The sequence below is a fragment of the Triticum urartu genome, chromosome 7A (genome assembly GCF_056163025.1).
Source record: "Triticum urartu cultivar PI428250 chromosome 7A, HENAU_Tu73, whole genome shotgun sequence".
In the NCBI taxonomy this organism is placed as follows: domain Eukaryota; kingdom Viridiplantae; phylum Streptophyta; class Magnoliopsida; order Poales; family Poaceae; genus Triticum; species Triticum urartu.
The window spans coordinates 325,974,778-326,046,866 of NC_141879.1; the positions used below are offsets into that span (position 1 = coordinate 325,974,778).

Below are 72,089 nucleotides of genomic sequence, written 5' to 3' on the forward strand. Positions count from 1 at the left end.
GATCCCGTTGTTGGTTATTGGCCGGTGAGAAGTCTCGGTCATGTCTGCATGGTTCCCGAACCCATAGGGTCTACACACTTAAGGTTCGGTGACGCTAGAGTTGTTATGGGAAACAGTATGTGGTTACCGAAGGTTGTTCAGAGTCCTGGATGAGATCTCGGACGTCAGGAGGAGTTCCAGAATGGTCCGCAGGTGAAGAATTATATATGGGAAGTCCAGTTTCAGTCGCCGGAATGGTTTCAGGGGTTATTGGTATTGTACCGGGACCGCCGAAAGGTGTCCGGCGGTCCACCGGGTGGGGCCACCTGCCCCAGTGGGCCAAGTGGGCTGAACAAGGGTGGGAACCAGCCCCCTAGTGGGCTAGTGCACCCCCCAAGGGCCCAAGGCGCCTAGGGTTGAAAACCCTAGGGGGTGGGGGGCCCTCCCACCAAACTTGGGGGGCAAGTTCCCCCCTTGGCCGCCGCCGCCCCCTCTAGGGGGGCCGCCCCCTCTCCCTTCAGCCTATAAATAGAGGGGGTGGGAGGGCAGCAGCACCCCTTCCCTACCGCAGCCCTCCCCCTCTCCAACACCTCCTCCTCCTCCGTAGTGCTTGGCGAAGCCCTGCCGGAGAACTGCAAGCTCCACCACCACGCCGTCGTGCTGCCAGAGCTCTCCCTCAACTTCTCCTCTCCCCTTGCTAGATCAAGAAGGAGGATACGTCCCCGGGATATACATGTGTTGAACACGGAGGCTCGTCCATTCGGCGCTTGATCGGATCTTCCGCGATTTGAATCGCCGCGAGTACGACTCCATCAACCGCGTTCTTGTAATGCTTCTGCTTAGCGATCTTCAAGGGTATGAAGACGCACTCCCTCTCTCTCGTTGCTAGTATCTCCTAGATTGATCTTGGTGACACGTAGGAATTTTTTTGAATTATTACTACGTTCCCCAATAGGTGGACCCCTAGACCCCTTTCAGCACTCCCGGTACAATACCGATAATGCCGGAAACTTTTTCGGCGACCAAAACATGACTTCCTATATATGAATCTTTACCTCCGGACCATTACGGAGCTCCTCGTGATGTCCAGGATCTCATCCGGAACTCCGAACAATATTCGGTTACAAATGCACATATCCCAATACTACTCTAGTGTCATCGAACGTTAAGCATGTGGACCCTACGGGTTCGAGAATCATGTAGACATGACCAAGCCACCTCTCTGGTCAATAACCAATAGTGGGACCTGGATGCCCATATTGGTTCATACATATTCCATGAAGATCTTTATCGGTTGAACCACGACGTCAGGGATCCAGTCAATCCCGTATGCCATTCCCTTTGTCTGGCGATATGTTACTTGTCCGAGATTTGATCATCGGTATCTCCATACCTAGTTCAATCTCATCACCGGCAAGTCTCTTTACTCATTCTGTAATACAAGATCCCGTAAATAACTCATTAGGCACATTGCTTGCAAGCTCTCTACGATGTTGTATTATCCAGAGGGCCCAGAGATATCTCTCCGTCACACGGAGTGACAAATCCCAGTCTCGATCTGTGCCAACCCAACAAACACCTTCAAAGATACCAGTAGAGCACCTTTATGATCACCTAGTTACAAAGTGACGTTTGGATACACACTAAGTATTCCTCCGGTGTCAAGGAGTTGCATGATCTCATGGTCTAAGGAACATATACTTGACATGATGAAAGTTGTAGTAAATAACTAAACAATCTGATGCTAAGTTTACGGTTGGGTCTTGTCCATCACATCATTCTCCTAATGATGTGATCCCGTTATCAAATGAAAACTCATGTCTATGGTTAGGAACCCTTAACCATCTTTGATTAACGAGCTATTCTAGTAGAGGCATACTAGGGACACGGTGTAGTCTATGTATTCACACATGTATTTAAGTTTCCGGTCAATACAATTCTAGCATGAACAATAAACATTTATCATGAACGGGAAATATGATAATAATCATTTTATTATTGCCTCTAGGGCATATTTCCAACAAATAAAACAACAGAGGGAAGCTTGGCTGGAAGGGACTTCGGGCACATCAAATTTGGCCATAGAATCAAGTTTATGGAAGAAACTTTGGAAAACACAGGTTCTGGCTAAAGTTAGAATGTTCCTTTGGAGGCTTTCTAAACACTCTCTACCAACACAAGATACCAGATCGCAGAGACATATGGCTGGTTCTTCGGTCTGTCGTTTGTGCGGGGTGACCGATTCATGGAGACATTCTTTGATCAGGTGCACCACGTCAAGATGCACTTGGGCCCTGGTTGATGAGGGCATGGCTCAGAATTTGGTCTCTACAACTGAATCAAGTGCCAAAGAATGGTTGTTCACTATGATGGATTCTATGGCGCATGACAAATTTGTTCTGTTCTCGGTCACTTTATGGGTAATTTGGTCAGCTCGTCACAAGGCCATCCATGAGGGTATCTTCCAGTATCCCCAGGCAACTTTCTCTTTCATTAACAGGTTCATAGGGGAGCTGAAGGTCATCAAGGCTCCATCTCTAGTCGGGCAACCGCGAGCACCACGGGCTAATATTCAATCGTGTAGCGCCCCGAGACCGATGTGCCAGGTGTCGTCCAGTTATTCGCTTTTGTTGTGTTGTCATTGCTTGCGTGTCATGCATTGCATATCATGTCATCATGTGCATTTCATTTGCATACGTGTTCGTCTCATGCATCCGAGCATTTTCCCCGTTGTCCGTTTTGCATTCCGGCGCTCCGTTCTCCTCCGGTGGTCATCTCTACCTTCTTCTCATGTGTGGGGATTAAACATTTCCGGATTGGACCGAGACTTTCCAAGCGGCCTTGGTTTACTACCGGTAGACCGCCTGTCAAGTTTTGTGCCATTTGGACTTCGTTTGATACTCCAAGGGTTAACCAAGGGACCGAGAAGGCCTCGTGTGTGTTGCAGCCCAACACCCTTCCATTTTGGCCCAAAACCCACCTAAACCCTCTCCATCATCTAGATCATTCGATCACGATCGTGTGGCCGAAAACCGCACCTCATTTGGACTCTCCTAGCTCCCTCTACCTATATATATGTGATCCCATCCGAAATTCACGCAGATGAAACCCTAAAAACTCCTCCCCGCACCGACGGACACTTCCTCCCGCGCCGGCCGGACATGTCCACCCCGCCGCCACATCACTCCGGCCAATCGGGAGCTGCCACGTCACCTCCATCGCCTTCCTCCTCCACTCGCGCACCGCCATGTGGCGCTGCCTCCCTCCTCCACCACGCGGCCCGGGGAAGCCCACCGCAGGCACGCCCGGCCCGTTCCCCGCCGCCGCGCGCCCGAGTCACCCGTTCCCTTCGCGCCGCCGCCTTCGCCGGGGCTCTTCGCCCGCCGCAGCTCCGGGACACCTCACGCCGCCGCCCGCCGCCCGTTTGACCGCGCCCCGCCGCCGTTCTGCTCCGGGCTCCGCCGCCTGCCCGCATTTGCGCCGCCGTGCGTCGCCTCAAACCTCGCCGCGGACGGGATCCGCCGGATCTGAGCCGCCGTGGTCCATTCCCGCCGGAGACCACCGCTGGAGCGCCACTCCCACCTCGCCGGAGATGCGTCGCCGCCCCCCTGCCTTCCCTCGATCCTCTCTGGATCGAGGAGGACGACGACAGGCGCCACCTCGCGTGGGCCCCGTGAGATGGGCCTCCTCGAGCCGGCCCGATCCGCTTATCTTCCCTCTCCGGGCCGAAGCCCACGGGGTGAGCTAACCCTATCCTCCGCCCTGTGCGCATTTTACTATTTGACGCTCACCGAATTGCCACTAAGTCCCCGTAATTCCCAGATCCATATGCACATGTTCGTCGCCTCGTAACTTTGCATCTGTAGATCCGTTTTGGGCATATAGCATATCAAAATGTTCGTCTCAGAGAGCACATCATTTCATTCCATTGCATCATTTTCATTCGAGTTCATCTCGATGCCCAAAATGCTGTTAGAAGAGTGCTACTTGAGATAATTGTCAGATCTGCTGCTCCATTTAGATATTTGTCATTTTTGCCATGATTATTGTGTGCATGATATGCCCATGAGCTTTTCATGAGTTTTGTTATATGCTTTGCCATCTTTCCAGAGGTGGAGCCCATGTATTTTTGTGATGTGTGTGGTGTTTGTTTCATTCGTCTCCAAATTGCCTTTGTTTTTCCCGCCCACCCACCCTTTTTCTTCAACGATTCTGATTTCTTATTCAAGTATCCTTTTATTGATGGGAAGTCTCTCCATCCTTTTTCCATTAATATTCTTATCCGGTGATTCTCATGAAGATTTTAACGGAGTTTCTAGTGCACCATTATTCATTCTTTTTCTTCTCCGGTAGATTCAAATCAAGCTTTGTGGATCATATCCTTTTCCTCGTTTCAAATACCTTTTCTTGCCGGTGCTCCTCATATTCATCCACTTCTCACTATTCAATTGTTCCGGAGTGCTCAAGATATCTTGAAGATTCACGTTACCACTCTGCTTTCGTTCAAACTCTTTTGAGGATGTTATATCATTTAAGCCTTTTAATTCAACCGGTGCAACCTCTCTTTCAAATCATTCAACGGTGTTTTATTTTGAGTGGACCCTAACCCACAGGTCTTTCCCAGGATCTTACCTGACTCTTCTAATTTTACCGGAGCTATTCTAAAATATATTTCAAAGTTTGATGTAAGAATGAATTTTCATCAGTCTTATGTTTTTCTCCAAGATCTGTCAAATTCTTTTCATCGTTGGCTCAATCTCTTCGCGTTTGATTCTTCCGGAGTGCCTCTACAATTATTGGTGGTGTTTCTCGTCGTCATTCTCAGTTTCGGAGACCGAAGAAGATTTTCTTTTAAATCTTGCCCCATTCTCTGCCATCCTCTCATAATTGTTTGATTGTGAGAATTCTCTTCACCTATCCAGAGCTATTCAAGAGTCTTCTCAGTGTGTTATACAGAGCCCATCATCTCACATTTATTCATTCCCAGCTTTCAGTTATCGTTCTCCTAATCTTACCAGTGCATCGATCAATTATCCTCTAATCAGTTCTTGATCTCTTCGTTCTCATGTAACTAAATTCCCTCAAGCTTCTTCGTTCATTTGCTAATTCTTCCCGGTGTTTCTTTATCTTCTATTCGTTCTTTTTTTAATTCTTGCGGTGGTTCGTTCAAGAGCTCTCGTCATTCGTTATCATATCAATATTCGTTGTTTCAATCCTTCCGGTGGACCGTCGAAGACCTTTCCAAGTTTGCGCAATATCTATCTTAATCCTTTCTACGGGAATAAGTACTATGTCAAATCCGTTGCTTGTCAGCAATTAAATTGTTGAAGGATACGCATAACATAATTCTTATTCTTGTTCCATCCAAGTGATTAATTCCTTATTCCGGAGGTTCATCAAATTCTCGGTTTCATTTGCTTTATTTTCTTTCCCAGAGTTCCAAGCTCTCGCAATTATATCACCATGGAGATTCATCTAAATCATCGCAGGACTTCACCTTGTGTTTTCTACTTCTCTTTCCTTTCGTGTGATCATCCTTTTGTTACCGGAGTTCTTCATGGAGGTTCTACATAATGGTTCATCAAAGATTTAATTCCTTCTCGAAGTGTTCATCAAGATCCTTTTCTGAGGAGCTCAAGCATTCTTCATCTTTGCTATCCGGAGTGCAATTCTTTTTACCATATTATTGGAGGTGGTATTATGCCATTCTTGATAATTTGGGTTCATGTTTCATGATTCACATGTTGTTAAGTATGAGATATTTTAAATCCATCAATCTCTTCTTTGGAGTTATCTTGGGCTATATTTCACATAAAGTTTTCCTTTAAGGATTGTCGCTCTTATGGTATTTATCATTGATCCAAGTTCTTCATTCATCCTCCCGGTGATATAAGTTTCTCGCCTCCTAGTTCATATCAATCCAATCTGTTGTTTTCGTTAGTGGCAGAATTGCCACCTCATAATTTGAGATGTATTCCATAAGACCATAGCAAGCGTATTCTTTTCGTTGTTGGTTTTCCAACAACTCCGTTCTAGCGTTTGTTGTAAGCGTGCTACCTCGAGATCTTGTTTTCCTTCGTTCATCCAATTCCATTCTTACTTTTGTTCCGGAGGCATTGTGATGTTGTTTTTCTTCAACCATCATCTCATTTCATCTAAGATCTTGTTCTTTTCATGCTTATCCATTTAAACGGAGTGTTGTGCCCTCTGCTCAAGTTCTTTTCATCTTATCAAGCTTCATATCACTTCTCAACCAGAGTGGTTTCAATTTCCTTCTTGTCCTTTGCGCTCGTCATTCTTAGCTTTGCAATCTCAAGGTTTCTGTAATGTTCCTTGTTCCTCTTTTCTTAACGGAGTGCTTTCTACTTTGTTCATCTCTATTGTATTCTTTTGTCAAAATGGCTTAACCTTTTCAAGGTTCTGTGGTTTCACTCGTTTGTCAAAGAAGCAACTTAGTTTTACCGTTTCTCTTCCTTTTCTGTTGTCCCTCCGGTGCCATTCTAGATCTCGGGACGAGATCCTCTCGTAGTGGTGGAGTGTTGTAGCGCCCCGAGACCGATGTGCCAGGTGTCGTCCAGTTATTCACTGTTGTTGTGTTGTCATTCCTTGCGTGTCATGCATTGCATATCATGTCATCATGTGTATTTCATTTGCATACGTGTTCGTCTCATGCATCCGAGCATTTTCCCCGTTGTCCGTTTTGCATTCCGGCGCTCCGTTCTCCTCCGGTGGTCATCTCTACCTTCTTCTCGTGTGTGGGGATTAAACATTTCCGGATTGGACCGAGACTTGCCAAGCGGCCTTGGTTTACTACCGGTAGACCGCCTGTCAAGTTTCGTGCCATTTGGACTTCGTTTGATACTCCAACGGTTAACCGAGGGACCGAGAAGGCCTCGTGTGTGTTGCAGCCCAACACCCTTCCATTTTGGCCCAAAACCCACCTAAACCCTCTCCATCATCTAGAGCGTTCGATCACGATCGCGTGGCCAAAAACCGCACCTCATTTGGACTCTCCTAGCTCCCTCTACCTATATATATGTGATCCCATCCGAAATTCGCGCAGATGAAACCCTAAAAACTCCTCCCCGCGCCGACGGACACTTCCTGCCGCGCTGGCCGGACATGTCCACCCCGCCGCCACATCACTCCGGCCAATCGGGAGCCGCCACGTCACCTCCACCGCCTCCCTCCTCCACTCGCGCGCTGCCATGTGGCGCTGCCTCCCTCCTCCACCGCGCGGCCCGGGGAAGCCCACCGCAGGCCCGCCCGGCCCGTTCCCCGCCGCCGCGCGCCCAAGTCGCCCGTTTCCTTCACCGCGCCGCCTTCGCCGGGGCTCTTCTCCCGCCGCAGCTCCGGGTCACCTCACGCCGCCGCCCGCTGCCCGTTTGACCGCGCCCCGCCGCCGTTCTGCTCCGGGCTCCGCCGCCTGCCCGCATTTGCGCCCCGTGCGTCGCCTCAAACCTCGCCGTGGACGGGATCCCCCGGATCTGAGCCGCCGTGGTCCGTTCCCGCCGGAGACCACCGCTGGAGCGCCGCCCCCACCTCGCCGGAGATGCGTTGCCGCCCCCCTGCCTTCCCTCGATCCTCTCTGGATCGAGGAGGACGACGACAGGCGCCACCTCACGTGGGCCCCGTGAGATGGGCCTCCTCGAGCCAGCCCGAGCCGCTTATCTTCCCTCTCCGGGCCGAAGCCCACGGGGTGAGCTAACCCTATCCTCCGCCCTGTGCGCATTTTACTATTTGACGCTCACCGAATTGCCACTAAGTCCCCTAATTCCCAGATCCATATGCACATGTTCATCGCCTCGTAACTTTGCATCCGTAGATCCGTTTTGGGCATATAGCATATCAAAGTGTTCGCATCAGAGAGCACATCATTTCATTCCATTGCATCATTTTCATTCGAGTTCATCTCGATGCCCAAAATGCTGTTAGAAGAGTGCTACTTGAGATAATTGTCAGATCTGCTGCTCCATTTAGATATTTGTCATTTTTGCCATGATTATTGTGTGCGTGATATGCCCATGAGCTTTTCATGAGTTTTGTTATATGCTTTGCCATCTTTCCAGAGGTGGAGCCCATGTATTTTTGTGATGTGTGTGGTGATTAGAACGAGCTTGCAAAGTGAGGCATTTGCTAATGCTGATTTCAGGGACTTAGCATTTCCACTAAGTCCTTGACCTGTTTATCTCATATGGTCATATGTTCATGTTGTTTCCTAGTGATCCGTGCCTCTTTTGAGGATGATCACTAAGGATGTTTTGTTAATCTTGTAGTGCTCTATCCATCTATGTCTTTGTTTGCAATTATGGAGCACCCTAGCTTGAGTAAATCGAGCTCTACTTTTGCTATTTCGTGAATCTGGGCAGATTGTCTACTTGTTAGCGATTTTGCCGAGGATGTTGTAGTTGATCCGTGCATGCTATGTTATTGTTCTTGCCATGTCTAGCTTGTATTTTGTGTATTCTTGATGGGTGTATGCTTAGATTTTCATGACTTGCTCTGTAGTGAGTGCATCGAGCTCGTAAACATGCCTACTTGATATCTGTTTCAGCATGCTCCAGTTTTCACTAAGTCTGTGACCTGGTTATGTTTTTGCCATGTTCACATGCTTGCAATTGTATTTTCTGATCCCTTTTGGCTCAAGGTCACTAAGGGACTTTTGTTAAGATCTTTGAGTAGCTCCATGCCATGCTTTACTTTGCCATGTTAAGTTCCTGTAGCATCTAGTTTTCATGCTCCAAAGTGTGCTACCTGATCTGAAATTCCAGACAAGTGTTAATTTCACTAAGTCTGAAATATGTTTACCATATGCATTTTTGCCATGCTTGTTTAAACCTGTTAATGGATGAATTGGCCGTAGCTCAGTGCTACACTTTTGTTAAGCATCATGAGTGGATCCCTGCCATGTATTTTGTTGCCATGTTTGGGTGCTGTGGCATGTTCATCTCATTGCATTTAGATGGCTACTTGCTGTAAATCGCAGACCGGTGTCATATTTGAATTTGCTTGCCATTTCCAAACCGTAACTCCGATTCCGGTGATCTTTATATCGTTTTCAAGCGATTTCATCTCATCTTTCCAGTGGAACTCTTGGATTTCCATGTTGAGGCCAGGTTCTTTCATTCCTTGTCAAATCATGCATATGCATCGCATACCGCATCCCACATATCATACCATGTTCATGTGTTGGTTGTTTACTATGTTGTGTGCTTCTTTTCTGGTATTTGCTTCTTCGGGTTGGTTCCGGTAACGTCGCGTTGTGAGTACCCGTTCGTCTACGTTCCGTTTGTCTTCTTCATGGACTCGTTCTTCTTCCTTGCGGGATCTCAGGCAAGATGACCATACCCTCGAAATCACTTCTATCTTTGCTTGCTAGATGCTCGCTCTTTTGCTATGCCTATGCTGCGATACCTACCACTTGCTTATCATGCCTCCTATATTGTTGAACCAAGCCTCTAACCCACCTTGTCCTAGCAAACCGTTGTTTGGCTATGTTACCGCTTTGCTCAGACCCTCTTATAGCGTTGTTAGTTGCAGGTGCAGATTGAAGTTTTGTTCCTTGTTGGAACATGTTTACTTGTTGGGTTATCACAATATATCTTATTTAATTAATGCATCTATATACTTGGTAAAGGGTGGAAGGCTCGGCCTTATGCCTGGTGTTTTGTTCCACTCTTGCCGCCCTAGTTTCCCTCATATCGGTGTTATGTTCCCGGATTTTGCGTTCCTTACGCGGTTGGGCTATTATGGGAACCCCTTGACATTTCGCCTTGAGTAAAACTTCTCCAGCAATGCCCAACATTGGTTTTACCATTTGCCACCTAGCCTTTTCTTTTCCCTTGGGAGTCGCGCTCCTGAGGGTCATCATTATTTTAACCCCCCCGGGCCGGTGCTCCTCTGAGTGTTGGTCCGAACTGAGCTGCCTGTGGGGCCACCTCGGGGAAACTTGAGGGTTGGTTTTACTCGTAGCTAGTCTCATCTGAGTGTGACCTGAGAACGAGATATGTGCAGCTCCTATCGGGATTTGTCGGCACATTCGGGCGGTGTTGCTGGTTTAGTTTTACCCTGTCGAGATGTCTTGTAGAACCGGGATACCGAGTCTGATCGGAATGTCTCGGGAGGAGGTCTATTCCTTCGTTGACCGTGAGAGCTTGTGATGGGCTAAGTTGGGACACCCGTGCAGGGATTTGAACTTTCGAAAGCCGTGCCCGCGGTTATGGGCAGATGGGAATTTGTTAATGTCCGGTTGTAGAAAACCTGAAGTTGACCTTAATTAAAATGAATCAACAGCGTGTGTTACCGTGATGGTCTCTTTCCGGCGGAGTCCGGGAAGTGAACACGGTGTTGGAGTTATGCTTGACGTAGGTTGTTTAGGATCACTTCTTGATCATACTTTCTCGATCGTGCTTTGCCTTCTCTTCTCGCTCTCTTTTACGTATGTTAGCCACCATATATGCTAGTCGCTTGCTGCAGCTCCACCTCATACCTTTTACCTTACCCATAAGCTTAAATAGTCTTGATCGCGAGGGTGCGAGATTGCTGAGTCCCTGTGGCTCACAGATACTTCCAAAACCAGCTTGTAGGTGCCGATGAGACCGTGCAGATGATGCAACCAAGATCAAGAGGAGCTCGATGAAGATCTTGTCCTTTATTTTGATTCGTTCTAGTTGATCAGTAGTGGAGCCCAGTTGGGGTCGATCGGGGACCTATGTCGCGTTTGGGGTTCTTCTTTTATTTTGGTTCCGTAGTCGGACCTTGATTGTATTGGGATGTTGTAATGCTTTATTCATGTAATTGTGTGAAGTGGCGAGTGTAAGCCAACTATGTTTCTCTTTCCCTTATGTATTACATGGGTTGTGTGAAGATTACCTCACTTGAGACATTGCTTTCAATGCGGTTATGCCTCTAAGTCGTGCTTCGACACGTGGGAGATATAGCCGCATCGAGGGCGTTACAAGTTGGTATCAGAGCCTTCCCCGACCTTAGGAGCCCCATTGCTTGATCGTTTTTAGCGGCCGAGTTGTGTCTAGAAAAAAATGTTTTGAGCCATTTAGGAATTATATATCGGAGAGTTTAGGAATTCTTTTTACTTCCCAGTCTCCTCATCGCTCTGGTAAGGCATCCTGACGTAGAGTTTTGACTCTTCTCTTCTCAAATTTCACTAAAAAAAATTTAGGATCACGCGGGTGTCTTGGAATCGTTTCGATGGTTTTATGATGAGAACATTGTCTTGGTGCCTCCTGTCAGGGGTTTTGTGGAAGTGTCCCGGGGAGTTGAGCTCTGAGGTGTTGTCGTCATAATTTTATCATTGCAGTTCTGGAATACCTGAGTTTAGTACGCCGCCATCGAAAATCTCTTTTATGCAGTTCGTTGGTGAGATAACCTCGACGCCACCCAGTACTGGGGCGAGAGTTCGGGAGTATCGCCATAACTCATATAACGGATGCTTTTCGAAGGTTGAGGTAGACGATTTCCGAAGGTTTCTTGGTTATGTGTTGAAGGATGGATACAGCTGGATGTAGGATTTGTTAGTTTGGGTGAGATATTATGCTTCCCTGTATCCCCAACACCTGATTGCATAACCGGGGAATTTCGGGAGTTTATAAGTGGGAATTCAAGTAGCTCTTAGGATATCTTTCCGACAGATGTATGATATGAAATTGGGGTTCGACGTCTAGTGGTCCACCTATTCACGGTCAGTTTTACAGTGGTCTCATTGTGTCTTAAAGAGTCCTTGGCTATGCCGACTCGGGGACGCTTCGTATGTCATGTGCACTGCCTTGTACATGATGGTGCTGTACGATCGAGCCCGTGTAGGCCCCACCACGAAAACTTCGGACGAAATCTCTATCATATGTTTGTTCCGGCTTATTCCGCAAGCCAATCCTTTGGTTTTTGTTTTGAGTTGTGGTATTCGAGTTGCTTCGAAGTCAAGAGTTGATTCCATACCTTTCCTAAATGGTGTTCTCATACTCCGATGTGGATACCAATCCCTCATGATAATTGAGATTGTCATGCAAATCCTTTTTAACCGGCTTGTTTCTCTTCAAGTGGATCCGATCATTGCAACATCCGCAAGATTCAATCCCAGTTCTTCTCAACGGTGTTTGTTTCATCCGTCTCCAAATTGCCTTTGTTTTTCCTGCCCACCCACCCTTTTTCTTCAACGATTCAGATTTCTTATTCAAGTATCCTTTTATTGATGGGAAGTCTCTCCATCCTTTTTCTGTCAATATTCTTATCCGGTGATTCTCATGAAGATTTTAACGGAGTTTCTAGTGCACCATTATTCATTCTTTTTCTTCTCTGGTGGATTCAAATCAAACTTTGTGGATCATATCCTTTTCCTCGTTTCAAATACCTTTTCTTGTCGGTGCTCCTCATATTCATCCACTTCTCGCTATTCAATTGTTCCGGAGTGCTCAAGATATCTTGAAGATCCACGTTACCACTCTGCTTTCGTTCAAACTCTTTTGAGGATGTTATATCATTTAATCCTTTTAATTCAACCGGTGCAACCTCTCATTCAAATCATTCAATGGTGTTTTATTTTGAGTGGGCCCTAACCCACAGGTCTTTCCCAGGATCTTACCTGACTCTTCTAATTTTACCGGAGCTATTCTAAAATATATTTCGAAGTTTGACGTAAGAATGAATTTTCATTAGTCTTATGTTTTTATCCAAGATCTATCAAATTCTTTTCATCGTTGGCTCAATCTCTTCGCGTTTGATTCTTCCGGAGTGCCTCTACAATTATTGGTGGTGTTTCTCGTCGTCATTCTCAGTTTCGGAGACCGAAGAAGATTTTCTTTTAAATCTTGCCCCATTCTCTGCCATCCTCTCATAATTGTTTGATTGTGAGAATTCTCTTCACCTATCCGGAGCTATTCAAGAGTCTTCTCAGTGTGTTATACAGAGCCCATCATCTCACATTTATTCATTCCCAGCTTTCAGTTATCGTTCTCCTAATCTTACCGGTGCATCGATCAATTATCCTCTAATCAGTTCTTGATCTCTTCGTTCTCATGTAACTAAATTCCCTCAAGCTTCTTCGTTCATTTGCTAATTCTTCCCAGTGTTTCTTTATCTTCTATTCGTTCTTTTTTTAATTCTTGCGGTGGTTCGTTCAAGAGCTCTCGTCATTCGTTATCATATCAATTATTCGTTGTTTCAATCCTTCCGGTGGACCGTCGAAGACCTTTCCAAGTTTGCGCAATATCTATCTTAATCCTTTCTACGGGAATAAGTACTATGTCAAATCCGTTGCTTGTCGGCAATTAAATTGTTGAAGGATACGCATAACATAATTCTTATTCTTGTTCCATCCAAGTGATTAATTCCTTATTCCGGAGGTTCATCAAATTCTCGGTTTCATTTGCTTTATTTTCTTTCCCAGAGTTCCAAGCTCTCGCAATTATATCACCATGGAGATTCATCTAAATCATCGCAGGACTTCACCTTGTGTTTTCTACTTCTCTTTCCTTTCGTGTGATCATCCTTTTGTTACCGGAGTTCTTCATGGAGGTTCTACATAATGGTTCATCAAAGATTTAATTCCTTCTCGAAGTGTTCATCAAGATCCTTTTCAGAGGAGCTCAAGCATTCTTCATCTTTGCTATCCGGAGTGCAATTCTTTCTACCATATTATTGGAGGTGGTATTATGCCATTCTTGATAATTTGGGTTCATGTTTCATGATTCACATGTTGTTAAGTATGAGATATTTTAAATCCATCAATCTCTTCTTTGGAGTTATCTTGGGCTATATTTCACATAAATTTTTCCTTTAAGGATTGTCACTCTTATGGTATTTATCATTGATCCAAGTTCTTCATTCATCCTCCTGGTGATATAAGTTTCTCGCCTCCTAGTTCATATCAATCCAATCTATTGTTTTTGTTAGTGGCAGAATTGCCACCTCATAATTTGAGATGTATTCCATAAGACCATATCAAGCGTATTCTTTTCGTTGTTGGTTTTCCAACAACTCTGTTCTAGCGTTTGTTGTAAGCGTGCTACCTCGAGATCTTGTTTTCCTTCGTTCATCCAATTCCATTCTTAGTTTTGTTCCGGAGGCATTGTGATGTTGTTTTTCTTCAACCATCATCTCATTTCATCTAAGATCTTGTTCTTTTCATGCTTATCCATTTAAATGGAGTGTTGTGCCCTCTGCTCAAGTTCTTTTCATCTTATCAAGCTTCATATCACTTCTCAACCAGAGTGGTTTCAATTTCCTTCTTGTCCTTTGCGCTCGTCATTCTTAGCTTTGCAATCTCAAGGTTTCTGTAATGTTCCTTGTTCCTCTTTTCTTAACGGAGTGCTTTCTACTTTGTTCATCTCTATTGTATTCTTTTGTCGAAATGGCTTAACCTTTTCAAGGTTCTGTGGTTTCACTCGTTTGTCAAAGAAGCAACTTAGTTTTACCGTTTCTCTTCCTTTTCTGTTGTCCCTCCGGTGCCATTCTAGATCTCGGGATGAGATCCTCTCGTAGTGGTGGAGTGTTGTAGAGCCCCGAGACCGATGTGCCAGGTGTCGTCCAGTTATTCACTGTTGTTGTGTTGTCATTGCTTGCGTGTCATGCGTTGCATATCATGTCATCATGTGCATTTCATTTGCATACGTGTTCGTCTCATGCATCCGAGCATTTTCCCCGTTGTCCGTTTTGCATTCCGGCGCTCCGTTCTCCTCCGGTGGTCATCTCTACATTCTTCTCATGTGTGGGGATTAAACATTTCCGGATTGGACCGAGACTTGCCAAGCGGCCTTGGTTTACTACCGGTAGACCGCCTGTCAAGTTTCGTGCCATTTGGACTTCGTTTGATACTCCAACGGTTAACCGAGGGACCGAGAAGGCCTCGTGTGTGTTGCAGCCCAACACCCTTCCATTTTGGCCCAAAACCCACCTAAACCCTCTCCATCATCTAGAGCGTTCGATCACGATCGCGTGGCCGAAAACCGCACCTCATTTGGACTCTCCTAGCTCCCTCTACCTATATATATGTGATCCCATCCGAAATTCGCGCAGATGAAACCCTAAAAACTCCTCCCCGCGCCGACGGACACTTCCTGCCGCGCCGGCCGGACATGTCCACCCCGCCGCCACATCACTCCAGCCAATCAGGAGCCGCCACGTCACCTCCACCGCCTCCCTCCTCCACTCGCGCGCCACCATGTGGCGCTGCCTCCCTCCTCCACCGCGCGGCCCGGGGAAGCCCACCGCAGGCCCGCCCGGCCCGTTCCCCGCCGCCGCGCGCCCGAGTCGCCCGTTCCCTTCGCGCCGCCGCCTTCGTCGGGGCTCTTCGCCCGCGGCAGCTCCGGGTCACCTCACGCCGCCGCCCGCCGCCCGTTTGACCGCGCCCCGCCGCCGTTCTGCTCCGGGCTCCGCCGCCTGCCCGCATTTGCGCCGCCGTGCGTCGCCTCAAACCTCGCCGCGGACGGGATCCCCCGGATCTGAGCCACCGTGGTCCGTTCCCGCCGGAGACCACCGCTGGAGCGCCGCCCCCACCTCGCCGGAGATGCGTTGCCGCCCCCCTGCCTTCCCTCGATCCTCTCTGGATCGAGGAGGACGACGACAGGCGCCACCTCACGTGGGCCCCGTGAGATGGGCCTCCTCGAGCCAGCCCAAGCCGCTTATCTTCCCTCTCCGGGCCGAAGCCCACGGGGTGAGCTAACCCTATCCTCCGCCCTGTGCGCATTTTACTATTTGACGCTCACCGAATTGCCACTAAGTCCCCTAATTCCCAGATCCATATGCACATGTTCATCGCCTCGTAACTTTGCATCCGTAGATCCGTTTTGGGCATATAGCATATCAAAGTGTTCGCATCAGAGAGCACATCATTTCATTCCATTGCATCATTTTCATTCGAGTTCATCTCGATGCCCAAAATGCTGTTAGAAGAGTGCTACTTGAGATAATTGTCAGATCTGCTGCTCCATTTAGATATTTGTCATTTTTGCCATGATTATTGTGTGCGTGATATGCCCATGAGCTTTTCATGAGTTTTGTTATATGCTTTGCCATCTTTCCAGAGGTGGAGCCCATGTATTTTTGTGATGTGTGTGGTGATTAGAACGAGCTTGCAAAGTGAGGCATTTGCTAATGCTGATTTCAGGGACTTAGCATTTCCACTAAGTCCTTGACCTGTTTATCTCATATGGTCATATGTTCATGTTGTTTCCTAGTGATACGTGCCTCTTTTGAGGATGATCACTAAGGATGTTTTGTTAATCTTGTAGTGCTCTATCCATCCATGTCTTTGTTTGCAATTATGGAGCACCCTAGCTTGAGTCAATCGAGCTCTACTTTTGCTATTTCGTGAATCTGGGCAGATTGTCTACTTGTTAGCGATTTTGCCGAGGATGTTGTAGTTGATCCGTGCATGCTATGTTATTGTTCTTGCCATGTCTAGCTTGTATTTTGTGTATTCTTGATGGGTGTATGCTTAGATTTTCATGACTTGCTCTGTAGTGAGTGCATCGAGCTCGTAAACATGCCTACTTGATATCTGTTTCAGCATGCTCCAGTTTTCACTAAGTCTGTGACCTGGTTATGTTTTTGCCATGTTCACATGCTTGCAATTGTATTTTCTGATCCCTTTTGGCTCAAGGTCACTAAGGGACTTTTGTTAAGATCTTTGAGTAGTTCCATGCCATGCTTTACTTTGCCATGTTAAGTTCCTGTAGCATCTAGTTTTCATGCTCCAAAGTGTGCTACCTGATCTGAAATTCCAGACAAGTGTTAATTTCACTAAGTCTGAAATCTGTTTACCATATGCATTTTTGCCATGCTTGTTTAAACCTGTTAATGGATGAATTGGCCGTAGCTCAGTGCTACACTTTTGTTAAGCATCATGAGTGGATCCCTGCCATGTATTTTGTTGCCATGTTTGGGTGCTGTGGCATGTTCATCTCATTGCATTTAGATGGCTACTTGCTGTAAATCGCAGACCGGTGTCATATTTGAATTTGCTTGCCATTTCCAAACCGTAACTCCGATTCCGGTGATCTTTATATCGTTTTCAAGCGATTTCATCTCATCTTTCCAGTGGCACTCTTGGATTTCCAAGTTGAGGCCAGGTTCTTTCATTCCTTGTCAAATCATGCATATGCATCGCATACCGCATCCCACATATCATACCATGTTCATGTGTTGGTTGTTTACTATGTTGTGTGCTTCTTTTCTGGTATTTGCTTCTTCGGGTTGGTTCCGGTAACGTCGCGTTGTGAGTACCCGTTCGTCTACGTTCCATTTGTCTTCTTCATGGACTCGTTCTTCTTCCTTGCGGGATCTCAGGCAAGATGACCATACCCTCGAAATCACTTCTATCTTTGCTTGCTAGATGCTCGCTCTTTTGCTATGCCTATGCTGCGATACCTACCACTTGCTTATCATGCCTCCTATATTGTTGAACCAATCCTCTAACCCACCTTGTCCTAGCAAACCGTTGTTTGGCTATGTTACCGCTTTGCTCAGACCCTCTTATAGCGTTGTTAGTTGCAGGTGAAGATTGAAGTTTTGTTCCTTGTTGGAACATGTTTACTTATTGGGTTATCACAATATATCTTATTTAATTAATGCATCTATATACTTGGTAAAGGGTGGAAGGCTCGGCCTTATGCCTGGTGTTTTGTTCCACTCTTGCCGCCCTAGTTTCCCTCATATCGGTGTTATGTTCCCGGATTTTGCGTTCCTTACGCGGTTGGGCTATTATGGGAACCCCTTGACATTTCGCCTTGAGTAAAACTTCTCGAGCAATGCCCAATATTGGTTTTACCATTTGCCACCTAGCCTTTTCTTTTCCCTTGGGAGTCGCGCTCCTGAGGGTCATCATTATTTTAACCCCCCCGAGCCAGTGCTCCTCTGAGTGTTGGTCCGAACTGAGCTGCCTGCGGGGCCACCTCGGGGAAACTTGAGGGTTGGTTTTACTCGTAGCTAGTCTCATCTGAGTGTGCCCTGAGAACGAGATATGTGCAGCTCCTATCGGGATTTGTCGGCACATTCGGGCGGTGTTGCTGGTTTAGTTTTACCCTGTCGAGATGTCTTGTAGAACCGGGATACCGAGTCTGATCGGAATGTCTCGGGAGGAGGTCTATTCCTTCGTTGACCGTGAGAGCTTGTGATGGGCTAAGTTGGGACACCCGTGCAGGGATTTGAACTTTCGAAAGCCGTGCCCGCGGTTATGGGCAGATGGGAATTTGTTAACGTCCGGTTGTAGAAAACCTGAAGTTGACCTTAATTAAAATGAATCAACAACGTGTGTTACCGTGATGGTCTCTTTCCGGCGGAGTCCGGGAAGTGAACACGGTGTTGGAGTTATGCTTGACGTAGGTTGTTTAGGATCACTTCTTGATCATACTTTCTCGATCGTGCTTTGCCTTCTCTTCTCGCTCTCTTTTACGTATGTTAGCCACCATATATGCTAGTTGCTTGCTGCAGCTCCACCTCATACCTTTTACCTTACCCATAAGTTTAAATAGTCTTGATCGCGAGGGTGTGAGATTGCTGAGTCCCTGTGGCTCACAGATACTTCCAAAACCAGCTTGCAGGTGCCGATGAGACCGTACAGATGACGCAACCAAGCTCAAGAGGAGCTCGATGAAGATCTTGTCCTTTATGTTGATTCGTTCTAGTTGATCAGTAGTGGAGCCCAGTTGGGGTCGATCGGGGACCTATGTCGTGTTTGGGGTTCTTCTTTTATTTTGGTTCCGTAGTCGGACCTTGATTGTATTGGGATGTTGTAATGCTTTATTCATATAATTGCGTGAAGTGGCGAGTGTAAGCCAACTATGTTTCTCTTTCTCTTATGTATTACATGAGTTGTGTGAAGATTACCTCACTTGCGACATTACTTTCAATGCGGTTATGCCTCTAAGTCGTGCTTCGACACGTGGGAGATATAGCCGCATCGAGAACATTACAAACAGCGAGCGAAGGCACCACCTAATGGGTTTGTTAAAATCCATGTCAACACGGGCGTGTGGAAGGGAAGAGGTGGATTGGCAACAACAGTTTGCCGGGATAGAGAAGGAAAAATCTTGGGCAGTGCGCCACTTGTTATTGCTGGGATTGATGACCCTACGGTCCTTAAAGCCATAACATGCAGGGAGGGATTAGCTGTAGCTGAAGATCTCAATGTCCAGAATGTTATCATCTCATGTGACTCAAAGCAAGTCTTCTCAAATATTCTTATTGATAGTTGTGAAGACATAGTTAGTGAGATTAAACTCAAGTCAGCTCAGTTTCATTGTAAATTTATTTTTAAGAGTCATGCTGTCAATATTGAACACATAGTTTACCCAAATTCTCGCTTACGCTAGGTTTGAAGGACCACGTTTGCAGTGGCAGAGTTTACCCCATAAAATTGGGCGGGTTGAATGGGCCAAACTGTAACGAATTGTTAACAGGTGACATTCTATGACCCATGAGCTGGCTATAATGATGTGAAAAAAAAACTTCAAAGCTGGGCGGGCCATGGCCCATCCGGCCTTGCCTAAACTGCACGGATGCCGACTCGGCTTCTTTACCGTACTGCCGGCCCCCGTGTCAGTGGGCTGACGGCACGTCAGAGAAGCTGCGTCTCAGGGGTGCACGTTTGGTTTGACCAATCTCATGACTTAACTTATATCCCACGGACTGTGGACTTTGATGAATAAAGTGCCCCTACAAAAGTTGCTAAAAAAATATATACGTTGCTCAAAAAAAGTGCCCCTAAAAAAGAAAATGAAAACCGATCAGATAATCGACCGAGCGGACGCGCGATCCGAACCCCCAGGACGGACCTTCACCCTTTCTCGCCAGCGCTGCCATGGGGAAGTCGGAGGCGAGACCCAAGGGCTATGGCGGCAGCGGAAGCCCCGGGTAAGAGAATCCCTGCCCCCTCTCCTCTCGAGCTGTCGAGCTATCTTGATTTGGCTGCCTGATTTGTTTGGGTTTGGTTTTGGGTTCCAGGAAGATCTTCGTCGGAGGGCTCCCGCGCGACACCACACTAGGTAACTCGCTTTGGTTCCTTCCTGTTATGTTGTTGGTATGTGATGCTTGTGGCGCCTTGTGTTGGATGTGGTCACCCAGATCTCGATTCAGTCGTATCGTGTAGAGATCGGTATTTACTGGACTAGATTTCTACGGTTTAATGCGTTTGTATGTTTGTTTAACTAGATTGTGTAGGCATATTCTATTTTTTTCATGTATACGCTTATTTTTGTTGCACTGATTAATGCGAGTGAGACGCCGAGTTAGTCGAGCGAGACACCGAGTTAGTGTGCGGACTTTGTAGCATGTAAATTTTGACAAGACGGTACTATGTTTGCTGCCCCCTTTGATCTTCAAAATAAATTCTATCAACGGCCACATAAATCTGCTTAGTATTGTAGTTTTTTGTGTGGTTTTATTCGGAACTGTTGTCAACCCGTGGCATGCATATCACGTGGCTATTTGTGTTTTGTAGTATTGAAGCAAAACATCTGTTTATTCATGACATTATTCGACGTATTAAATTACTTTACTAAGTTATTTTCACGACCAAGGAGATGCTGTTTGTGCACAATGTGGGTTGCAATTGATCCATGGGAATTAATGCCTACAGAGGAGCATGAACGGACTAGCACTGTTTGAGTCAATTATGTTTGGTTCTTTACCAATCATCTGATTGATATAGATACTACCCCAGTTAATCTCTCCGCTCCAAAATGCTTGAAGTTCTAGGTTTGTCCTCTTAAGTCAAACATCTTTAAGCTTGACCAAGCCTATAGAAAATATACTAACATCTAGAACATCAAATTAGTGTCATTAGATTCATCATAAAATGTATTTTCATTCTATATACAGCTGATGTTGTAGATGTTAAAATATTTTTCTATAGACCTTGTCAAACTCAAAGATGTTTGACTTAGGACAAACCTAAAACTTCATGTGTTTTGGAATGGAGGGAATCCCTGAGTAATATATTCTCTTGAGTTATATTTTAGTACTAATTTGTATATGTAATTTTCAATGACAGCCACATTTCAGAAGCATTTTGGCAACTATGGGGAGATTGTTGATTCGGTGATAATGAAAAATAAGCAGACATCTCAGCCAAGGGGTTTTGGCTTTATTACATATTCTGACCCTGCTATTGTTGATAAAGTGATGGAGGACACCCATGTCATCAATGGAAAGCAAGTAGGTTTTGTGTTCTAAATACACCACCTAGGAGTGCAGCTTCACAATTGCTAAACTGTTTATTGTACTTTATAAAGATAAGCACTTCTAGCTTTACTGTTAATGCCTACGCCTTGTGCATGTGACTTCCATATGCTCACTATAGATGGCCTGCTTAAATACTCATCCATGTTAACTTACTGATTATAAAATCTTGATCTTCTGATATATCTATTTTACTTATTGATTTGATGCTTGCTTCATTTTCAATTATAATCATTCATCAAGCACTTCAAATGCTAACAGGGTTTTAGTTGCACCTATGTCAGTCTGTTTCTCTGTGTTCTTTAATTTATGGTGTTTCTGGTTCAGTTTGATATCAACTGTGTGAATCCAGTTGCTCATTTTTTTAAGTTGGTCTATGCAAATATGCTTTGATTAAAGTTCTATTTTGCCATTTTTAGGTTCTTGTTAGCTCTATTGTTGTTGTATATATAAAAAAACTCCTGTTCTCTTCTATGTAGATTGGCACTCGAGTACCATATGCCTAGTGTATAACTTCCCTGTTCCTACATGATTGTAATGGAAATTACTTAGTGGGCTTCCCTGTTTTTGTTTCCAGGTTGAGATAAAGAGAACCATTCCAAAAGATTATATGCAGTCCAACCCTAAGGATTTCAGAACTAAAAAGATATTTGTTGGTGGCCTTCCCCCTATACTGACAGAAGGTATTATACGTTATGGAATCATATTGTCTGCTTCCCATTCTTTTTTGCGAGTCTGCTTCCTTATACATCCATTCTATGTGTTTATTACTAGATAATTTCAAGGATTTCTTTGAAAAATATGGAGCTGTGGTTGAGCACCAGATTATGCATGATCATCAAACAAGACGCTCCCGAGGCTTTGGATTTGTTGTTTTTGAATCTGAGGAGGTTGTAGATGATTTGTTAGCAAATGGGAATATGATTGATCTTGCAGGTTCGAAGGTGAGTCTTGTGCATTTCATAACACAAATGCCACCATTTGTTAGCCCCTCCACTGTAATACTTTACAGGTTGAAACGTGTAAAGAAGTTTCACTTCAAATTAATGTCTGCCAAAAGAAATTTCATTCTTTTGTACTCCCTCTGTTCACAAATATAAGATGTTTTGGATATTTCAATATGGACTACATGCGGACCGAAATGAGTGAACCCCACTAAGACGTGTCTATATACGTCCAATTCTGAAAAAAGTTAGAACATCTTATATTTGTGAACGAGGGAGTACATGTCAACAACTGTGTTAGTGTCATGGACCATCATGCTTTACAGATCATTGGTAGCGAGGACCTATAGGTTTGTATTTGTCAGTACTTAGGTCAGTTGCTTTGTTTGTAGGTGGAGATCAAGAAAGCAGAACCAAAGAAATCCTCAAATCTGCCAACATCAACTGGTAGTGATTCTAGATCAGCATATGGTAGGGATTCTAGGGACCATCCTTCTGGGGATGACCGTGGTGGACTGGCTGATGCTTATAGCAGCTACAACAGTGGTGGATTTGGTCCTTATAGGAACCATGGAGGTTTTGTTGGTGGTCACGGCGGGGTACGTCACTACCATGAGCGATACAGTCATTACTATCCAGGATTAGGAGGCTATGAAGGCATGTCTTCCTTTGGTTATCCTAGCCGTTTTGGGCCATATGGAGGAGGCTTTGATGGACCCTATGCTGGAGGGAACTTGCGTGGCTACAGGCGGGGTGGTGATGAGAGCTTTGGTGGCCCTGGTAGTTCTAGCTTTTGTGGCGCCATGTATGCTGGGGCATATGATCCTGCACTAGGTGTTTATGCACCTGGCGGCACACCTGATATGATGAATAGGGGAAGTTTTGCCCCAGGACGATATCACCCATATTGATGATTGGAAAGTGTCCTTAAGGATTTAGCCCAGCATAACTATCCTCGACATCGTTGCTTTTGCAAGTTGTGATTTTAGCAATTACTAGCATACTAGAGAACCCTGTAATGGTAAACCCATGTTCTGTAAATGCTTGCTAGTTTGTCTGAACTTTAGCTTTTATTAGTTATTGTGTTGACGGTTTTGTTTGGGATGATATAGAACTATGGTACTTGTCGTAGCGTAACATCTGCATTGTAGATTATGTTTATAATAAACTAGCAAAAGAGCGGTGGAAATAAATCCTTGCACGTCCCTAGTGATCCAAGCGATCCATTCTCGTGCTTCTCTACCCAGCAAACTACAGTTGCCATGAACCAGGGTTGACCAAGTTTGGGCTGAGGAGTGCTGTCCGGCAATATCAGAAGGCTTCATGAAGATTATCCATCCTTGGGTTAATATATCAGCCTAATATTTCTGAGCATCGTCATCTAGTGAAACATAACCATATGCTAGCTGCATAAAAGTCTTTGCCCAAAAGGATAATCCTAGAATTTCGTCTGTCTTCTGGATTTGGAGTGCATCTCATTACATAGTTTTTGAGACGTTACAGAGGGAGTATTTCAAAACTTATATAGATTTGAACCAAATGACTTTGTCTATTCACAAGCTTATGTTTTTCTACAGAAATCATCTACCACACTAGTTGTTGGATAGGAAGGGTTAGCCACGGGGTATATAGAAAATCAGTTTTTAGCCTGGTTTTAACAAAACCCGTTTTACAATGTTGTTTATCAAGAACGAGTGTATGGAAAACTGTGTTTGGGTTAGGAAAGTAATAAATTGGCGTTGTATAATTCTTTGTTTGGATAGCATATCACGGTGGCCTCTTCCTACTTTTGTCCGCTCAGCCGCCATTGATGAACCTTCTGTAACAACCCTGCCGGATCGAAGCAAGAGGGAAAGGGGATCGGGAGAAATCAGATGAGCTTGAGGGAGAAGAAAGAGCAGGTGAGAGCTGGAAGAAGAAGATCGATTGAGGATTCAGAAATATTCTTTTCCAACGATGCCCTCACTCGGTGGTCACGCACACATACATATAGTTTGGCTGCTCATGGCCCCACTCGCCATATACACACTGCCTACCCATGGACTAGTCCGCTGTCACTGCCCGTGGCCCTAGTCTTCCTCTTCTTCGTCTTGCACCGTGGGTGCTTCATTGTCCGCCTTCCTCTCTGGAGGGAAGGGCGTGACATTTTCCCCCGCTTGAGGTGGAGCTCCCCCTTCGAGATCCATGTTTAGGAATTTTTGTTGCAACACATGGTAGTTCTCCCAGGTCGCACTCGCTGGTGACAAGGTACGCCAATGTACCAGGACCTGTGGGATGGCGGCATTCCCTTTCTTGACCAGGCGGCGCTCCAGAATAGCGTGCGACACCAGGTCACCGATGGTGAGGTCCGGTGGCGCTGGTAGCTGATTGAAGATTGGCGAGTAGTCCGCTGTGTACGGCTTCAGCTGCGAAACATGAAAAACCGGGTGAATTTTGCTTTCCTGTGGCAGATCCAACTTGTAGGCGAGCGATCCAATGCGGCTGAGGATTGTGTATGGTCCGAAGAATTTGTAGGCGAGCTTCGGACATGGCCTGTTGACCATCGATGACTGGACGTAGGGCAGTAACTTGAGCAGCACTTGGTCGCCCATGCTGAACTCCCGCTCTGTGCGCTTGCGATCAGCTTGGTGCTTCATGTGATGCTGGGCGCGCTATAGGTGGTCTTTGAGCATGTCAGTGAAATGCTGATGCTCTGCGGGCAGGTCCTGTAGTGATTCTGGAGTCTGAACATTGAACAGATTGGGCAGAGCTCCAAAATTGGGGTCAACGCCATATAGAGCTTTGAACGGCGTACAACCAATTGCACTGTGGTAGCTGGAGTTGTACCAAAACTCCGCCATAGGTAGCCACTTCTTCCAGCGGTGCGGCGTGTCGTGGACGGCGCAACGCAGGTAGTGCTCAAGGCACTGGTTGACGCGCTCGCTCTGGCCATCCGTCTGTGGGTGATACGCCGTGGTATACAGCAGTTTAGTTCCAACCAGTGCAAACAATTCCCTCCAAAAAGCGCTTGTAAAGATCTTGTCGCGGTCCGAGACAATGGATTCTAGAACTCCATGTAGTCTGACAATGTTATCAAGGAATGCCCGCGCCACCTGAGGAGCTGTGAACGGGTGATGCAGCGCGGTAAAGTGGGAATACTTTGTTAGGCGATCAACCACCACTAGGATCACATCAGCACCATCCGAGCGTGGTAAGCCTTCTATGAAATCCATCGTCACCTCTCCCCAAGCTCGAGCAGGTATTGGTAATGGTTGGAGAGTGCCGGATGGGTGGGCATGCTCATGCTTTGCTTGTTGACAAACAGTGCATTGCTTCACAAACTCCTCCACTTGCACTTTCATCCCTGGCCAGTAAAACAAATTCTTCAGGCGCAAGTACGTCGGGCGTATGCCAGAATGCCCCCCAACTGTTGTGGTGTAAAGTTCACTGATTAGTTTGGTCTGCAAAGCTGCATTATCACCAATCCATAAGCGGCCTTTATACTTGATCATGCCTCTGTCCAATTCGTGTCCGTGATCGTCTGGACTGTGGACAGCCAATGCTCGCAATAGGTCAGTAGCTTTAGCATCAGTTTGATATGAGTTCCGTACCTCTTGAATCCAGGATGGTTGACATGTGGATGTGACTGTGATGGTAAGCAGATGGCCAATCCGGGACAACGAGTCCGCTGCAGTGTTGTCCACGCCACGTCTGAACTTGAACTGAAACTGTAAGCCACCCAACTTAGCCATGGCTTTGCGCTGAAGATCGGAGCCGAGTTGCCGTTGCCCTAATGTGCATAAGCTCTTGTGATCCATCATGATTGTAAATGGACCACGTTGTAAGTATGGCCGCCAGCGATCAATGGCCATCATAACTGCAAGGAACTCTTTCTCATAAACTGACAGTTTGAGATTGTTGACCCCTAGCGCACGACTCAGAAAGGCAATAGGGTGGCCCTGCTGGGACAAAACTGCACCAATGCCGGTTGCACATGCATCGGTCTTGACTGTGAACGGTAGAGAAAAATCTGGGAGGGCTAGCACTGGTGTTGTTGTCATGGCTTCCTTTAGTTTCTGAAATGCTGCAGTTGCTGCCTCTGACCACAGAAAACCCTTCTTGCTAAGGAGTGTTGTCAGTGGCTTAGTGATGATGCTGTAGTTCCTAACAAATTTTCGATAATACCCGGTTAAGCCCAAGAATGCACGCAGCTCCGTTTGGGACGATGGCTGCGACCACTTCATAATGGCGTCAGTCTTCTCTGGCTCCGTGGCGACCCCAGCTGCTGAGATCACATGCCCCAAATAATTGATGGAGGACCGGGCAAAAGAGCACTTTGAAAGCTTCACATACAGTTTGTGCTCGCGTAGCGTTTCTAACACTTGGCGCAGGTGCTGCAAATGCTCATCAAAGGAAGGGCTGTACGTCAGGATGTCGTCAAGGAATGTGATGACATACTTCCGTGTCACTGGAGCAAATACTGAATTCATGAGGCATTGAAACGTTGGTGGTCCATTGGTCACCCCGAATGGCATCACACGAAACTGGAAATGGCCGTGATGAGTTTAAAAAGCCGTTTTCTCTTCATCCTCTGGTCGCATTCTAATCTGATGATACCCGGCACGTAAATCCAACTTCGAGAAGAAGCGAGCTCCTGACAATTCGTCGAGCAATTCATCAATGATCGGCAGCGGAAACTTGTTTTTGATCGTGATGCCATTGAGGCGACGATAATCGATGCAAAACCGCAAGTGTCATCTTTCTTCTTCACCAAAAGAACAGGAGCAGCAAAGGGGCTGATGCTCGTGGTGATCAAGTCAGCTTTCAGCATCTCTGCAACCTGACGTTCTATCTCATCCTTTTGCAAAGGGGAATAACGATAGGGGCGTACATTGGGAGGAGAAGCCCCTGGCTCCAAATGAATAGCATGATTGAAAACTCGATGCGGAGGAAGGGAGTTGGGTTCCTGGAAGACATATGCAAATTCAGTCAGAAGAGCTTGCAAGGGTAGTGGAAGTTGCTCCGGTGGTAGCTGAGCAGATTCAGCAGACTGGATGACTGCGAGCGCCCAAACTTCATTATCCTGAATCCATTTGTATAACTGATCAACCCTGATTTCAGTTAGAGAGGGTTCCCCTGGTGCACGTACACCTTGTAACTGAATGTTTGTCATGCCGTAGCGGAACTCCATCGTTTTCAGACCCCAGTGACAATTCATGGGACTGAATCGCGCGAGCCAGTCGACACCCAAAACTGCATCGTAGGCCCCCAACTCGAGCAGCCTCATGTCTGTTGAGAAAGTGTGTCCTTGACACCACCATTTCAATTGCGAAACTTGTTGAGTGGATTGTAGAGTGTCGCCATTAGCGACACGAACTGTTACTGACTCTGTTTCTTGCACAGTGCACCCAGCGCGCGCGGCAAATGCTGCGTTGACAAAAGTATGGGTGCTGCCGGAGTCCACCAATAGTAACATCACCTGGTTGCCAACGAGAGCCCGGAGACGCATGGTGCCCGCGGATTCTGTACCAGCTACTGCATGAACAGAGATTTGACAACAGGCTGCCGGCTCGTCCAAATCATCATCCAACAGCTCCAGCGCACGGATTGCATCGTCAGATAGAAGCTCACCATGGTCACCCACTTCGATGGTTAGAAGTTGTCCCACCTTATTACACTTGTGTTCCCGTGAGTACTTGTCGCCGCATTTGAAACAAAGGCCATTTGCGCGGCGAAATTCCCTGAGCTGACGCTCGCGGCCAAAATCATCTGGTCCCGCTTGGCCCCGTCGTTGCATGGCTGAACTGGCCCGGCGGCGACTACTGGTACTGGAAGTTGTGGTAGTGGCCGTGCATACACTGGTGGGCGCCCCCGCGGCCTGCTATGCTCTGCTTCCTCCTCCTGAATCCGGGCAAGAGCTGCTGCCTGAGAGACACTGGTGGGCGTGTGTTGGTGCACGCCCGTGCGAACCTCGTCACGAAGGCCTATGATGAACTGGGACACGAAGAACTTCTGGTTGAGTGAGGGATCCATGGCGATCAAGTGGTACATGATGGCCTCAAAAGCATGCCGTTACTCTGTTACGGTGTCCGTGTGCTTGAGATGATGAAGACGATGCAGCAGGGCGTCAAACTCATCCTAACCAAACTCTGCCTGAACTGCAGCAGTGAACGCGTACCAGTCGCCATGGACACGCTTGTGGGCTTGGCACCAGAGCGCGGCATGCCCCTCCATGTACAACACCGCGGTGGATGCCGTCGAGCACGACGCGGCCAGACACGCCGCCGCTTCCGTGGCCTGCGTCCGCTTGACCGCATCCAGGCCGTCGCCGAACTCGGTCACCTGAGTGCTCAAGTGCTGAACCTCTGTCGACAGCGACTAAAATTTGGTCAACAACTCCTCCAGTGTCTTCTGGATCCCCTCCATGGCCTGGAGCACAAACTTAGTCTGTGCGGACGGAGTGGATGACGACGCCGTCGCTGCCGCCCCAAATCAAACCTACCTCGCTCAGGATTTTGCGTCGGATCGCCGGAGCAATCCAACACCTTTCGCGGTGGATGTTACGGCCGGATCGAGGGATTGAGGCGCGGCGGCGGATCGTAACCAGTCTCTGATACCAAGTTGTAACAACCCTGCCGGATCGAAGCAAGAGGGAAAGGGGATCGGGAGAAATCAGATGAGCTTGAGGGAGAAGAAAGAGCAGGTGAGAGCTGGAAGAAGAAGATCGATTGAGGATTCAAAAATATTCTTTTCCAACGATGCCCCCACTCGATGGTCACGCACACATACATATAGTTTGGCTGCTCATGGCCCCACTTGCCATACACACACTGCCTACCCATGGACTAGTTCGCTGTCACTGCCCGTGGGCCCTAGTCTTCCTCTTCTCCGTCTCGCACCGTGGGTGCCTCACTGTCCGCCTTCCTCTCTGGAGGGAAGGGCGTGACACCTTCCAAGCTTTAGCCATGTCTCGATTCGTCGCTGTTGCTCGCCTCCACCCACAAGGATCCCGTCCGCCGAAGGCGTCGGGCCCTTCCCTTGATCGCCGAGGTTGTCGCCCCAGCTTAGAATACGACGCTGGCTGCTGCTCATCTTCCATGGCCAACAGGACTTTGCGTGCGGCCGCCGACAAGGCATTTCCATGGTCATCGTTCCTGCAAATACTCTATCCCGGGCTGTTGCAGTTTGTTGCCGCCAAAGTTCTCCGGCGTCGTGGTGTCATGCGTTCCGTTGCGACAGTCAACCACACGGCTGCGGCGATGCCAGGGCTAGACGATGAGCGGCGAAGACCCATTTTTTTAAATGGTTTGCGCGAAAACGTCTCGGAGCCGTTTTCCCAAAAAACACAAAATCTGGGAATTACCATAACCAAGTTTTCCTTATCCAAGAATTAGTTAGATCAGCCAAACAAAGTTTTTGTTAGTTAGACGCTGAAACACGTTTATAGCTGACTACTTTCTTCGTTTCTAAATATTTGTCTTTCTAGAGATTTCAATAAGTAACTACATACGAAGCAAAATGAGTGTTGTTACATTTTAAAATATGTTTATATACATCCGTATGTAATAGTCCAAATAAAACTCGCACTACGTGTAAGCCGGATGATGGTTACGATTTTTAAGCCGCCTCCTAAGCCATGTGTAGGATTAAGGCCAACCGTCAGATTATTGTGCTATCTGGCATATGGGTCGTGTGAACGCAAACTGGCCCACACAAATATTTCTTTCACGCGCACACAATCGCTTTCAGCCGGAACCGCATATACGTTAACGTCAAACAGGCGGCCAGTCAGGATTATGCCATTGGTCAACCAAGAAAAGGATTATTCCCTCCGTCCGTGAATAAGTGTATTTCTACATTTTGTTTTAAGTCAAAGTTTTAAATTTTTGATCAACTTTATAAAAAATAATAGTACTTCCTCCGGTCCTTTTTACTCTGCATATTAGATTTGTTTGAAGTCAATCTCATCCAACTTTGACCAAGTTTATACAAAAAATTATTAACATTCACATAACAACACATTTATTATTAGATCCATCTCGGAATATATTTTCATATTATATTTATTAGATGTTATAAATGTTAATATTTTTTAATATAAATTTGGTCAAACTTAGCAAACTTTGACTTCAGACAAAGCTAATGTGAGGAGTAAAAAGGACCGGAGGGAGTAACATATATGACATAAAACTGGTATATCACGAAAATACATTTCACAATGAATCTAGTGATACTATTTTAGTGCCATAAATGCTTCTACTTTTCCTGATAAAGTTGGTTAAAGTTTTAAAACTTTAACTTAGGACCAAAGCTAGATGTACACTTATTCGTGCACCTACACGTTTTTTGACATCAGCGGCTCATTGATAATATCAAAAGCACAAATTTGTTTATACCTTTTGCAGCTTCGGTGAGCATTGCAACAACAACGCTCGACCATTGTAGCGCGATACATCTTCGATTTGCAACAACGATGACAGAGTTTTTCAGCGGCCTGGCCGGCCTTTGCAGTCCGACCCTTGCAGCCTTGCCTACCAGGGCTTTGCGGTAGCGGTGTCCGGCCCTTACAATTTTCCGCGCATGACTTTGTCAGGGGGAAGAGTAAAATGCATTAATGATCATTAAACTTGTCTCGCTAACTCACTTTGACCATTGTATTTAAGAATATGATCAATACGGTTATTATATACGCCGTTTGATGATTGTGTGGTCATTACGGTCATTTGATAATTATGTGGTCACTGTCTCAATGTATGCCTTTGTATTTTGTCTAGTTGACTGGTCAAACAATCCAGTGACTTTGTCAGCTCATGCTCTTTCTCTCCACGCCCCACTGTCAGTGGGTGAACGAAATAGAAATTAAAATAATGCGGGTGGGGCTAATGGAGCCTGGGACCTCACGGTGCAAATCACCTGCATTTACCAATTAAAACGCACACTCGTTCGTTTTTAAAGCATAAAACGATCTCTTTTATATACTATGATGACGTACAGTACAGTAGCACACAAACATGTATACATGGACGCACACAAAACACAATAGCACAGTTTCCTAAAAAAACAATAGCACACGCGCACGCACTAATAAACTCACGCTGCCACACACACGACCGCTCTCCTCCAGCTCAGGTGATGCATGCGCATCACGGTGTCCTGCTCATGGCGCCGCGGCGAGCACGTCACCTACACCAACTGTGTCCGGCATTACTACTCCCGGCGCTTGGCCAGCAGTCTCGGCCGACATCGAGCATGTGTCCAATTGGCTCAACGCGAACATCATACTCATGCTTGCGCACCTCATTTGCCCTCATTGGGCCTGTGCATCGACCGGTGGCTGGTAGGGAAGCGGATCCTCTAACATTCTGAAGGGATGTCATGTAAGCTACAGTAACCGTGACATCCTTTCTTCGCATTCATATGGTTAAGCCAAAAATGATTATAATTAATTTGCAAATTACAAATGTATTGTATACACTTACAAAAATTACATATAAACAAAATTATGGTGCAATAAATTTTTTTAAAAATTTTTTTGTACATGCTACAGTAAATCCACATAGTGATTGCTACAGTGTTTCATTGTAGCTCGTGACATCTCTTTTTCGTTTTACATACGCATGTCTGTAGTTTCGTGACATTCCTTCAGGATGGCAGAGGATCCACTTCCGGCTGGTAGCGGGGCCGACATGCCACACATGCAGGCAGACGCCGTTTTCTGAGCTCGGGCACGTCCGGTCCAGCGCCGAAAAGTTGTGGCGCCAATGGGCTTACTGGCGTATCTCTCCGCCGGCGAGCAGTATAGCCGAGCGACGACTGGCTCCACAGTAGCCACAGCTCCACACACGATAGGATGATGTGCCTCAGGGTCGGGCTCACGTATGTCATCCATCATGATCCCCTATATCATGGCGTCAGTCTATATATAACCTTGCTAGAGAGGATATTATGGGTAGCTATGTACCGTGAGCGACCGGTCATTGTGCTCCCTACGCACCAGTGTGTGCTCGATCCATCCATTCTTTGTATGCATGTATGCATGCCCAACCCGCAATCCGTCAATCAAAAGTAGTGGCGGAGCCAGAACTTTCCTAGAGCCTGGGCAAGTTTGAGCCTTAGAGTGAAACGAAAAATCGGGTTTTGGAAGTACAACATATAAATTGGCACCAAATTTTCGAACCACAAATTCTATTTTGTATGTTGGATTCAGGAGGATACCCACAATTTTTTTCCTCTTTCCTAGAACATGCTCAATTCTTATTTCACGGCAGAGCCAAATCTCTTCTGTTTCGGTTACACTCTTCACATTTGGAGTGCCTAGTTTATTAACCCCAAACCTCCTCATCTCTGAATTATATGATATAAATTTTGAAATAACATCAACTATTTAGAACAAATCTTTAAAGAAAAGACTATGATCATGAAGGATCGTCACCAATGACCAATTACCCACACCCTCACCATAAAATTTAAGCCCTAACAAGTCTCTCAATCTTAAAATTAGTTAGCAATCTCATCTAATTATGAAGGAAGGGATAAGCAGACTATGATGCAAGCCGTTTGTGACGCCCGGGTAATTAAGCTACAGTGACCCTCTGCTAATGATGCCACGTCACCTCGTTTATAGTTGCTAATCTCGAGTTAGTTCGAAACCGATTCAAATTCAAATTCAAAAAAATAGGCAAACAATAAAAGTTTTCAAATATTAAAACTAAAATGTTCGGAGTTAACCAAATATTGCATAGATAATTATGGGGGGAAAACCACACATGCATAAAATGTTTAAATAATATGAGATGGGTAAAACAGCAGCAAAACAATTATTTTAAATGCTTTTAAATACTAAACAAATGTTAATCTAGTTTATATAATCACCAAACTTTTTGGAGTAGGTGGCCTATATTGTTATGCTAATTTAGGAGTAGGGATTATATTTTTGTAAAATTGTTTTGCTAACTAAAATAAATAAAATAGAAAAGGGAAAAATAATAATAAGAAAAAAAACAAAAGAAATTAAAAGCCCCCCTCACTGGGCCTCGGCCCAGCTGGCCATCCAACTAGGCCGGCTCACCTAACCCTTGCTTAACCCAGCTGCCAGCCGGCCCAACCGGCCATTTCCCCACTCCCCATAACCCCCACTCCCCCCGATCAAACCCTAGCCCACCCCCACTCACCCACTCCCCCTCTCAACGATCCCCACGTCTCTCTCCCCTTCCCTGATCCAGATTGGGATCGAGGGGGACGAACCTCCCCACGGCGCCCCGACCCCGTCGACCTTCCCAGCCGCCTCGACGCCGCGCGGAACGCCTCCGCCACAGCCACCTCGCCGTCTCCCTCGTCCTCGCGCCCCGTCCCCTCTCCCTCGACGGCGCCGCTCGCTGCGCTAATCACGACCGCGCCCTCGACGCCGCATGGTCGCCGCCGCCCCGCCGGACTGCGTCATCTCCGCCCCGCCGTCGCCGGACCACCCCAAGCCACCTCGAGCCCACTGCCCCGAACCCTACTTCCACCATGAGCCGCGCCCCTTCTCTCCTTTCCCTGTCCCCGCGTCGTGTCCGACCTCCCCGCGCCGCCCTCTGCAGCGCTGCGTCGCCCGCTCCACCGCGTGTGCGCCCACAGGCTCCCTCTCGTGCGCACGCCCACGCTCGTGCTCACCGCCGCGGCCGCGCTCACCGCGGCCCTGCTACGCCCCGCCCGCGGTTGCCGTGGACCGCGCACGCCCGCGCCGTCCCGCCGCTCCCTTGCTCTCATCGGCGTCCCGCTCACGCACGCGCGCCCTCGCCCTTCGCCTTGCCCCTGCCTCGCCCGCCGTGGACAACGGCCCCGCCATCCCGCTCGCCGCCTCACTCATGCGCCGTCCGACGGCGACCACCATGATCTCCTGCCGTTGGCCGCGCCCCCCTCCATTCTGCGGTGGCCGGTGGCCTCGCTGGAGGCCGCGCCCGGCCGCGGAGCCCGAGCCCCCTGGTGCCGTGCGTGCCCAGATCCGGCCTCCTCGGGCGCCCGCCCGTTAACCCTCGCCCACTTCGCCCGGTTGCCCCCTGGGCCTATGACAGTGGGGCCCGCCCCCAGAACGTTAAAAAAAGAGTATATAAAAATAAATAAAACAATAATTAAAATAAAAACAAATTTAATTAATTAATTAATTAACTAAATTAATTAAGTTAATTAACCTTAATTAATTAATCTAATTAACCTGTTAGCTTAATTAAACAGTAATTAGTTTAACTAAACCCTAATTAACCTAACAGAGTATGACAGGTGGGTCCCACTGGACCCACGCGTCAGTTTGACCCAGTCAACCCCTGTTGACTGCTGATGTCAGCATGACATCATGCTGATGTCATAAATCTATTTTTGAATTAATTAAATAATTAATTAAATTTCAGAAATTAATAAAATCTTTAGAAAATCATATCTTTTAATCCGTAACTCGGATTAAATTATTTTCAACATGAAAGTTGCTCAGAACGACGAGACGAACCCGGATACGCAGCCCGTTCGTCCGCCATGCATCCCTAGCATAGCAAACTCGCAACTTTCCCCCTTCGGCTCCTTTGCCCGAAAACGCGAAACACCGGGGATTCTTTCCCGGATGTTTCCCTCCTTCACCGGTATCACCTCAAACCGCGATAGGGCACCCCTAGCACCGCTACTTGTCATGTCATGCACCGCTATGCATCTGTTTGCTTCAATATTTATTGTTTCTCCCCCCTCTTCTCTCGCTAGACACCGAGACCGACGCCGCTGCTACCCAGTACGACTACGGAGTTGACGATCCCTCTCTCTTGCCAAAGCAACCAGGCAAGCCCCCCCCTTTGATCACCAGATATCGCCTACTCTTCTCTATACTGCTTGCATTAGAGTAGTGTAGCATGTTACTGTTTCCCGTTAATCCTATATTGATGCATAGCCTGTCCTTGCTACTACTGTTGTTACCTTTACCTGCAATCCTAATGCTTAGTATAGGATGCTAGTTTATCATCAGTGTCCCTACATTCTTGTCCGTCTGCCTTGCTATACTATCGGGCCGTGATCACTCGGGAGTTGATCACGGGTATATACTATATACTTTATACATGATACATGTGGTGACTAAAGACGGGTCGGCTTGAGGAGCACCCGCGAGTGGATCTTTGAGGCGGAGCGACAGGGCAGGTTCCGACCACCTAGGAGAGAGGTGGGCCTGGCCCTGGTCGACGTTCGCGGATACTTAACACGCTTAACGAGATCTGGGTATATGATCTGAGTTTGGCCATTTGGTCTATACGCACTAACCATCTACGCGGGAGTAGTTATGGGTATCCCGGCGTCGTGGTATCAGCCGAAGCCTTCGTGACGTCAGCGACTGAGTGGCGCGCGCCGGATTGGAACGTAAGCCTGCTCTTGTATTAAGGGGGCTAGTTCTGCTTCCGGCCGCGTACGCAAGGTGCAGGTGTGCTAAGGGCGATGGGCCCAGACCCCTGTGCGCTTAGGTTTAGACCGGCGTGCTGACCTCTCTGTTGGTCTAGGTGGGGCTACGACGTGTTGATCTTCCGAGGCCGGGCATGACCCAGGAAAGTGTGTCCGGCCAAATGGGATCGAGCGTGTTGGGGTATGTGGTGCACCCCTGCAGGGAAGTTAATCTATTCGAATAGCCGTGATCTTCGGTAACAGGACGACTTGGAGTTGTACCTTGACCTTATGACAACTAGAACCGGATACTTAATAAAACACACCCTTCCAAGTGCCAGATACAACCGGTGATCGCTCTCTCACAGGGCGACGAGGGGAGGATCATCGGTTAGGATTATGCTATACGATGCTACTTGGAGGTCTTCAGTCTACTCTCTTCTATATGCTGTAAGACGGAGGCTGCCAGAAGCGTAGTCTTCGAAAGGATTAGCTATCCCCCCTCTTATTCCGGCTTTCTGCAGTCCAGCCCACATATATTAGCCTTATTCCAGTTGATACCAATGCATACATATGTAGTGTAGCTCCTTGCTTGCGAGTACTTTGGATGAGTACTCACGGTTGCTTTCTCCCTCTTTTCCCCTATCCCTTCTACCTGGTTGTCGCAACCAGATGTTGGAGCCCAGGAGCCAGACGCCACCTTCGATGATGACTCCTACTACACCGGAGGTGCCTACTACTACGTGCTGCCCGCTGACGACGACCAGGAGTAGTTAGGAGGATCCCAGGCAGGAGGCCTGCGCCTCCTTCGATCTGTATCCCAGTTTGTGCTAGCCTTCTTAAGGCAAACTTGTTTAACTTATGTCTGTACTCAGATATTGTTGCTTCCGCTGACTCGTCTATGATCGAGCTCTTGTATTCGAGCCCTCGAGGCCCCTGGCTTGTAATATGATGCTTGTATGACTTATTTTATTTGTAGAGTTGTGTTGTGATATCTCCCCGTGAGTCCCTGATCTTGATCGTACACGTTTGCGTGTATGATTAGTGTACGATTGAATCGGGGCGTCACACCGTTCCACAGAATGTCGGACGGATCCGATATGGCTCCACCCCAGGCACACGCCCTCCAGCCTCCACTCGCGGTTGATCCGTCTCCATATCTCATATCGACCGATGATGCCGCTGCCTCGAACAGTAATAGCCGAATAGGTTGGGCCGTGGAGAGGTGGAGTGATCGATGGATCATGTCTCATTTCGATTAAACAAGTTGTGCTACACCTACGGGTAATTACGGGATGATGGGAGTTAGGGAGCAATTTGACAGTGTTTAATTGGACATTAATGGGGTGGCCGGCCCACCCTGAAATTCAGAGAAGGGGTTTGGTTAGTGTGGAAGCAAGTTTCGTCCTTTCTAAAATAAGTGATGTGCTTTTCGTTCAAATTTTAACTAAAACCACGACATTTCTTTTGGATAAGAGGAAGTAAAAAAGCTTACTTTTTTAGAGAGAGTAAAAAGCTTTTTTTTCGTCCGTTCTCAAATAAGTGTCGTGCTTTTAGTTCAAATTTGAGATAAAACCATTACACTTATTTTGGAATGGAGGGAGTAAAAAGCTTACTTTTTTAGAAAGAGTAAAAGGCTCATGTAGTTTTTTTAGATTAGAAAAAAAACTTATGTAGTTTTTTTAAAAGAAAAGCTTATGTAGGTTATTTTTAGGGGAAAGCTTATTTAGGTAGGTATAGCATTTTTCCGAGTGAACACAGCAACAAATGAGCCGAACAACATGTCTTAGATAGCCCATTACAGAAGGAAACGCACAGGTAAATCATGATTAGCCAATTAATCTATTAAATACTAGTCCAGCTACTACTAGTACATGCATGTCTCTAGTAGGCCTTCTCGTTTTATGAACTGAGCAAACGGAAGCCCATTCGGCCACTGCTGCCCAGGTAAACCACGGTGCGATAACAATTTTTCTGGTTGTGACATGGCCATCGCTAGCTTGCTTGCAGCTAGCGAGCCCGGGCAAATGCCCAGGCTAGCCGGGCGTTGGCTCCGCCACTGATCAAGAGCATACATGGTTGTGTGTGCGTCTCATGGAAGGCTAACTGTCATGGATACGTCGCCGCCTAGAGGCCTGGTCACCCGTACGTGCCGTACGCGTCAAGACTCGCCGTCCATGAGTTCACACAATACTCCAGCACAATCATAAGCGTGAGCAAAATAATGTAACTCGTTACATTGCTAACTGTTGGAAGAGAATGTTTTGATAATATAACTCAATGTATTGATCGGTGCATAACGCAAGTATATATAGGTGTACAAGGTGGGCCTCAACCTCAAGTCAACCATACAATGACTAGGACTATTGCACCGTCGGGACGTGAACTCCTCGACTTCTTGCATCTGGAAGAGTTGGTCACTTCTTAAGTGCAAGATCTTTGCTTGGCTGGCCGTTCAGCACCGCATTTGGACCTCGGACCGTTGTGCTAAGCATGGGCTTCAGGATAGTCACTTAGCTTGCTACACGTGCCTGCAGGATGAGGACAACGCTGAGCGCATTTTGATCCAGTGTGTGTACGCTAGGGAGGTTTGGCATGAGGGTCTCCAAGCCCTTAACCTGCCGATCACGAGGCCGACTGAGAACGACAATCTGCTGGATTGGTGGTTGGTAGCAAGAAAAGGGAGTGTCAAGGGTAACAGACAGGCTTTTGATACAGTTGTGATTGTGGTGGCTTGGGCCCTATGGAAGCAAAGGAATGCTCGGGTCTTCAATAGAAGAAGCCAACAGAGATCCCCGATTGAATTGGTAGACGCGGTTCTCTGCGAGCTGCATGATTGGATTGAGGCCGGAGTTGGAGGTGATAGGTTGTCTTGCTTTTTGAGAGAGTAGGCTTAGGATCTTAGGTGTGGGTTGTTTCGGGTGTTGCCTGAGAATGGATGGGTGCATCCATTCGTAAGGCATCTCTTGTAAATCATATTCTCTCTTTTATAAAATTTGTTGGGGAACGTAGTAATTTCAAAAATTTCCTACGCACACGCAAGATCATGGTGATGCATAGCAACGAGAGGGGAGAGTGTTGTCTACGTACCCTCGTAGACCGAAGCGGAAGCGTTGACATGACGTAGAGGAAGTAGTCGTACGTCTTCCCGATCCGACCGATCCAAGCACCGTTACTCTGGCACCTCCGAGTTCTTGGCACACGTTCAGCTCGATGACGATCCCCGGGCTCCGATCCAGCAAAGCTTCGGGGAGGAGTTCCGTCAGCACGACGGCGTGGTGACGATCTTGATGTATTACCGACGCAGGGCTTCGCCTAAGCACTACAACGATATGATCGAGGTGGAATATGGTGGCAGGGGGCACCGCACACGGCCAAGGAACGATCTCAATGATCAACTTGTGTGTCTAGAGGTGCCCCCTGCCTCCGTATATAAAGGAGCCAAGGGGGAGGGGTGCGGCCAGCTCTATGGAGGCGCAGGAGGAGTCCTACTCCTACCGGGAGTAGGACTCCCCCCCCCCCCAATCCTATTCCAAATAGGACTTCCAAGGGGGAAAGAGGGAGAGGGGTGGCCGGCCACCTCTCCTAGTCCTAATAGGACTAGGGGAGGGGGGAGGCGCGCAGCCCTTATGGGCAACCCTTTCACCTTTCCACTAAGGCCCACTAAGGCCCATATGATTCCCGGGGGGTTCCGGTAACCTCCCGGTAATCCGGTAAAATCCTGATTTCACCCGGAACACTTCCGATGTCCAAACATAGGCTTCCAATATATCAATCTTTATGTCTCGACCATTTCGAGACTCCTCGTCATGTCCGTGATCACATCCGGGACTCCGAACAACCTTCGGTACATCAAAATGCATAAACTCATAATAACTGTCATCGTAACATTAAGCGTGCGGACCCTACGGTTCGAGAACAATGTAGACATGACCGAGACACGTCTCCGGTCAATAACCAATAGCAGGACCTGGATGCCCATATTGGCTCCTACATATTCTACGAAGATCTTTATCGGTCAGACCGCATAACAACATACGTTGTTCCCTTTGTCATCGGTATGTTACTTGCCCGAGATTCGATCGTCGGTATCCAATACCTAGTTCAATCTCGTTACTGGCAAGTCTCTTTACTCGTTTCTTAATACATCATCCCGCAACTAACTCATTAGTTGCAATGCTTGCAAGGCTTATGTGATGTGCATTACCGAGAGGGCCCAAAGATACCTCTCCGACAATCAGAGTGACAAATTCTAATCTCGAAATACGCCAACCCAACATCTACCTTTGGAGACACCTGTAATGCTCCTTTATAATCACCCAGTTATGTTGTGACGTTTGGTAGCACCCAAAGTGTTCCTCCGGCAAACGGGAGTTGCATAATCTCATAGTCATAGGAACATGTATAAGTCATGAAGAAAGCAATAGCAACATACTAAACGATCGGGTGCTAAGCTAATGGAATGGGTCATGTCAATCAGATCATTCAACTAATGATGTGATCCCGTTAATCAAATAACAACTCTTTGTCCATGGTTAGGAAACATAACCATCTTTGATTAACGAGCTAGTCAAGTAGAGGCATACTAGTGACACTCTGTTTGTCTATGTATTCACACATGTATTATGTTTCCGGTTAATACAATTCTAGCATGAATAATAAACATTTATCATGAAATAAGGAAATAAATAATAACTTTATTATTGCCTCTAGGGCATATTTCCTTCAGTCTCCCACTTGCACTAGAGTCAATAATCTAGATCACATCACCATGTGATTAACATCGATAGTTCACATCATCATGTGATTAACACCCATAGTTCACATCGCCATGTGACCAACACCCAAAGGGTTTACTAGATTCAGTAATCTAGTTCACATCGCTATGTGATTAACACCCAAGGAGTACTAAGGTGTGATCATGTTTTGCTTGTGAGAGAATCTTAGTCAACGAGTCTGCCACATTCAGATCCGCATGTATTTTGCAAATTTCTATGTCAACAATGCTCTGCATGGAGCTACTCTATCTAATTGCTCCCACTTTCAATATGTATCTAGACCGAGACTTAGAGTCATCTAGATTAGTGTCAAAAACTTGCATCGGCGTAACCCTTTACGACGAACCTTTTTGTCACGTCCATAATCGAGAAACATATCCTTATTTCACTAAGGATAATTCTGACCGCTGTCCAGTGATCTACTCCTAGATCACTATTGTACTCCCTTGCCAAATCAGTGCATGGTATACAATAGATCTGGTACACAGCATGTCATACTTTATAGAACCTATGGCCAAGGCATAGGGAATGACTTTCATTCTCTTTCTATCTTCTGCCGTGGTCGGGCTTTGAGTCTTACTCAACTTCACACCTTGTAATACAGGCAAGAACTCTTTCTTTGACTGCTCCATTTTGAACTACTTCAAAATCTTGTCAAGGTATGTACTCATTGAAAAAACTTATCAAGCGTCTTGATCTATCTCTATAGATCTTGAAGCTCAATATGTAAGCAGCTTCACCGAAGTCTTTCTTTGAAAAACTCCTTTCAAACACTCCTTTTATGCTTTACAGAATAATTCTACATTATTTCCGATCAACAATATGTCATTCACATATACTTATCAGAAATGTTGTAGTGCTCCCACTCACTTTCTCGTAAATAAAGGCTTCACCGCAAGTCTGTATAAAACTATATGCTTTGATCAACTCATCAAAGCGTATATTCCAACTCCGAGATGCTTGCACCAGTTCATAGATGGATCGCTGGAGCTTGCATATTTTGTTAGCTCCCTTTGGATCGACAAAACCTTCCGGTTGCATCATATACAACTCTTCTTCCAGAAATCCATTCAGGAATGCAGTTTTGACATCCATCTGCCAAATTTCATAATCATAAAATGCGGCAATCGCTAACATGATTCGGACAGACTTAAGCATCGCTACAGGTGAGAAAGTCTCATCGTAGTCAACCCCTTGAACTTGTCGAAAACCTTTCTCGACAAGTCGAGCTTTGTAGACAGTAACATTACCGTCAGCGTCAGTCTTCTTCTTGAAGATCCATTTATTCTCAATTGCTTGCCAATCATCGGGCAAGTCAACCAAAGTCCATACTTTGTTCTCATACATGGATCCCATCTCAGATTTCATGGCTTCAAGCCACTTTGCGGAATCTGGGCTCACCATCGCTTCTTCATAGTTCGTAGGTTCATCATGATCTAGTAGCATGACTTCCAGAACAGGATTACCGTACCACTCTGGTGCGGATCTTACTCTGGTTGATCTACGAGGTTTAGTAGTATCTTGATCTGAAGTTTCATGATCATTATCATTAGCTTCCTCACTAACTGGTGTAGGTGTCACTGAAACAGTTTTCTGTGATGCACTACTTTCCAATAAGGGAGCAGGTACAGTTACTTCATCAAGTTCTACTTTCCTCCCACTCACTTCTTTCGAGAGAAACTCCTTCTCTAGAAAAACTCCGAATTTAGCAACAAAAGTCTTGCCTTCGGATTTGTGGTAGAAGGTGTACCCAATAGTCTCCTTTGGGTATCCTATGAAGACATATTTCTCCGATTTGGGTTCGAGCTTATCATGTTGAAACTTTTTCACATAAGCATCGCAGTCCCAAACTTTAAGAAATGACAGCTTAGGTTTCTTGCCAAACCATAGTTCATATGGTGTCGTCTCAACGGATTTAGATGGTGCCCTCTTTAACGTGAATGCAGCTGTCTCTAATGCATAACCCCAAAATGATAGTGGTAGATCGGTAAGAGACATCATAGATTGCACTATATCCAATAAAGTACGATTATGACGTTCGGACACACCATTATGCTGTGGTGTTCCATGTGGCATGAGTTTGTGAAACTATTCCACATTCTTTTAATTGAAGACCAAACTCGTAACTCAAATATTTTACCTCTGCGATCATATCGTAGAAACTTTTATTTTCTTGTCACGATGATTTTCCACTTCACTCTGAAATTCTTTGAACTGTTCAAATGTTTCAGACTTATGTTTCATCAAGTAGATATCCCCATATCTGCTTAAATCATCTGTGAAGGTCAGAAAATAATGATACCTGCTGCAAGCCTTAATATTCATCGGACCACATACATCAGTATGTATGATCTCCAACAAATCTGTTGCTTGCTTCATTGTTCCGGAGAACGGCGTTTTAGTCATCTTGCCCAAAAGGCATGGTTCGCAAGCATCAAGTGATTCATAATCAAGTGATTCCAAAATCCCATCAGCATGGAGTTTCTTCATGCGCTTTACACCAATATGACCTAAACGGCAGTGCTACAAATAAGTTGCACTATCATTATTAACTTTGCATCTTTTGGTTTCAATATTATGATTATGTGTATCACTACGATCGAGATCCAACGAACTATTTTCATTGGGTGTGTAACCATATAAGGTTTTATTCATGTAAACAGAACAACAATTTATTCTCTTACTTAAATGAATAACCGTATTACAATAAACATGATCAAATCATATTCATGCTCAACGCAAACACCAAATAACACTTATTCAGGTTCAACACTAATCCCGAAAGTATAGGGAGTGTGCGATGATGATCATATCAATCTTGGAACCACTTCCAACACACATAGTCACTTCACCCTTAACTAGTCTCTGTTTATTCTGCAACTCCCGTTTCGAGTTACTAATCTTAGCAACTGAACTAGTATCAAATACTGAGGGGTTGCTATAAACACTAGTAAAGTACACATCAATAACATGTATATCAAATATACTTATGTTCACTTTGCCATCCTTCTTATCTGCCAATCACTTGGGGTAGTTCCGCTTTCAGTGACCAGTCCCTTTGCAGTAGAAACACTTAGTCTCAGGCTTAGGACCAGACTTGGGCTTCTTCACTCGAGCAGCAACTTGCTTGCTGTTCTTCTTGAAGTTCCCCTTCTTCCCTCTGCCCTTTTCTTGAAACTAGTGGTCTTGTCTACCATCAACACTTGATGTTTTTCTCGATTTCTACCTTCGTCAATTTCCGCATTACGAAGAGCTTGGGAATCGTTTCCGTTATCCCTTGCATATCATAGTTCATCACGAAGTTCTACTAACTTGGTTATGGTGACTAGAGAATTCTTTCAATCACTATCTTATCTGGAAGATTAACTCCCACTTGATTCAAGCGATTGTAGTACTCAGACAATATGGGCACATGCTCACTAGTTGAGCGATTCTCCTCCATCTTTTAGCTATAGAACTTGTTGGAGACTTCTTATCTCTCAACTCGGGTATTTGCTTGAAGTATTAACTTCAACTCCTGGAACATCTCATATGCTCCATGACGTTCAAAACGTCTTTGAAGTCCCGATTCTAAGCCATTAAGCATGGTGCACTAAACTATCAAGTAGTCATCATATTGAGCTAGCCAAACGTTCATAACGTCTGCATCTGCTCCTGCAATAGGTCTGTCACCTAGCGGTGCATCAAGGACATAATTCTTCTGTGCAGCAATGAGGACAAACCTCAGATCACGGATCCAATCCGCATCTTTGCTACTAACATCTTTCAACACAATTTTCTCTAGGAACATATCAAAATAAGCATATGAAAGCAACAACCCGAGCTATTGATCTACAACATAGATATGCTAATACTACCAGGACTAAGTTCATGATAAATTAAAGTTCAATTAATCATATTACTTAAGAACTCCCACTTAGACAGACATCCCTCTAATCTTCTAAGTGATTACGTGATCCAAATCAACTAAACCATAACCGATCATCACGTGAGATGGAGTAGTTTTCAATGGTGAACATCGTTATGTTGATCATATCTACTATATGATTCACGCTCGACCTTTCGGTCTCCGTGTTCCGAGGCCATATCTGCATATGCTAGGCTCGTCAAGTTTAACCTGAGTATTCTGCGTGTGCAAAACTGGCTTGCACCCGTTGTAGATGGACGTAGAGCTTATCACACCCGATCATCACGTGGTGTCTGGGCACGACGAACTTTGGCAACGGTGCATACTCAGGGAGAACACTTCTTGATAATTTAGTGAGAGATCATCTTATAATGCTACCGTCAATCAAAGCAAGATAAGATGCATAAAAAGATAAACATCACATGCAATCAATATAAGTGATATGATATGGCCATCATCATCTTGTGCTTGTGATCTCCATCTCCGAAGTACTGTCATGATCTCTATCGTCACCGGCATGACACCATGATCTCCATCATCTTGATCTATATCAATGTGTCGTCACGTGGTCGTCTCGCCAACTATTGCTCTTGCAACTATTGCTATCGCATAGCGATAAAGTAAAGCAATTATTTGGCGCTTGCATCTTATGCAATAAAGAGACAACCATAAGGCTTTTGCCAGTTGCCGATAACTTCAACAAAACATGATCATCTCATATAACAACTTATATCTCATCACGTTTTGACCATATCACATCACAACATGCCCTGCAAAAACAAGTTAGACGTCCTCTACTTTGTTGTTGCACTTTTTACGTGGCTGCTACGGGCTTTAAGCAAGAACCAATCTTACCTACGCATCAAAACCACAACGATAGTTTGTCAAATAGACTCCGTTTTAACCTTCGCAAGGACCGGGCGTAGCCACACTCGGTTCAACTAAAGTTGGAGAAATTGTCACCCGCTAGCCACCTTTGTGCAAAGCACGTCAGGAGAGCCGGTCTCGCGTAAGCGTACGCGTAATGTCGGTCCAGGCTGCTTCATCCAACAATACCGCCGAACCAAAGTATGACATGCTGGTAGGCAGTATGACTTATATCGCCCACAACTCACTTGTGTTCTACTCGTGCATATAACATCAAACCATAAAACCTAGGCTCGGATGCCACTGTTGGGGAACGTAGTAATTTCAAAAATTTCCTATGCACACGCAAGATCATTGTGATGCATAGCAACGAGAGGGGAGAGTGTTGTCTACGTACCCTCATAGACCGAAGCGGAAGCGTTGACACGACGTAGAGGAAGTAGTCGTACGTCTTCCCGATCCGACCGATCCAAGCACCGTTACTCCGGCACCTCCGAGTTCTTGGCACACGTTCAGCTCGATGACGATCCCCGGGCTCCGATCCAGCAAAGCTTCGGGGAGGAGTTCCGTCAGCACGACGGCGTAGTGACGATCTTGATGTATTACCGACGCAGGGCTTCGCCTAAGCACTACAACGATATGATCGAGGTGGAATATGGTGGCAGGGGGCATCGCACACGGCTAAGGAACGATCTCAATGATCAACTTGTGTGTCTAGAGGTGCCCCCTGCCTCTGTATATAAAGGAGCCAAGGGGGAGGGGTGCGGCCAGCTCTATGGAGGCGCAGGAGGAGTCCTGCTCCTACCGGGAGTAGGACTCCCCCCCCCCAATCCTATTCCAAATAGGACTCCCAAGGGGGAAAGAGGGAGAGGGGTGGCCGGCCACCTCTCCTAGTCCTAATAGGACAAGGGGAGGGGGGAGGCGCGCAACCCTTATGGGCAACCCTTTCACCTTTCCACTAAGGCCCACTAAGGCCCATATGATTCCCGGGGGGTTCCGGTAACCTCCCGGTAATCCGGTAAAATCCTGATTTCACCCGGAACACTTCCGATGTCCAAACATAGGCTTCCAATATATCAATCTTTATGTCTCGACCATTTCGAGACTCCTCGTCATGTCCGTGATCACATCCGGGACTCCGAACAACCTTTGGTACATCAAAATGCATAAACTCATAATAACTGTCATCGTAACGTTAAGCGTGCGGACCCTACGGTTCGAGAACAATGTAGACATGACCGAGACACGTCTCCGGTCAATAGCCAATAGCGGGACCTGGATGCCCATATTGGCTCCTACATATTCTACGAAGATCTTTATCGGTCAGACCGCATAACAACATACGTTGTTCCCTTTGTCATCGGTATGTTACTTGCCCGAGATTCGATCGTCGGTATCCAATACCTAGTTCAATCTCGTTACCGGCAAGTCTCTTTACTCGTTTCGTAATACATCATCCCGTAACTAACTCATTAGTTGCAATGCTTGCAAGGCTTATGTGATGTGCATTACCGAGAGGGCCCAGAGATACCTCTCCGACAATCGGAGTGACAAATTCTAATCTCGAAATACGCCAACCCAACATCTACCTTTGGAGACACCTGTAATGCTCCTTTATAATCACCCAGTTATGTTGTGACGTTTGGTAGCACCCAAAGTGTTCCTCCGGCAAACGGGAGTTGCATAATCTCATAGTCATAGGAACATGTATAGGTCATGAAGAAAGCAATAGCAACATACTAAACGATCGGGTGCTAAGCTAATGGAATGGGTCATGTCAATCAGATCATTCAACTAATGATGTGATCCCGTTAATCAAATAACAACTCTTTGTCCATGGTTAGGAAACATAACCATCTTTGATTAACGAGCTAGTCAAGTAGAGGCATACTAGTGACACTCTGTTTGTCTATGTATTCACACATGTATTATGTTTCCGGTTAATACAATTCTAGCATGAATAATAAACATTTATCATGAAATAAGGAAATAAATAATAACTTTATTATTGCCTCTAGGGCATATTTCCTTCAAAATTATGGTACGCTTTTGGCATACTCTTAAAAAAAAACTCCTCGAAAACGGAAGTAGGCAGTCCTTTCGTCATGACATCAGTGAATTGTTGCGCCGTCGGGACGTGAAGGACCCGGATGCGCCCAAGAGCCACCTGCTCACAAACAAAGTGTATGTCGAGCTCAATGTGCTTCGTTCGACGATGGTGGACTGGGTTGGCGGAGAGGTACACGGCGGAGACGTTGTCGCAGTAGACGAGCGTGGCCTTGTGAACTTCGCAAAGCAACTCCTGGAGCAGCTGACGAAGCCAAGAGCATTCAGCAACGGCATTAGCCACTGCCCGATACTCTGCCTCGGCACTCGAGCGGGAGACCGTGGGTTGTCGCTTGGACGACCAGGAGATCAGCGACAGCCCAAGGTAGACGCAGTAGCCCGAGGTGGAGCGCTGTGTGTTTGGGCAACCAACCCAGTCTGCATCAGAGTAGGCGACGTGGTCGGTGGAGGCGGAGGCCGTCAACGTGAGTCCCATGGACGGGGTGCCGCGTATATAATGGAGGATACACTTCACCAGGGTCCAGTGAGAGTCGCGCGGAGCATGCATGTGAAGACAAACCTGTTGAATAACATGTTGCAAGTCGGGGCGCGTCAGGGTCAGGTACTGTAGAGCGCCCATGATGGAGCGATAGAAGGCCCCATTGGACGCGAGAGAGCCCTCCAGAGCGGAAACCTTGGCCTTGGTGTCGACGGGCAAGGTGGTGATAACCCACAAGTATAGGGGATCGCAACAGCTTTCGAGGGTAAAGTATTCAACCCAAATTTATTGATTCAACACAAGGGGAGCCAAAGAATATTCTCAAGTATAAGCAGCTGAGTTGTCCATTCAACCACACCTGGAAAGTTAGTATCTGCAGAAAAGTGTTCAGTAGCAAAGTAATATGATAATGGTGGTAGCGGCAACAAAAGTAAAGACAGCAAGAGTAATGTTTTTGGTATTTTATAGTGATTGTAACAGTAGCAATTTAAAAGTAAATAAGCGTAAACCAGTATATGGAAAACTCGTAGGCACCGGATCAGTGATGGATAATTATGCCGGATGCGGTTCATCATGTAACAGTCATAACATAGGGTGACACAGAACTAGCTCCAATTTGTCAATGTAATGTAGGCATGTATTCCGTATATAGTCATACGTGCTTATGGAAAAGAACTTGCATGACATCTTTTGTCCTACCCTCCCGTGGCAGCGGGGTCCTATTGAAAACTAAGGGATATTAAGGCATCCTTTTAATAGAGAACCGGAACAAAGCATTAGCACATAGTGAATACATGAACTCCTCAAACTATGGTCAACCGGGAGTGGTCCCGATTATTGTCACTTCGGGGTTGCCGGATCATAACACATAGTAGGTGACTATAGACTTGCAAGATAGGATCTAGAACTCACATATATTCATGAAAACATAATAGGTTCATATCTGAAATCATGGCACTCGGGCCCTAGTGACAAGCATTAAGCATAGCAAAGTCATAGCAATATCAATCTCAGAACATAATGGATACTAGGGATCAAACCCTAACAAAACTAACTCGATTACATGATAAATCTAATCCAACCCATCACCGTCCAGCAAGCCTACGATGCAATTACTCACGCACGGCGGTGAGCATCATGAAATTGGTGATGGAGGATGGTTGATGATGACGACGGCGACGAATCCCCCTCTCCGGAGCCCCAAACGGACTCCAGATCAGCCCTCCCGAGAGGTTTTAGGGCTTGGCGGCGGCTCCGTATCGTAAAACGCGATGATTTCTTCTCTCTGATTTTTTTCTCTCCGAAAGCAAATATATAGAGTTGAAGTTGGCGTCGAAGGGTCAACAGGGGGCCCACGAGGTAGGGGGCGCGCCCTAGGGGAGGCGCCCCCCACCCTCATGAGAAGGGTGTGGCCCCCCTGGTCTCCATATTTGGCGAGGATTTTTTATTATTTTTTCTAAGACCTCCCGTGGAGTTTCAGGTCATTCCGAGAATATTTGTTTTCTGCACATAAAACAACATCATGGTAATTCTGCTGAAAACAGCGTCAGTTCGGGTTAGTTCCATTCAAATCATACAAGTTAGAGTCCAAAACAAGGGCAAAAGTGTTTGGAAAAGTAGATACGACGAAGACGTATCAACTCCCCCAAGCTTAAACCCTTACTTGTCCTCAAGCAATTCAGTTGACAAACTGAAAGAAAGAAAGAAAAACTTTTACAAACTCTGTTTGCTCTTGTTGTTGTAACTATGTCAAGCCAACATTCAAGTTTTCAGCATAGATCATAACTAACCACATTTGCAATAATTCTCATGTCTCACAATTACTCATATCAATAGCATAATCAACTAGCAAGTCCTAATAATAAATCTCGGATGACAACACTTTCTCAAAACAATCATAATATGATATAACAAGATGGTATCTCTCTAGCCCTCTCTGAGACCGCAAAACATAAATGCAGAGCACCTTTAAAGATCAAGGACTGACTAGACATTGTAATTCATGGTAAAAGAGATCCAATCATAGTCACACCCAATATAAATTAACCGTGATGAATGCAAATGACGGTTGTGCTCTCCAGCTAGTGCTTTTTAATAAGAGGGTGATGACTCAGCATAAAAATAAATGGATAGGCCCTTCGCAGAGGGAAGCAGGGATTTGTAGAGGTGCCAGAGCTCGGTTTTGAAATAGAGATAAATTGTATTTTGAGCGGTATTCTTTCATTGTCAACGTAACAACTAAGAGATAGCGATATCTTCCATGCAAAACACATTATAGGTGGTTCCCAAACAGAATGGTAAAGTTTATACCCCCCCTCCACCAACAAGTATCAATCCATGGCTTGCTCGAAACAACGAGTGCCTCCAACATACATCAGGTCCCAGGGGGAGTTTTGTTTGCAATTAATTTTGATTTAGTTTGCATAAAGCATGAGACTGGGCATCCCGGTGACCAGCCATTTTCTCGTGAGTGAGGAGCGGAGTCCACTCCTCTTGAGAATAACCCGCCTAAAACGAAAGATAAGGACAGCCTTTGTTGATACATGAGCTATTCGAGCATACAAAACAGAATATTTATTTGAAGGTTTAGAGTTTGGCACATACAAATTTACTTGGAACAGCAGGTAGATACCGCATATAGGAAGGTATAGTGGACTCATCTGGAATAACTTTGGGGTTTAAGGGATTGGATGCACAAGCAGTATTCCCGCTTAGTACAGGTGAAGGCTAGCAAAAGACTGGGAAGCGACCAACTAGAGAGTGTCCACAGCCATGTACATGCATTAAAATTAATAAACATTGGATGCAAGCATGAGTAGGATATAATCCACCATGAACATAAATATCGTGAAGGCTATGTTGATTTTGTTTCAACTACATGCGTGAACATGTGCCAAGTCAAGTCACTTAAATCATTCAAAAGAGGATACCACCCTATCATACCACATCATAACCATATTAATAGCATGTCGGCATACAAGGTAAACCATTATAACTCATAGCTAATCAAGCATGGCACAAGCAACTATGATCTCTAATTGTTATTGCAAACATGTTTATTCATAATAAGTTGAATCAAGAACGAGGGACTCTGGGTTATATTTACAAAAACAAAAGTGGTCGAGTTCGTACCAGCTTTTCTCATCTCAGTCAGTCCATCATATATCATCATAATTGCCTTTCACTTGCACGACCGAACGGTGTGAATAATAATAAGAGTGTACGTGCATTGGACTAAGCTGGAATCTGCGAGCATTCAATAAACAGGAGAAGACAAGGCAATATGGGCTCTGGGTTAAATCAACAATAATGCATATAAGAGCCACTTCAACAATTTAATTATGGTCTTGTCCTACTGACCCCCAAAGAAAAGAAATAAAACTATTTACACGGGAAAGCTCTCAACAAGCAAAACAAGAACGGGAAATATTTTTGGGTTTTCTTTTTAGTTATTGCTACTACAGTAGAAAAATAAACTACTACTATTTTTTTTTGGTTTTTTCTTAAGGTTTGACAAACACACAAGAAGAAAGCAGGAAAAGGAAAATAAACTAGCATGGATATTACAGTGAAAAAGTATGAGCACCGACATCTAGCAATGAGTGTGTGTGAACATAAATGTAATGTCGGTGAGAAATACATACTCCCCCAAGCTTAGGCTTTTGGCCTAAGTTGGTCTATGGCCACGGCTGGCCTGGCGGATATCCATAATAATAGTTGTTGGGGTCGTACTGTGATGAAGAGGAATAGTTGGGATCATACTGATGTGCAGCGGTTATCGCCTGCTGAGCTGCAGCGTGGAGTCGGGCTGCCTCCGCCCTCCTCTCGTACTCTTCTGCCTCCTCTCTGGTAATAACATATCTTCTTTTTGTCTGTGAATCAAAGAAGGCAGGAGCAGGGAGAGTAATACGGAAAACACGTCGTTTATCAAAAATTAAGCGATATAAGAGAGGTGATTCAGGCCTCTCGACAAACTGGTGCGAAGCCATAGAGTTATAATCTAAATGTGCAGGAGGCAACTCCATATCACCCTCACGAATGTCTATTTCAAGAAAATGAGCTAAGTGGGTTGCATAAATTCCTCCAAAGAAATCTCCATTATGTCTATTATGATGCAACCTACGAGCTACAATGGCCCCCATATGATAAGATTGGTCTCCTAACACAACACTCCTAAGAATGCTAAGATCAGGGACACACATGTGACATGCTTCATCCTTAGCATTTATACATCTACCGATGAAAAGAGCAAAATAATGTATAGCAGGAAAGTGAATGCTCCCTATGGTAGCTTGCATTATATCTCTGGATTCCCCCACAGTTATACTAATAAGAAAGTTTCTAAATTCAGATTTAGGGGGATCCCTAATACTGCCCCACGATGGAAGTTCGCAAGCAGAAGTGGAATCCTCTAGGTCCATGGTATAAGATTTGTCATAAAGATCAAACATGACTGAAGGAGAATTACGCGAAGATGAATACTCAAACCTCCTCACAAATGAACTTGTGAGATCATGATACTGGGGGCATTTGTTTGCCTCAAAATCCTCAAGACCGGCATTGCGCAAATATGATTTGAATTCTTCTTTAATTCCCGCACGGTCCATAAAATTTTCCGACGGCCATTCGCAAGGCCGTACCGGAGCGTCTCTTGGTGGATCTTCGTCAGTATCGCGCATAGCAATCCTGGGTTCTTGCTTCTTAGAGGAACCACCTTGGAACATCTTTCTAAACATATTGTTTTTCTCTGAAAAATTCTAAAATTTTTAGTAACTTCAAAATAAAAGTAAACCAAATTCAATAATATTGATAGCAACTACTCCTACAAGTGCCTAGAGCCTATATCAAGCATTAGAACTACTTGGAACCATAAAAAACTGACATGCAAGCTCAAGAACATGGTCACCTATGCAGCACAAATTTGCAAAGAATAAAGCACTAGAACAAAAACTAATTGGACCAATGGAGGAGTCACATACCAAGGAACAATCTCCCCAAACAGTTTTGCGAGAGGTGCTTTGAGCAAGGAGATCGAAAATCACAGCAAAAGTGGCTGGAACTCGTGCTTGAGTTGGTTTTTCGGGTTTGTGTGAGACAGAGAAAGAAGATGGGTGCTGGGATAAGTGGAGGAGGGCCTCCGTGGGCCCACGAGGCAGGGGGCGCGCCCTATAGGGGGGGGCGCCCACCACCCTCGTGACCAGGTGGCAGCTCCTCCCGCGGTAATTTTTGCACAGTAAACCGTCAAATATTCCCGAAAAATCATATTAAATTGGCATGGCATTCTGAGGACTTTTATTTTCGGGATATTTTTATATTGCACGGATAAGTCAGAAAACAAATAGAAAAATACTATTTTTACTTTATTTAATATAAATAACAGAAAATATAAAGGGGGTACAGAAGATTGTGCTTCTAGTTTCATCCATCTCATGCTCATCAAAAAGAATCCACTAACAAGGTTGATCAAGTCTTGTTAACAAACTCATTCCGATAATCATGAAACCAGAGAAATTTCGAATAACACTAAGTTACCTCAACGGGGATATGCACGTCCCCTATAATAAGAATATCATATTTCTTCTTGACAGTAGGGAGAGGAAATTCAAAACCTCCAAATATAATCGATGAAATTTTCCCAATAGAATTGATACTATGAACTTGAGGTTGTTTCCTCGGAAAGTGTACCGTATGCTCATTACCATTAACATGAAAAGTGACATTGCCTTTGTTGCAATCAATAACAGCCCCTGCAGTATTAAGAAAAGGTCTTCCAAGAATAATAGACATACTATCATCCTCGGGAATATCAAGTATAACAAAGTCCGTTAAAATAGTAACGTTTGCAACCACAACAGGCACATCCTCACAGATACCGACAGGTATAGTAGTTGATTTATCAGCCATTTGCAAAGATATTTCAATAGGTGTCAGTTTATTCAAGTCAAGTCTACGATATAAAGAGAGAGGCATAACACTAACACCAGCTCCAAGATCACATAAAGCAGTTTTAATATAATTTCTTTTGATGGAGCAAGGTATAGTAGGTACTCCAGGGTCTCCAAGTTTCTTTGGTATTGCACACCCTTAAAAGTATAATTAGCAAGCATGGTGGAAATTTCAGCTTCCGGTATCTTTCTTTTATTAGTAATGATATCTTTCATATATTTAGCATAAGGATTTGTTTTGAGCACATCAGTTAATCTCATACGCAAAAAGATAGGCCTAATCATTTCAGCAAAGCGCTCAAAATCCTCATCATCCTTTTTCTTGGATGGTTTTGGAGGAAAAGGCATGGGTTTCTGAACCCAAGGTTCCCTTTCTTTACCATGTTTCCTAGCAACAAAGTCTCTTTTATCATAACGTTGATTCTTTGATTGTGGGTTATCAAGATCAACATCAAGTTCAATTTCTACATCATTATCATTACTAGGTTGAGCATCATCATGAACATCATCATTAATATTTTTACTAGGTTCATGTTCATTACCAGATTGTGTTTCAGCATCAGACATAGATATATCATTTGGATTATCAGGTGGTTCAGCAATAGGTTCACTAGAAGTTTGCACAGTTCTACCATTTTTCTTCTTCTTTTTTTAGAAGAACTAGGAACATCAATATTATTTCTCTGAGAATCTTGCTCGATTCTCTTAGGGTGGCCTTCAGGATACAAAGGTTCCTGAGTCATTCTACCAGTTCTAGTAGCCACTCTAACAGCATGATCATTTTTCTTACTATTCATTTCATCAAGCACTTCTTTTTGAGCCTGAAGTACTTTTTCTACTTGAGTGGTAACCATAGAAGCATGTTTGCTAACAAGTTTAAGTTCACCTTTAATATCAGCCATATAATCACCCAAGCGTCTAATCATATAAACATTTTCTTTTAATTGTCTACCAAAATAAGCATTGAAGTCGTCTTGCTTAAACATAAAGTTATAAAACTCATCCAAGCACTGACTAGCAATTTTAGTAGGAGGGACTTCAGCTTTATCATATCTATAGAGAGAATTTACCTTTACTACATGTGTCGGGATATCGGCATCAGGAGGTTCTTCAGTAAATAAATAATTGAGATCATATGTTTCTTCAACAGGCGGTATATTAAGACCATGTATTTCTTCAATAGGAGGTAAATTCTTAACATCTTCGGCTTTAATACCTTTTTCTTTCATAGATTTCTTTGCCTCTTGCATATCTTCGGGACTGAGAAATAGAATACCTCTCTTCTTCGGAGTTGGTTTAGGAATAGGCTCAGTAATTGGAGCAGGAGATGGCTCAGGAGGTGCCCAATTATTTTCATTTGTCAACATATTATTCAATAGAATTTCAGCTTCATCCGATGTTCTTTCCCTGAAAAGAGAACCAGCACAACTATCCAGGTAATCTCTGGAAGCATCGGTTAGTCCATTATAAAAGATATCAAGTATTTCAGGTTTCTTAAGAGGATGATCAGGCAAAGCATTAAGTTACTTGAGAAGCCTCCCCCAAGCTTGTGGGAGACTCTCTTCTTTAATTTGCACAAAGTTGTATATTTCCCTCAAAGCAGCTTGTTTCTTATGAGCATGGAAATATTTAGCAGAGAAGTAATAAATCATATCCTGGGGACTACGCACACAACCAGGTTCAAGAGAATTAAACCATATCTTAGCATCGCCCTTTAATGAGAACGGAAATATTTTGAGTAAATAGAGGTAACGTGATCTCTCATTATTAGTGAATAGGGAAGCTATATCATTTAACTTAGTAAGATGTGCCACAACAGTTTCAGATTCATAGCCATAAAACGGATCAGATTCAACCAAAGTAATTATATCAGGATCAACAGAGAATTCATAATCCTTATCAGGAACACATATAGGTGAAGTAGCAAAAGCAGGGTCGGGTTTCATTTTATCTCTAAGTGATTCTTTGTTCCATTTAATTAATAACCTCTTAAGCTCATATCTATCTCTGCAAGCTAAAATAGCTAAAGAAGCATCTTGATCAAATAAATAACCCTGAGAAATAACAGGCATATTTTCATCATCACTATCATCATCGTATTCAGATTCAATAATTTCTCTTTCTCTAGCCCTGGCAATTTGTTCATCAAGAAATTCACTAAGGGGCACAGTAGTATGAGGCATAGAAGCAGTTTCATCATAAGTATCATGCATAGCAGAAGTGGCATCATCAATAACATGCGACATATCAGAACGAATAGCAGAAGCAGGTGTAGGTGTCGCAAACTTACTCATAACAGAAGGTGAATCAAGTGTAGAGCTAGATGGCAGTTCCTTACCTCCCCTCGTAGTTGAGGGATAGATCTTGGTTTTTGGATCTCTCAAGTTCTTCATAGTGTCCAGCAGATATAAATCCCAAGTGACTCAAAGAATAGAGCTATGCTCCCCGGCAATGGCGCCAGAAAAAAGGTCTTGATAACCCACAAGTATAGGGGATCGGAACAGCTTTCGAGGGTAAAGTATTCAACCCAAATTTATTGATTCGACACAAGGGGAGCCAAAGAATATTCTCAAGTATTAGCAGCTGAGTTGTCCATTCAACCACACCTGGAAAGTTAGTATCTGCAGAAAAGTGTTTAGTAGTAAAGTAATATGATAATGGTGGTAGCGGCAACAAAAGTAAAGACAACAAAAGTAATGTTTTTGGTATTTTGTAGTGATTGTAACAGTAGCGACGGAAAAGTAAATAAGCATAAACCAGTATATGGAAAACTCGTAGGCACCGGACCAGTGATGGATAATTATGCCGGATGCGGTTCATCATGTAACAGTCATAACATAGGGTGACACAGAACTAGCTCCAATTCGTCAATGTAATGTAGGCATGTATTCCATATATAGTCATACGTGCTTATGGAAAAGAACTTGCATGGCATCTTTTGTCCTACCCTCCCGTGGCAGCGGGGTCCTATTGGAAACTAAGGGATATTAAGGCCTCCTTTTAATAGAGAACCGGAACAAAGCATTAGCACATAGTGAATACATGAACTCCTCAAACTATGGTCATCACCGGGAGTGGTCCCGATTATTGTCACTTCGGGGTTGCCGGATCATAACACATAGTAGGTGACTATAGACTTGCAAGATAGGATCTAGAACTCACATATATTCATGAAAACATAATAGGTTCATATCTGAAATCATGGCACTCGGGCCCTAGTGACAAGCATTAAGCATAGCAATGTCATAGCAACATCAATCTCAGAACATAATGGATACTAGGGATCAAACCCTAACAAAACTAACTCGATTACATGATAAATCTCATCCAACCCATCATTGTCCAGCAAGCCTACGATGCAATTACTCACGCACGGCGGTGAGCATCATGAAATTGGTGATGGAGGATGGTTGATGATGACGACGGCGACGAATCCCCCTCTCCGGAGCCCCGAACGGACTCCAGATCAGCCCTCCCGAGAGGTTTTAGGGCTTGGTGGCGGCTCTGTATCGTAAAACGCGATGATTTCTTCTCTCTGATTTTTTTCTCTCCGAAAGCAAATATATAGAGTTGGAGTTGGCGTCGGAGGGTCAACAGGGGGCCCACGAGGTAGGGGGAGCGCCCCCCACCCTCGTGGCAAGGGTGTGGGCCCCCTGGTCTTCATATTTGGCGAGGATTTTTTATTATTTTTTCTAAGACCTCCCGTGGAGTTTCAGGTCATTCCAAGAATATTTGTTTTCTGCACATAAAACAACATCATGGCAATTCTGCTGAAAACAGCGTTAGTCCGGGTTAGTTCCATTCAAATCATACAAGTTAGAGTCCAAAACAAGGGCAAAAGTGTTTGGAAAAGTAGATACGACGGAAACGTATCAACTCCCCCAAGCTTAAACTCTTGCTTGTCCTCAAGCAATTCAGTTGACAAACTGAAAGAAATAAAGAAAAACTTTTACAAACTCTATTTGCTCTTGTTGTTATAAATATGTCAAGCTAGCATTCAAGTTTCAACAAAGATCATAACTAACCATATTTGCAATAATTCTCAGGTCTCATGATTACCCATATCAATAACATAATCAACTAGCAAGCCATAATAATAAATCTCAGATGACATTACTTTCTCAAAACAATCATAATATGATATAACAAGATGGTATTTCGCTAGCCCTTTCTGAGACCGCAAAACATAAATGCAGAGCACCTTTAAAGATCAAGGACTGACTAGACATTGTAATTCATGGTAAAAGAGGTCCAATCATAGTCACACCCAATGTAAACTAACAATGAATGCACATGATAGCGGTGCTCTCCAACTGGTGCTTTTAATAAGAGGATGATGACTCACCATAAAAGTAAATAGATAGGCCCTTCGCAGAGGGAAGTAGGGATTTGTAGAGGTGCCAGAGCCCGGTTTTGAAATAGAGGTGAATAATATTTTGAGCGGTATACTTTCATTGTCAACATAACAACCAAGAGATGGCGATATCTTCCATGCTACACACATTATAGGCGGTTCCCTAACAGAATGGTAAAGTTTATACTCCCCCTCCACCAACAAACATCAATCCATGGCTTGCTAGAAACAACGAGTGCCTCCAACTAACAACAGTCCCAGGGGGAGTTTTGTTTTGCAATTATTTTGATTTAGTTTGCATAAAGCATGGGACTGGGCATCCCGGTGACTAGCCATTTTCTCGTGAGTGAGGAGCGGAGTCCACTCCTCTTGAGAATAACCCGCCTAGCATGGAAGATACAGACAGCCCTAGTTGATACATGAGCTATTCGAGCATACAAAGTAGGATGATTATTTGAAGGTTTAGAGTTTGGCACATACAAATTTACTTGGAACGGCAGGTAGATACCGCATATAGGAAGGTATAGTGGACTCATCTGGAATAACTTTGGGGTTTAAGGGATTGGATGCACAAGCAGTATTCCCGCTTAGTACAGGTGAAGGCTAGCAAAAGACTGGGAAGCGACCAACTAGAGAGTGTCCACAGCCATGTACATGCATTAAAATTAATAAACATTGGATGCAAGCATGAGTAGGATATAATCCACCATGAACATAAATATCGTGAAGGCTATGTTGATTTTGTTTCAACTACATGCGTGAACATGTGCCAAGTCAAGTCACTTAAATCATTCAAAAGAGGATACCACCCTATCATACCACATCATAACCATTTTAATAGCATGTCGGCATACAAGGTAAACCATTATAACTCATAGCTAATCAAGCATGGCACAAGCAACTATGATCTCTAATTGTCATTGCAAACATGTTTATTCATAACAAGTTGAATCAAGAACGATGAACTCATCATATTTACAAAAACAAAAGTGGTCGAGTTCGTACCAGCTTTTCTCATCTTAGTCAGTCCATCATATATCATCATAATTGCCTTTCACTTGCACGACCGAACGATGTGAATAATAATAAGAGTGCACATGCATTGGACTAAGCCGGAATCTGCGAGCATTCAATAAACAGGAGAAGACAAAGCAATATGGGCTCTTGGTTAAATCAACAATAAAGCATATAAGAGCCACTTCAACAATTTAATCATGGTCTTCTCCTACTGACCCCCAAAGAAAAGAAAATAAATAAAACTATTTACATGGGAAAGCTCCCAACAAGCAAAAGAAGAACGGGAAATATTTTTGGGTTTTCTTTTTAATTACTACTACAAGCATGGAAAGTAAATTAATTAAAAGCTACAACTAATTTTTTTGGTTTTTTCTTAAGGTTTATTAAGCACCCAAGAAGAAAGCATAAAAGGAAATAAACTAGCATGGATGATACAATGAAAAAGTATGAGCACCGACATCTAGTAATGAGTGTGTGTGAACATAAATGTAATGTCGGTGAGAAATACGACTCCCCCAAGCTTAGGCTTTTGGCCTAAGTTGGTCTATGGCCACGGCTGGCCTGGCTGATATCCATAATAATAGTTGTTTGGGTCGTACTGTGATGTAGCAGCTATCGCCTCCTGAGCTGCAGGATGGCGACGAGCAGCCTCTTCTCTCCTCTCATACTCATTTGCCTCCTCTCTGGTAATAGTATATCCTCCTCTTGCCTGATAATCAAAGAAAGCAGGAGCAGGGAGAGTAATACGGACAGCACGGCGTCTGTCAAAGATTAGTCGGTATTGGAGAGGTGATTCGTTCCTCTCGACAAAATGGTGAGAAACCATAGAATCAAAATCTGAATAAGCAGGAGGCAACTCCATGTCTCCTTCACGAACGTCTATCTCAAGAAATTTTTCTAAGCGGGTTGCATAAATTCCTCCAAAGAAATATCCATTATATCTATTATGATGCAACCTACGAGCTTCAATGGCTCCCATATGATAAGATTGGTCTCCTGACACAGCACTCCTGAGAATGCTAAGGTCAGGGACACACATGTGACATGCTTCATCCTTAGCATTTATGCACCTACCTATGAAGAGAGCAAAATAATGTATAGCAGGAAAGTGAATGCTCCCTATGGTAGCTTGCGTTATATCTCTAGATTCCCCTATAGTTATACTAGCAAGAAAGTTTCTAAATTCAGATTTAGGGGGATCCCTAACACTACCCCATTGTGGAAGTTTGCAAGCAAAAGTGAAATCCTCTAAGTCCATGGTATAAGATTTGTCATAAAGATCAAACATGACTGAAGGAGAATTACGCGAAGATGAATACTCAAACCTCCTCACAAAAGAGCTTGTGAGATCATGATACTGGGGGCATTTGTCTGCCTCAAAGTCAAGAACGCACTGGAGCGTCTCTTGGTGGCTCTTTGTCAGCATCACGCATTGCAAGCCTGGGTCCTTGCTTCTTTGAAGAACCACCTTGGAACATTTTCCTAAGCATATTTCTTCCTCTAAAAAATTCTGAATTTTTTAGTAACTTCAAAATAAAAGTAAACCAAACTCAATAATATTGATAGCAACCACTCCTACAAGTGCCTAGGGCCTATATCATGTATCAAAACTACTTTTGACCATATAAATTTGACATGCAAGCTCAAGAACAGGGTCACCTAAGCAGCAAAAATTTGCAATGAATAAAGCACTAGAACAAAAACTAATTGGACCAATGGGGGAGTCACATACCAAGGAACAATCTCCCCAAGCAGTTTTGTGAGAGGTGCTTTGAGCAAGGAAATCGAAAATGGCAGCAAAGAGGGCTGGAACTCGTGCTTGAGTTGGTTTTTCATGTTTGTGGGAGGAAGAAGAAGAGGATGGGTGCAGGAATAAGTGGAGGAGGGCCACCGTGGGCCCACGAGGCAGGGGCGTGCCCTAGGGGGGTGGGCGCGCCCTCCACCCTCATGGCAAGGTGGTTGGCCCCCCTGGTGTGTTCTTTGTTCCATAAATCCTCAAATATTCTAAAAAAAATCATATTTAATTTTCAGGGCATTTGGAGAACTTTTATTTTCGAGGTATTTTTATATTGCACGGATAATTAGATAACAGACAGAAAATTATTTATTTTTTACTTTATTTCAACTAAATAACAAAAAGTATAGAGAGGGTACAGAAGGTTGTGCTTCTAGTTTCATCCATCTCATGCTCGTCAAAAGGAATCCACTAACAAGGTTGATCAAGTCTTGTTAACAAACTCATTCTGATTAACATGAAACCGGAGAAATTTTGAATAACCCTAGGTTACCTCAACGGGGATATGCACATCCCCAATAATAAGTATATCATATTTCTTCTTGACAGTAGGAAGAGGAAATTCAAAACCTCCAAATATAATCGATGGAATTTTTCTGATAGAATTGATACTATGAACTTGAGGTTGTTTCCTCGGAAAGTGTACCGTATGCTCATTACCATTAACATGAAAAGTGACATTGCCTTTGTTGCAATCAACAACAGCCCCTGCAGTATTAAGAAAGGGTCTTCCAAGAATAATAGACATACTATCGTCCTCGGGAATATCAAGAATAACAAAGTCCGTTAAAATAGTAACATTTGCAACCACAACAGGCACATCCTCACAAATACCGACAGGTATAGCAGTTGATTTATCAGCCATTTGCGAAGATATTTCAGTAGGTGTCAACTTATTCAAGTCAAGTCTACGATATAAAGAGAGATGCATAACACTAACACCGGCTCCAAGATCACATAAAGCAGTTTTAACATAGTTTCTTTTAATGGAGCATGGTATAGTAGGTACTCCTGGATCTCCAAGTTTCTTTGGTATTCCACCTTTAAAAGTATAATTAGCAAGCATGGTGGAAATTTAAGCTTATGGTATCTTTCTTTTATTTGTAACAATATCTTGCATGTACTTAGCATAAGGATTCATTTTGAGCATATCAGTCAATCGCATACGCAAAAAGATAGGTCTAATCATTTCAACAAAGCGCTCAAAATCCTCATCATCCTTTTTATTGGATGGTTTGGGAGGAAAAGGCATGGGTTTCTGAACCCAAGGTTCTCTTTCTTTACCATGTTTCCTAGCAACAAAGTCTTTCTTATCATAACGTTGATTCTTTGATTGTGGGTTATCAAGATCAACAACAGGTTCAATTTCTACATCATTATCATTACTAGGTTGAGCATTATTATGAACATCATCATTAACATTTTCATTAGGTTCATGTTCATTGCCAGATTGTGTTTCAGCATCAGACATAGAGATATCATTTGGATTATCAGGTGGTTCAGCAATAGGTTCACTAGAAGTTTGCACAGTTCTATCATTTTTCTTTTTCTTCTTTTTAGAAGAACTAGGTGCATCAATTTTATTTCTCTGAGAATCTTTCTCAATTCTCTTAGGGTGGCCTTCAGGATACAAAGGTTCCTGAGTCATTCTACCGGTTCTAGTAGCCACTTTAACATCATAATCATTTTTCTTACTATTCATCTCATTGAGCAATTCCTTGTGAGCTTTAAGTACTTGTTCTACTTGAGTGGTAACCAGAAGCATGTTTGCTAACAAGTTTAAGTTCACCTCTAATATTAGCCATATAATCACCCAAGTATTTAATCATATCAGCATCTTGTTTTAATTGTCTACCAAAATAAGTATTGAAGTCTTCTTGCTTAAACATAAAATTATCAAACTCGTCTAAGCATTGACTAGCAATTTTAGTAGGAGGGATTTCAGCTTTATCATATCTATAGAGAGAATTTACCTTTACTACCTGTGTCGGGTTATCGGGGTCTGGAAGTTCTTCAATAAATAAAGTATCAAGATCAATAGGCGGTAAATTAAGACCATGTATTTCTTCAATAGGAGGTAAATTCTTAACATCTTCAGCTTTAATACATTTTTCTTTCATAGATTTCTTTGCCTCTTGCATATCTTCGGGACTGAGAAATATGACACCTCTCTTCTTAGGAGTTGGTTTAGGAATAGGATCATTAATTGGAGCAGGAGCTGGCTCAGTAGGTGCCCAATTATTTTCATTTGACAACATATTATTCAATAAGATCTCAGCTTCATCCGGTGTTCTTTCCCTGAAAAGAGAACCAGCACAACTATCCAGGTAATCTCTGGAAGAATCAGTTAGTCCATTGTAAAAGATATCAAGTATTTCATTTTTCTTAAGAGGATGATCAGGCAAAGCATTAAGTAACTTGAGAAGCCTCCCCCAAGCTTATGGGAGACTCTCTTCTTTAATTTGCACAAAGTTGTATATTTCCTTTACAGCAACTTGTTTCTTATGAGCAGGGAAATATTTAGCAGAGAAGTAGTAAATCATATCCTGGGGACTACGCACACAACCAGGATCAAGAGAATTAAACCATATCTTAGCATCACCCTTTAATGAGAACGGAAATATTTTAAGGATATAAACGTAGCGAGATCTCTCATCATTAGTGAACAGGGTGGCTATATCATTTAATTTAGTAATATGTGCCACAACAGTTTCAGATTCATAGCCATGAAAAGGATCAGATTCAACCAAAGTAATTATATCAGGATCAACAGAGAATTCATAATCCTTATTAGTAACACAGATAGGTGAAGTAGCAATAGCAGGGTCAGGTCTCATCCTAGCATTTAGAGATTGCTTATTCCATTTAGCTAATAAAATTTTGAGTTCATATCTATCTTTGTAAGCTAAAATAGCTAAAGAAGCTTCTTGATCAAATAAATAACCCTTACGAATAACAAGTGATTCTTCATCATCACTTTCATCATCATAATCAGATTCAATATTTTCTATCTCTCTAGCCCTAGCAAGTCGTTCCTCGAGAAAATCACCAAGTGGCACAGTAGTATCAAGCATAGAAGTAGTTTCATCATAAGTATCATGTATAGCAGAAGTAGCATCATCAATAACATGCGACATATTAGAGCGAATAGCAGAAGCAGGTTTAGGTCTCGCAAGCTTACTCATAACAAAAGGTGAATCAAGTGCAGAGCTAGATGGCAGTTCCTTACCTCCCCTCGTAGTTGAGGGATAAATCTTGGTTCTTGGATCTTTCAAGTTCTTCATAATGATAAGCAGATATAAATCCCAAGTGACTCAAAGAATAGAGCTATGCTCCCCGGCAACGGCGCCAGAAATTAGTCTTGATAACCCACAAGTACAGGGGATCGCAACAGCTTTCGAGGGTAGAGTATTCAACCCAAATTTATTGATTCGACACAAGGGGAGCCAAAGAATATTCTCAAGTTTTAGCAGCTGAGTTGTCAATTCAACCACACCTGGAAAGTTAGTATCTGCAGCAGAGTGTTTAGTAGCAAAGTAATATGATAGTGATGGTAACGGTAACAAAAGAGTAGAGAAAGCAAAGTAATGTTTTTGGTATTTTGTAGTGATTGTAACAATAGCAACAGGAAAGTAAATAAGCGTAAACCAGTATATGTAAAGCTCGTAGGCATCGGATCAGTGATGGATAATTATGCCGGATGTGGTTCATCATGTAACAGTCATAACATAGGGTGACACAGAACTAGATCCAATCCATCAATGTAATGTAGGCATGTATTCCGAATATAGTCATACGTGCTTATGGAAAAGAACTTGCATGACATCTTTTGTCCTACCCTCCCGTGGCAGTGGGGTCCTAATGGAAACTAAGGGATATTAAGGCCTCCTTTTAATAGAGAACCGAAACAAAGCATTAGCACATAGTGAATACATGAACTCCTCAAACTACGGTCATCACCGGTAAGTATCCCGATTATTGTCACTTCGGGGTTAACAGATCATAACACATAATAGGTGACTATAGACTTGCAAGATAGGATCAAGAACTCTCATATATTGATGAAAACATAATCTGTTCAGATGTGAAATCATGGCACTCGGGCCCTAGTGACAAGCATTATGCATAGCAAAGTCATAGCAACATCGATCTCAGAACATAGTGGATACTAGGGATCAAACCCTAACAAAACTAACTCGATTACATGATAAATCTCATCCAACCCATCACCGTCCGGCAAGCCTATGATGGAATTACTCATGCACGACGGTGAGCATCATGAAATTGGTGATGGAGGATGGTTGATGATGACGACGGCGACGAATCCCCCTCTCCGGAGCCCCGAACGGACTCCAGATCAGCCCTCCCGAGAGGTTTTAGGGCTTAGCGGCAGCTCCGTATCGTAAAATGTGATGAAATCTTCTCTCCTATTTTTTTCTCCCCGAAAGCAGTTATATAGAGTTGGAGTTGGAGTCGGGAGGTCTCCAGGGGGCCCATGAGGTAGGGGGCGTGCCCTAGGGGGGGCCCACCCTCATGGCAAGGGTGTGGGCCCCCTGGTCTTCATCTTTGGCGAGGATTTTTTATTATTTATTGTAAGATATTCCGTGGAGTTTCAGGTCATTCCGAGAACTTTTGTTTTCTGCACATAAAACAACATCATGGCAATTCTGCTGAAAACAACATCAGTCCGGGTTAGTTCCATTCAAATCATACAAGTTAGAGTCCAAAACAAGGGCAAAAGTGTTTGGAAAAGTAGATACGACGGAGACGTATCACATGCTGAGAAGAAGCTCGTCGGAGACCTTCTCACTGAGGTCACGGAGCTCGTCAACGAGCTTCTTGAGGCGCATGCAATAATCGTCAACTGACGAGTCGTGCTGCTGGCACCCAAAAAACTCGTCGTGCAAGAAAACCTTGCGCTGGAGCGCATTATCGGTGAAGAGACCGTTGAGCTTGTTCCAGACGGCGTGAGCATCATCCTCGGTGGAGACCACCGTGTGAAAAAGGTCCTTTGAGATGGTGATGTAGAACCAACGAATGAGAGTGGCATTGATGGTCATCCACTCCTCATCGTCCTCCATGAACCGAGAATCCACGGAGCCATCAACGTGATCCCGAAGATTGTACTCACGGAACACAAGACACAAGTACGTCTTCCAGGCATAGTAGGTGGAGGTGAGGTGATCGAGGACGATGGGAACCCGACCGAGGATGCTGAGATCGCGGATGAGGAGGGGGTCGGGGCCGGCGAACGAGTTGGTGCAGTTGGTGCGGGTGGTGGCAGAGGACCCGGGGGACGTGATGTCTACTACACAACCTTCTTCTTGTAGACGTTGTTGGGCCTCCAAGTGCAGAGGTTTGTAGGACAGTAGCAAATTTCCCTCAAGTGGATGACCTAAGGTTTATCAATCCGTAGGAGGCGTAGGATGAAGATGGTCTCTCTCAAGCAACCCTGCAACCAAATAACAAAGAGTCTCTTGTGTCCCCAACACACCCAATACAATGGTAAATTGTATAGGTGCACTAGTTCGGCGAAGAGATGGCGATACAAGTGGTATATGGATAGTAGATAAAGGTATTTGTAATCTGAAATAATAAAAACAGCAAGGTAACAAGTGATAAAAGTGAGCGTAAACGGTATTGCAATGCTAGGAAACAAGGCCTAGGGTTCGTACTTTCGCTAGTGTAAGTTCCCTCAACAATGATAACATAATTGGATCACATAACTATCCCTCAACATGCAACAAAGAGTCACTCCAAAGTCACTAATAGCGGAGAATGAACGAAGAGATTATGGTAGGGTAAGAAACCACCTCAAAGTTATTCTTTCCAATCAATCCGTTGGGCTATTCCTATAAGTGTCACAAACAGCCCTAGAGTTCGTACTAGAATAACACCTTAAGACATAAATCAATCAAAACCCTAATGTCACCTAGATACTCCAATGTCGCCTCAAGTATCCGTGGGTATGATTATATGATATGCATCACACAATGTCAGATTCATCTATTCAACCAACACAAAGGACCTCAAAGAGTGCCCCAAAGTTCTACCGGAGAATCACGACGAAAACGTGTGCCAACCCCTATGCATAGGTTCCCAATGTCACGAAACCCACAAGTTGGTCACCAAAACATACATCAAGTGGCACGTGGTATCCCATTGTCATCACAGATATCCATGGCAAGACATACATCAAGTGTTCTCAAATCTTTAAAGACTCAATCCGATAACATAACTCCAAAGGGGAAACTCAATTCACTACAAGAGAGAAGAGGGGGAGGAGAAACATAGGATCCAACTATAATAGCAAAGATCGCGATACATCAAGATCGTGCCAAATCAAGAACACAAGATAGAGAGAGAGATCAAACACATAGCTACTGGTACATACCCTCAGCCCCGAGGGAGAACTACTCCCTCCTCGTCACGGAGAGCACCGGGATGATGAAGATGGCCACCAGAGAAGGATTGCCCCCTCCGGCAGGGTGCCGAAATGAGTCTAGATTGGTTCTTGGCGGCTATGGAGGCTTCTGGCAGCGGAACTCCCGATCGATTGTGTGTTCTAGAAGTTTTAGGGTATATGGAGTTATATAGGCAGAAGAAGCACGTCAAGGGAGCCACGGGGGGCCCACGAGGCAGGGGGCGCGCCCCCCACCCTCGTGGGCAGCTCCCGTATCTTCTGACGTGGGGTCCAAGTCCATCAGGTGTGTTTCCTTCCAAAAATAACTTCTCCAGTTGATTTCATTCCTTTTCGACTCCGTCTGATATTCCTTTTCTTCGAAACACTGAAAGAGGCATAAAACAACAAATCTGGGCTGGGCCTCCGGTTAATAGGTTAGTCCCAAAAATAATATAAAAGTGGAAAATAAAGCCCAATATTGCCCAAAACAGTAGATAATATAGCATGGAGCAATCAAAAATTATAGATACGTTGGAGACGTATCAAGCATCCCCAAGCTTAATTCCTGCCCGTCCTCGAGTAGGTAAATGATAAAAAGATAATTTTTGATGTGGAATGCTAGTTGGCATAATTTCAATGTAATTCTTCCTACTTGTGATATGAATATTCAGATCCATAAGATTCAAGACAAAAGTTTAATATTGACATAAAAACAATAATACTTCAAGCATACTAACTAAGCAATTATGTTTTCTCAAAATAACATGGCCAAAGAAATCTATCCCTACAAAATCATATAGTCTGGCTATGCTCTATCTTCACCACACAAAATATTTAAATCATGCACAACCCCGATGACAAGCCAAGCAATTGTTTCATACTTTTGATGTTCTCAAACTTTTTCAATCTTCACGCAATACATGAGCGTGAGCCATGGACATAGCACTATAGGTGGAATAGAATGGTGGTCACGAAACCCGCAAGTTGGTAACCAAAACATACATCAAGTGGCACATGGTATCCCATTGTCACCACAGATATCCACGGCAAGACATACATCAAGTGTTCTCAAATCTTTAAAGACTCAATCTGATAAGATAACTCCGAAGGGGAAACTCAATTCATTACAAGAGAGAAGAGGGGGAGGAGAAACATAGGATCCAACTATAATAGCAAAGCTCGCGATACATCAAGATCGTGCCAAATCAAGAACACGAGAGAGAGAGAGAGATCAAACACATAGCTACTGGTACATACCCTCAGCCCCGAGGAGAACTACTCCCTCCTCGTCATGGAGAGCACCGAGATGATGAAGATGGCCACCGGAGAAGGATTGCCCCCTCCGGCAGGGTGCCGGAATGGGTCTAGATTGGTTTTTGGCGGCTACGGAGGCTTCTAGCGGCGGAACCCCCGATCTATTGTGTGTTCTGGAAGTTTTAGGGTATATGGAGTTATATAGGCAGAAGAAGCACGTCAGGGGAGCCACGGGGGCCCCACGAGGCAGGGGGCGCGCCCCCCACCCTCGTGGGCAGATCCCATATCTTCTGACGTGGGGTCCAAGTCCATCAGGTGTGTTTCCTTCCAAAAATAACTTCTCCAGTTGATTTCGTTCCGTTTCGACTCCGTATGATATTTCTTTTCTTCGAAACACTGAAATATGCATAAAACAGCAAATCTGGGCTGGGCCTCCGATTAATAGGTTAGTCCCAAAAATAATATAAAAGTGGAAAATAAATCCCAATATTGCCCAAAACAGTAGATAATATAGCATGGAGCAATCAAAAATTATAGATACGTTGGAGACGTATCAAGCATCCCCAAGCTTAATTCCTGCTCATCCTCGAGTAGGTAAATGATAAAAAGATAATTTTTGATGTGGAATGCTAGTTGGCATAATTTCAATGTAATTCTTCCTACTTGTGATATGAATATTCAGATCCATAAGATTCAAGACAAAAGTTTAATATTGACATAAAAAAAATAATACTTCAAGCATACTAACTAAGCAATTATGTTTTCTCAAAATAACATGGCCAAAGAAATCTATCCCTACAAAATCATATAGTCTGGCTATGCTCTATCTTCACCACACAAAATATTTAAATCATGCACAACCCCGATGACAAGCCAAGCAATTGTTTCATACTTTTGATGTTCTCAAACTTTTTCAATCTTCACGCAACACATGAGTGTGAGCCATGGACATAGCACTATAGGTGGAATAGAATGGTGGTGGTGGAGAGGACAAAAGGGGAGAAGATAGTCTCACATCGACTTGGCGTATCAATGGGCTATGGAGATGCCCATCAATAGATATCAATGTGAGTGAGTAGGGATTGCCATGCAACGGATGCACTAGAGCTATAAGTGTATGAAAGCTCAACAAAAGAAACTAGTGGGTGTGCATCCAACTTGCTTGCTCACGAAGACCTAGGGCATTTTGAGGAAGCCCATCATTGGAATATACAAGCCAAGTTCTATAATGAAAGATTCCCACTAGTATATGAAAGTGACAACATAGGAGACTCTCTATCATGAAGATCATGGTGCTAGTTTGAAGCACAAGTGTGGTAAAAGGATAGTAGCATTGTCCCCCCTTTTTTTGGCCCCTTTTTTATTTGGCCTTTATATTTTTCATTTTTTATTTGGCCTTTCTTTTTTATGGCCTTTCCCCTTTTTTAAGGGACAATGCTCTATTGAATGATAATCATCACACTTCCATTTATTTACAACTCAATGATACAACTCGATACTAGAACAAAGTATGACTCTATATGAATGCCTCCGGCGGTGTACCGGGATATGCAATGACTCATGAGTGACATGTATGAAAGAATTATGAATGGTGGCTTTGCCACAAATATGATGTCAACTACATGATCATGCTAAGCAATATGACAATGATGAAGTGTGTCATAATAAACGGAACGGTGGAAAGTTGCATGGCAATATATCTCGGAATGGCTATGGAAATGTCATAATAGGTAGGTATGGTGGCTGTTTTGAGGAAGGTAAATGGTGGGTTTATGGTACCAGCGAAAGGTGGGCGGTACTAGAGAGGCTAGCAAGGGTGGAAGGGTGAGAGTGTGTATAATCCATGGACTCAACATTAGTCATAAAGAACTCACATACTTATTGCAAAAATCTATTAGTTATCAAAACAAAGTGCTACGCACATGCTCCTAGGGGGATAGATTGGTAGGAAAAGACCATCGCTCATCCCCGACCGCCACTCATAAGGAAGACAATCAATAAATAAATCATGCTCGGACTTCATCACATAACGGTTCACCATACGTGCATGCTACGGGAATCACAAACTTCAACACAGGTATTTCTCAAATTCACAACTACTCAACTAGCATGACTCTAATATTACCATTCTCATATCTCAAAACAATCATCAAGTATCAAAATTCTCTTAGTATTCAACACACTCATAAGAGAATTTTATTATTCTTGAATACCTAGCATATTAGGATTTTAAGAAAATTACCATGATATTTAAGACTCTCAAAATAATCTAAGTAAAGCATGAGAGTTCATCTATTTCTTCAAAATAAAACTACCACCATGCTCTAAAAGATATAAGTGAAGCACTAGAGCAACAACAAACTACTTCGAAAGATATAAGTGAAGATCAAGGAGTAGTCGAATAATTATGCAACTATGTGAAGACTCTCTAACATTTAATAATTTCAGATCTTGGTATTCTATTAAAACAGAAAGAAAAGCAAAATAAAATGACATCTAAGAATAGCAATCATCATGTGAAGATGCAAAAACTTAGGATCAACCGATACTAACCGACAGTTGTTGAAGAAGAAAGGTGGGATGCCAACCGGGCATCCCCAAGCTTAGACGCTTGAGACTTCTTGAAATATTATCTTGGGGTGCCTTGGTCATCCCCAAGATTGAGTTTTTGTGTCTCCTTAATTCCTCTCATATCGCGGTCTCCCTAAATCTCAAAAGCTTCATCCACACAAAACTTAACAAGGACTCGTGAGATAAGTTAGTATAAACCATTGCAAAAACCTTATCATACTCTACTGTAGAAAATCACTAAAATTATTATTCAAAATTGCATACTAAATGCCTCTGCATATTTAATAGTCCTATCCTCAAATAGAATCATTAAAGAAGCAAACATATGCAAACAATGCAAACATAACAACAATCTGCCTAAACAGGATAGTCTGTAAAGAATGCTGCAACATCCATACTTACCTAGCTCCAAAAATTATGAAAGAAAATTCCCTCTATATTAAATTTATCAGAGCTTAATATGAAAAAGGTTTCAACATTTTATCACATTCTGACTCTTCTAGGGAATTATTGCGACAGCGGTAAACTTTCTATTTTCAAACAGCGACATGTATACTTGTAACATAGGCATAGTAAAGGCTACCAATGCCACTTTTATTGAAATAAAAGATGCAAAACATTGTTCTAAATAACAGAAAGCAAATACAAACAAAATAAATTGACGCTCCAAGCAAAACACATATCATGTGGCGAATAAAAATATAGCTGCAAGTAAAGTTACCGATGAACGAAGACGAAGGAGGGGATGCCTTCCGGGGCATCCCCAAGCTTAGGCTCTTGGCTATCCTTGAATATTACCTTGGGGTGCCTTGGGAATCCTCAATCTTAGGCCCCTGCCACTCCTTATTCCATAGTCCATCGAATCCTTACCCAAAACTTGAAAACTTCACAACACAAAACTTAACAGAAAACTCGTAAGCTCCGTTAGTATAAGAAAATAAATAACCACTTCAAGGTACTGTAATGAACTCATTATTTATTTATATTGGTGTTAAACTTAATGTATTCCAACTTATCTATGGTTTATAAACTATTTTACTATCCATAGATTCATCCAAATAAGCAAACAACACATAGAAAACAGAATCTGTCAAAAACAGAACAGTCTGTAGTAATCTGGATCAAACGTATACTTCTGGAACTCATAAATTTATCAAATAAATTTCTGGATCT

The 72,089-nt window shown here is 44.2% G+C and overlaps 2 protein-coding genes and 1 pseudogene across 2 annotated transcripts; 1 reads left to right on the forward strand and 2 right to left on the reverse strand.

Annotated features, from left to right (window-relative positions):
* Nucleotides 1-19,689: 19,689 nt before the first annotated feature.
* Nucleotides 19,690-23,207, forward strand: LOC125520891 (uncharacterized). The gene is made up of 6 exons (XM_048685932.2): nt 19,690-19,842; nt 19,933-19,973; nt 20,981-21,144; nt 21,746-21,851; nt 21,943-22,112; nt 22,505-23,207. Exons 1-6 carry the CDS (start codon nt 19,790-19,792, stop codon nt 23,021-23,023), a joined length of 1,053 nt encoding a protein of 350 aa, XP_048541889.1. The 5' UTR covers nt 19,690-19,789; the 3' UTR covers nt 23,024-23,207.
* A 974-nt stretch (nt 23,208-24,181) lies between these two features.
* LOC147959496 (uncharacterized) lies at nt 24,182-24,748 on the reverse strand. Its single transcript, XM_087532689.1, has one exon. It carries the CDS (start codon nt 24,746-24,748, stop codon nt 24,182-24,184), a length of 567 nt encoding a protein of 188 aa, XP_087388815.1.
* A 1,603-nt stretch (nt 24,749-26,351) lies between these two features.
* Nucleotides 26,352-29,240, reverse strand: LOC147959497 (uncharacterized; annotated as a pseudogene).
* Between the last annotated feature and the right edge of the window lie 42,849 nt (nt 29,241-72,089).

What these genes read in the sequence shown, in the direction of transcription:
- LOC125520891 (XM_048685932.2), top strand. Translation starts at nt 19,790, where the DNA reads ATGGGGAAGTCGGAGGCGAGACCCAAGGGCTATGGCGGCAGCGGAAGC. An exon ending in CCCGCGCGACACCACACTAG is followed by an intron (nt 19,974 to 20,980) that starts GTAACTCGCTTT and finishes TTTCAATGACAG; the next exon opens with CCACATTTCAGAAGCATTTT. An exon ending in TTGATCTTGCAGGTTCGAAG is followed by an intron (nt 22,113 to 22,504) that starts GTGAGTCTTGTG and finishes CTTTGTTTGTAG; the next exon opens with GTGGAGATCAAGAAAGCAGA.
- LOC147959496 (XM_087532689.1), bottom strand. Translation starts at nt 24,748, where the DNA reads ATGAAGCACCAAGCTGATCGCAAGCGCACAGAGCGGGAGTTCAGCATG.